The sequence below is a fragment of the Triticum aestivum genome, chromosome 5B (genome assembly GCF_018294505.1).
Source record: "Triticum aestivum cultivar Chinese Spring chromosome 5B, IWGSC CS RefSeq v2.1, whole genome shotgun sequence".
Classification (NCBI taxonomy): domain Eukaryota; kingdom Viridiplantae; phylum Streptophyta; class Magnoliopsida; order Poales; family Poaceae; genus Triticum; species Triticum aestivum.
The window spans coordinates 395499765-395571853 of NC_057807.1; the positions used below are offsets into that span (position 1 = coordinate 395499765).

At 45.3% G+C, this 72089-nt stretch overlaps 3 long non-coding RNA genes across 13 annotated transcripts; all 3 read left to right on the plus strand.

Moving 5' to 3' along the window:
* Positions 1-12581: 12581 nt before the first annotated feature.
* LOC123112054 (uncharacterized) lies at positions 12582-20061 on the plus strand. 7 transcript variants are annotated; one of them, XR_006455054.1, is made up of 7 exons: positions 12582-13236; positions 13340-13446; positions 13939-14303; positions 15012-15083; positions 16180-16580; positions 18011-18832; positions 19774-20061. It is a non-coding gene; the product is annotated as an uncharacterized lncRNA (long non-coding RNA). The 7 variants fall into 7 exon arrangements; XR_006455055.1 differs by having other exon boundaries at positions 13939-14109; positions 14197-15083; XR_006455053.1 differs by having other exon boundaries at positions 13939-14109; positions 14261-15083.
* A 1375-nt stretch (positions 20062-21436) lies between these two features.
* Positions 21437-25500, plus strand: LOC123112055 (uncharacterized). 2 transcript variants are annotated; one of them, XR_006455057.1, is made up of 3 exons: positions 21630-22744; positions 22860-24349; positions 25114-25500. It is a non-coding gene; the product is annotated as an uncharacterized lncRNA (long non-coding RNA). The 2 variants fall into 2 exon arrangements; XR_006455056.1 differs by having other exon boundaries at positions 21437-22744; positions 22860-25500.
* A 15016-nt stretch (positions 25501-40516) lies between these two features.
* LOC123112056 (uncharacterized) lies at positions 40517-45599 on the plus strand. Of its 4 annotated transcripts, none has more exons than XR_006455061.1 (6): positions 40517-41325; positions 41435-41503; positions 42312-42596; positions 42693-42885; positions 44590-44673; positions 45251-45599. It is a non-coding gene; the product is annotated as an uncharacterized lncRNA (long non-coding RNA). The 4 variants fall into 4 exon arrangements; XR_006455062.1 differs by having other exon boundaries at positions 45261-45599; XR_006455060.1 differs by having other exon boundaries at positions 40518-41325; positions 45264-45599.
* Positions 45600-72089: the final 26490 nt, after the last annotated feature.

Sequence of the window (72089 nt, forward strand, 5' to 3'; positions counted from 1 at the left end):
AATTCGGCCTTCCGAAGACTAGGGGCTTCGCCGAAATTTAAAATTATAGAATTCTATGGCTAAGTGAGAGTGTTCAAGCATTATAAGTCCGGTTGCCTTGTTCGCTGTGTTGAGCGCCTCCCTAGATGGACCCAAAAATGGGAACAAGAGTGCTCAAGTTTATCCCGAACACCCCAGCACTCGTGGCATGGGGGCTGAAGCCGACGACTTGCCATCTCTCAGATTTGATAAACAGCCGCACAGAAGGTAATATTTTAAATTAACAAGCGTTGCTTAGCGCATATGAACTAAGTTTTCAGCGCACAGGATAACAAAATGCGAGTCTACTCAAATATTACATCTTTGGAGCACTCACCCGCAATAGTGCGGGCACCCTTCAGCACAGTCTTATAATACATCTCGGGAGTATGATACTCCTTGCCCTGCGGTGGCGCGTCCGTCACAAGCTTCTGAGCATCCATCTTGCCCCAGTGCACCTTTGCGCGGGCAAGGGCCCGACGGGCACCTTCAATACAGGCGGAGTGCTTGATGACTTCAACCCATGGACACGCATCCACCAGCCGCCGCACCAGGCCGAAGTAGCTCCCAGGCATGGCCTCCTTCGGCCACAGCCGAACAATGAGGCCCTTCATGGCCTGTTCGGCCGCCTTGTGGAGCTTGACTAGCTGCTTCAGTTGGTCGCTAAGGGGCACCGGATGTCCGGCCTCAGCATACTGAGACCAGAAGACCTTCTCCGTCGAGCTCCCCTCCTCGGCCCGGTAGAACGTGGCAGCATCGGACACGCTGCGAGGAAGATCTGCGAACGCTCCTGGAGAGCTCCGAATTCGGGTAAGCAACAGGTAATTAACACTCACATGCTTACTTTGCATGAAAAATGCCTTACCCGCTGCTATTTTCTTCAACGCCTCGATTTCTTGGAGGGCCTTGTAGGCTTCGGCCTTAGCGGCTTTGGCACTCTCAAGAGTCGTTGCAAGCTCAGACTCTCGAGTCTTCGAGTCACGCTCCAGGCTTTCATGTTTTTTCACGAGATCTTGGAGCTCTTGCTGTACCTCCGCCACCCGCGCCTCTTGCTTCTCTCGCTCAGTGCGCTCCGCGGCCGCATTGCGTTCGGCCGCGGCCACCGCCTCCTTCAGGGTCGCCACCTCGTTAGTGGCCCCTGCAATACCACGTTATCCTTGTCATTCTTCTTGCAACCAAAATCCTTTTCTGTAAGGTACAATTTTAATAAGGTGTTACTCACCTTCCTTGTCCCCGAGCTGCTTCTTGGCACGGCCGAGCTCGTTCTCGGACCGCTTGAGGCTCTGCTTCACAGCATTGACCTCCGCAGTCAATGCGGCAGAGGTCAGCAGCGCAGCCTACAATCCCATATTGACATATTTTTTATGACTCATGCGTATATCTTTTAAGATCCTCAGTCCGGCTTTTCTTTCCGAACACCGAACCGAGCATCAGGGGCTACTGTCTATGCGGTACTATTTTACATATATCAAGGTTCTTACCTCAAAGCCTGTTAGAAGGCTGCTGCAGGCTTCGGTCAGCCCGCTCTTGGCGAGCTGAACCTTTTGAATCACCGCACTCATAATAGTGCGATGTTCCTCTTCGATGGAGGCGCCATTGAGCGCCTCCAGCAAGCTATCTGGCGCCTCCGGTTGGACGGAGACTGCCGGCGTCACGGTCTTGCCCTTCTTACGAAGGGGTCGCCTGCCGGACTCCGGAGCCACTATGGGTTCCGAGGCCGAGTCCGGTGCAAAGTCCGGGAGGTTGTCCTGCGACACCTCCGGGGCCTCCTCCTCCTGGTGGGTCCCATCCCGGGATCCCACCTTGGCATCGTCCGCATCACGGGGAGTGGAGGCGGTCGGAAGAGAATCCATATCCGACGCCCCCAAGGACCCGCTTGACGAAGCGGGAAGATCATCCTTGGGCGGACTACAGGGTTGTATGCGGCATTAGAAAGACATTACGTGGCGAAAGGAAAAAACTATGAAGTTATTCGGGAGTCCAGATACTTACGATCTCGCCAGGGGCTTGGCCCTTGGAGGCCAGTCCTCGTCGTCGTCACTGGCGTTGGCAGAGCAGTTCAGGGAAAGAGTTTTTCCCTTCTTGGACCCTTCGGCCTCCCTTGTTGGGGAGGCCTTCCTTTTCCTCCCTCCCCCCGCTGGGGGAGAGGCTTTCTTCTTCTCCTCCTCACCTTTGTGAGAGGAGTCTGCCTCGGAGTCATCATCCGATAGCACCTAAAAACGGGAACTCTTCCGAGTGCCCGTGGCCTTCTTCTTGGCCTTCTTCTCCGGCACCACGTGGGGTGCCGGAGCCAGCAGCCTCGTTAGGCGGGCGTCCGCTAGGTCCTCTGGCAATGGGGCCGGACAGATAGTCCGTTCGGCCTTCGTCAGCCAGTCCTGTCAAAGGAAAGGGAGTTTAGATCTCGCATAGAGTCAAACTATGGAAAACAAACGTCCCGTAAAGGACAAAATCGCTTACCTCGTCAGCCGGACGCTGCGAGCTGAATCCGCGATCTTCGGTAGCGGATGCGGGAGCCTCGGCGCCCTTGAACAACACCTTCCAGACATCTTCGTACGTAGTGTCGAAGAGCCCGCTCAAAGTCTGGTGCTGCGCCGGATAGAACTCCCACATGTTGAAGCCCCGTCGTTGGCACATGAGGATCCGGCGGATGAGCATGACCTGGACTACGTTGACAAGCTTGAGCTTCTTGTCCACTAGCTTTTGGACGCAGGCTTGGAGTCCGGTCAGCTCCTCCGAATCACCCCATGTCCGGCCGCTCTCTTTCCAGGAGGTGAGCCGTGTGGGGATGCCAGATCTGAATTCGGGGGCCGCTGCCCATTCGGGGTCACGCGGCTCGGTGATGTAGAACCACCCCGATTGCCACCCCTTGATGGTTTCCATGAAAGCGCCCTCAAGCCAAGTAACGTTGGACATCCTGCCCACCATGGCGCCTCCGCACTCCGCTTGGCTGCCCTTCACAACCTTCGGCTTGACACTGAAGGTCTTGAGCCACAAGCCGAAGTGGGGCTGGATGCAGAGGAAGGCCTCACACACGACGATAAACGCCGAGATGTTGAGAATGAAATTCGGGGCCAGATCATGGAAATCCAGGCCGTAGTAGAACATGAGCCCCCGGACAAAGGGATGGAGTGGGAAGCCCAGTCCGCGGAGGAAATGGGTAAGAAATACTACCCTCTCATGGGGCCTGGGGGTGGGGATGAGCTCTCCCTCGTCGGGGAGCCGATGCGCGATGTTGCTGGATAAATATCCGGCGCTGCGCAGCTTCTGGATGTGCCCCTCCGTGACGGAGGAGGCCATCCACTTGCCTCCCGCTCCGGACATAGTTGGAGAAGGTTGAGGTGAGATGTGCGGACTTGGGCGCTGGAGCTCGAGTTCGCGGAGATGGATAAGCCAAGGAGGAAGAAGGCGCAGGTAAAAGGGTTGGATCTTTATCCCCTTATATGGGCGGACACAAACATGCGTCCCCACCGGCCTGATAAAACTCGCTTATCCCCCAAGCGCCGCAATCAATGGCGCGGTTGGGTTACCCACGTCCGTATTGATGGGAATCCCGGAATAAGGGGAACACGATCTCTGCTTCGACAAGACGTGCCAAGGAAACCGCTTCGCTAAACACGCTGAGGTGGTACAATAAAAACAATTCGAGTAAAGGCTTGGTAGTGGTGTGACGTCACGCCACGAAATACGTCAGCAGATTGAACTTGTGTAAATATTATTCTCTCTACGGTGGTATGTGGAATTTATTTTGCAGAGCCGGACACTATCCTGGTGTTCACAATCTTCTATAAATTATTCGGAGGAGGAACCCGCCTTGCAATGCCGAAGACAATATGCGCGCCGGACTCGTCGTCATTGAAGCCTGGTTCAGGGGCTACTGAGGGAGTCCTGGACTAGGGGGTGTCCGGATAGCCGAACTATTATCATCGGCCGGACTCCAAGACTATGAAGATACAAGATTGAAGACTTCGTCCCGTGTCCGGATGGGACTTTCCTTGGCGTGGAAGGCAAGCTTGGCGATACGGATATGTAGATCTCCTACCATTGTAACCGACTCTGTGTAACCCTAGCCCTCTCCAGTGTCTATATAAACCGGATGGCTTTAGTCCGTAGGACGAACAACAATCATACCATAGGCTAGCTTCTAGGGTTTAGCCTCCTTGATCTCGTGGTAGATCTACTCTTGTAACACACATCATCAATATCAATCAAGCAGGACGTAAGGTTTTACCTCCATCAAGAGGGCCCGAACCTGGGTAAAACATCGTGTCCCTTGTCTCCTGTTACCATCCGCCTAGACGCACAGTTCGGGACCCCCTACCCGAGATCCGCCGGTTTTAACACCGACACTCACCCTTGAGCAAGAGCATGAGTTCTTAAAAGCAATCAATGATGATCTTTGCAAGAAAAGTTCTTCTTACATTGCCAAGCGTTTACTCTTATCTACTTACATGCCTCAAGTCAAGTCTAGTAACAAAAACAAGAGAGATTCTTCCTCTAATAGTAACAATCATCATGCTAAATCCAATATTGTTGCTTCTAGTAGTTCTCTTGATTCCACTAATGATTCTCTTAGCCAAGTTACACTTGAGCAAGAAAATAGTTTATTGAAGGGAATCATAGAGAAAGGTGTTTACAAGAGCCTTGCCGAGAGTAAGCAATTTGAGGAAATTGTACACAAGCAAGGAAGGCACCGGAAGAACCAAGGTGTTGGTTTTGAACAAAAGTTCAATGCCAATGGAGTTGAGTGGGAAGAAGATCAATACCCCAAGACGAAGTTTGTTCCTCAACAAGAGAAGTATGATCCTACTTCATTCAAAGGGACACAAGCTCAAGATGATCTTCCACCACAAGACCACAAGCAAAAAGACAAAGATGAGCTTCAAGAGGAGATTGATGCATTTGAAGAAGCTCCCAAGGCCTTGGTCAAGTGGATTCCCAAGACTACTTCAAGTTCTACTTCATCAAGTATGACTACAACTCCAAGGATTCCCATCAACATGGTGTGGATCCCAAAGAAGAAGAACTAGAGAGTTCTTGAGGGTGACTCCGCCAACATTATTCACTCATATTATTTTGGCAAGGACAAGTGCAATCAACTTTCACATCTTGCACTAGTTCAAGGAGTCACAAACCCTCTTGTTGGTAAGACAAGGGACAAGGTAACCTAATGCTTTCATAGACATAATCTTGTATGTGCATCACTCTATGTCTATGGATATCCTTGTTTGTTCCTTGTGGGACTAACCCGTGTAGGTATTGAAAGTGCAACTCACTCCAAAGGATTGCTCCAAATGATCTACATCAACATTGAGCATCCACATCTTCAACACCTACATGAAGTCATCATCGATAAAACCCAAGGTTAGTTCATCCCTCTAAGGGGGGATCTCACATCTAGGGGGAGCTTTACTCTAAGAATTGAGCTAAAGCAACTCTAAAGGTGTGAACAAATCAATGCATTATGTAAAAGTGGTAATCCCACTTGAGCTTAAACGATGAGAATGACCTATGATCAAATGTTCTCATTTGACTCCTAAGTCAATATACTCATATATAGGTGACCTAGTCATCGCCAATTGCTTGATAGATGCTAGAATTGGTTGTGCATGCTTTGCCACATATTTCATTTGTCATTTTATTGTATGAGCATGTCAGTTGCATATTTTTCTCATTCAAGGACATCCACTTGTAGTTTTGTTTGTTTGGCTTCCTTTTCTTTTGGCCAAGTGGATGGACAAGAATGCCTAAGAACCTTCTCTAGCTATCTATGCTTTTCTTGTCTCAAACTCTATTCATGCTACATCACAAAATTTGATCAAGTCAGATTTGAACCACTCTGTGTGAGGAGCACTCGGAGTCCCCGATTCGTCATAGACTTAAACTTCCAAAACTTCTTTGTGCGTTTCGATCTGACCGATTCTTCCATTTCGGTCATACCGAGATCACTAAGTTGATCTAGGTTTTCAATCTCGGTGCAACCAATTTGAACATTTCGGTCTCACCGAGTTGCAGTAACTGCTTGCAGTAATGCATCTCGGTGCCACTGAGTTGTTCCACTCGGTCACACCGACAGGGTCGGGCTATATATACCCAAGGGCAATTTTTTTGTAATTTTCTCTGAACAGTTTTCGCCCGCGCTCAGCCCACTCTGCCTCCAGGGTCTCCAGATCGTTCTCCTCATCACCAGCCGCCTCCCGCCGCTGGTCTCCGCCGCCGTCAACGGGAATCTCCACCGCCATTGCCGCCGTAGCGAGTCCATCGCCGAGCTAGGGTATGGACTTGATCACTGTGCTATCCCCATCTGATTCCTAGCACATTGTGTTCGCCATGAATCTTGCCACGATTGCAACTATCTCATCTAGTCAAAACTATCCGTAGATTAGGTTTGGATTGAAAATTTAGGGTTAGGTTTCCGCCGAAACCATCTCAGACCCACCGAGTTCTAAAACTCGGTACCACCGATTCGGCTAAGGCCATTGCACATGTGATTCTTGGTCTGACCGAGAATTGCAAACCGGTGTGACCGAGTTCAGAACTTTGTGAAACCCTAGCAGTCTCGGTGTCACCGAACTGTGACTCGGTCTGACTGAGTTCACTAGTTTAGGTTCCTAAAGCTGCTTCGGTATCACCGAGTTCACAAATGGGTTGATCCGAAATGCTTTCTGTGGAGAACTAAAACTAAGTTTTTAATTCAATCTTTTGCAAAAACGTCTGTATTTTGTGATGCTTACCCTCTCTATCTCATCCACATCTATTCACAGGGTCAGCAGTCTGTGTTTGCAACATGTATGATCAGAGTGACAGCCAGAACAAGTCAGAGGAACAGGTTCACATGAGTGAGGGCACTAGTCCCTCCAGTTCCTCAGATGATGGCAGCAGGAGCACCCCAAGCAACTTACCCAAAGCTGCCACCAGGAACAGGAAGAAGAAAACCTCAGACTCTGAGGATGAAGACTATGTGGCAGAAGAGGATGAAGCCACCTCCAAGAAAGTGCTCAAGAAGGAGTATAGCACAGCTGCAACCACCAAGCCAGGTCTGAACAGGAAAGTCCCTGCCAAGAGGACTCCTATGCTAGAAGTCAGAGCATCAACTCAGCAAACTGAGAGATCAGAACCCAAGGAGCCAGAAGTGGCTGAAAAGAAGAGGAAGCAAAGGGTCAAGAAGACCATGGCCAGGGTTGTTGGGAAGCATTTCATGATGGAAGAGGAAGAAGAAGAGGATGCTGCTCCAGCTCCCAAAGCTCAGAAGCTCATGGGTGATGCCATCAGGTCAGGGGTTGCTTCATCAAAGCCCAAAGAAGCACCTAAGGTTGCTTCCAAGCCCAAGACTGCACCAAAGAGGAATACCAGGAACATCCCAGCTGCTGAAAAGAACAAGGCCCCAGTGCCTGAAGTTGTTGCAGAAGAAGAAGAAGAAGAAGATGAAGAGCATGTTCTGAGAAAGTTGAAGCCTAAAATTCCAGATCATAACAATGCTCATCCTGTTGCTAAGAACATGAAGCTAAGAAAGGATGCATGACTCAGACAGTGGAGGTTGACTGATCCTTATGCAGTCAGGAGGAGAACTTCTGTGGACTACAGGTTCCATACAAAGGAACAAAAAGAGTTCTATGAGACTATGCTGCTGGACAAGAAACCAATAGTCTGTGATATGAGATGGGTAGATTGGAAATACATCAAAGAGAATGAGGAACACTAACCCAGGAGTGTTTGACAGTTTCAGTGCTTGTGGAGTGACAGACTTTGTTGGGCAGAAGCTCACAAAGTGGAATGATGAGCTCATAATGCAATTCTACTCCACAACACACTTCTATCCAGATGGCAGAATAGTTTGGATGTCTGAAGGTACAAGGTACCAATCTACTATTGAAGAATGGGCAAATCTGATCAATGCACCAAAGGAGAAAGAGGATGACTTGGATGTCTATGCCAAGAAGAAGATGGATCACAACACTACGGCACACATGTACAAGGAGATCCCAGATAAAGCTATTGAAACTCACAAGTTTGGATCTGTACATTTCCTTCTGTCAGGACTGCCAACCATCAACTGGATCCTCAAGCACTCACTCTTGCCCAAGTCAGGTGATCATAACATGATTAGAGGCCATGCTATTAATCTGCTACACTTATTTGATGTGTCTCAAAAGTTCAAGGTCATGAGCCTCATTGTTGAAACTATCAAGAGGACAGCTGGAGACCAGAAGAGAAGTTGTGGGTATGCCCCGCAGATCCAGGAGCTGATTAACTCCAAGATGGGCACTGACACTTACTTGTTGGACAAGGAACACATGCCTATCTTTCCATACTTTGAGGACAACCAAGTGGTTATGAATGAAAATGAACCATCTTCAGTGCAAGCACAAGCAAAGAAGGAGAAGGCAAGGACTGAGAAGGCTGCCAAGATGCCAACAATTGATGAGGCATCTGAGTTCTTCCTAAAGAGCAAACAAGACCAGCTAGGTTACTTGATAGCATCCACTCTAAGGATTGAGAAAGGGTTGGCCACCCTGACTCAAAACCAGGAGAGCCTGGAGAGGATCATGGAGCAGAAGTTCTATGACTTAGATGTTAAAGTAACTGAGATCCAGTCTGTTGTCGAGCAACTCCAAGATGACATGCAGGAGAGGAATGGCAAGACAACCACTGAGGCATTTGCTAGAGTGCCTAGAGCTCAGAGATCAGCTGTTGTGCTTGTGACAGACACAAGAGTAACATCATCTGCACCTGCTACAGCTTCAGTGCCACCAGCTCCAGCCTCTACTCCACCAGCTCCAACTTCATCAACTGATGCCTTCGTCCTTGGAGTCATATCTACACCACCACATCAATATCAAGCTTGAGAGACGACATAGTACTATGCATTTTCTAGGAACTTTTTGGTAACTTGTTGCCAAAGGGGGAGAAAAATGTATAGATCATAGGCTTCGAGAGAGAGAGTTTGCTTTTGTTCTCTCTTGTCTTTGTGGTTGAACTTTATTTGCTTTCGCTTGCTTGAGATACTTTATTGCCTGTGTGATACAATGATGATCATGTGTTTGATCATTTGCTACATTAATGCTTGTTGAATGACATTATCCTTTTTATCTCTATATGACCATTCACTCCGCTTGGTGATGAGTGCATGTATTTTGAATATTATCATTTGTAGTGCTCCACCAAGATGTATGTGACATGGGAGAGTAACTCATGAACCTAACTCTATGTGCATTTGCAGTCCAAAGCAAATCTTAAACTATGCACAAATTTAGGGGGAGCTCTCACATTTCACATACTTCTCAAAGCGACGATGTTTTTCAATCTTATTATCTTTTGTCGAAGCTTTGATCTATATGTTGTCATCAATTACCAAAAAGGGGGAGATTTAAAGTGCAACTATCCCTAGGTGGTTTTGGTAATTCCTAACAACATATAGCTCATTGAGCTAATACTATTCCAAGACAATTATTTCAGGAAAGCTCAATGGATGGCATGGCATGGATGAGAAAAGTGGACCCCTCAAAATGCTAAGCATAAAAGGATTGGCTCAAGCTTCAAGCTCAAGACTCTACATTTTATATTTTAGTGATCCAAGATCACATTGATTCTATAGGCCAATACTATCAAGGAGGGATGAGGCGTTGCTTAACGAGTTTCTTGCTTCATGGTGCTTAGTGATATGCTCCAAAACCCTCAAATACTTACCCACATCCACATATGACCTAAACCTGAAGTCAAACTCGGCCCCACCGATTCTTTCTACCCGGCGCCACCGAGTTCAGATGTCATAGCCACTGCCACAAACCCTAGGCAAATCGGTCTCACCGATAGGGATCTCGGTCTCACCGAGTTGGGATTGTAATCTCTTTGTTCCCCTTCATAATGTTTCGGTCTCACCAAGATGAGCGATCGGTCCCACCGAGATTGCAATGTAAACTCTCTGTTTCCTTTTCGTAACATTTCGATCTCACCGAAATGAGTGAACCGGTCCCACCGAGTTTACCTGACCAACTCTCTGGTTAGCTTATTACCAAACCGATTTTGTGTAATCGGTCTCACCGAGATTACGTTATGTCCTAACCCTAACCATATCGGTCCTACCGAGTTGCATGTCGGTCCCACGGAAAACCCTAACGGTCACTAGGTTTACTAAATCGGTCCGATCGAGTTTTCTGATTCGGTCCCACCGAGATTGGTAAATTATGTGTAACGGTTAGATTTTGTGTGGAGGCTATATATACCCCTCCACCTCCTCTTCATTCGCGGAGAGAGCTATCAAAACAAACCTACACTTCCAACTTACCAATTCTAAGAGAGAACCACCTACTCATGTGTTGAGATCAAGATATTCCATTCCCACCATATGAATCTTGATCTCTAGCCTTCCCCAAGTTGCTTTCCACTCAAATCTTCTTTCCACCAAATCCAAATCCTGTGAGAGAGTTGAGTGTTGGGGAGACTATCATTTGAAGCACAAAAGCAATGAGTTCATCATCAACGCGCCATTTGTTACTTCTTGGAGAGTGGTGTCTCCTAGATTGGCTAGGTGTCACTTGGGAGCCTTCGACAAGATTGTGGAGTTGAACCAAGGAGTTTGTAAGGGCAAGGAGATCGCCTACTTCGTGAAGATCTACCGCTAGTGAGGCAAGTCCTTCATGGGCGACGGCCATGGTGGGATAGACAAGGTTGCTTCTTTGTGGACCCTTCTTGGGTGGAGCCCTCCGTGGACTCGCGCAGCCCTTACCCTTCGTGGGTTGAAGTCTCCATCAATGTGGATGTTCAATAGCACCACCTATCGGAACCACGGCTCAAAAATCACCGTGTCTCCAAATTGCATTTGAAATCTCCAAACCCTTCCCTTTACATTCTTACAAGTTGCATGCTTTATTTTACGCTGCTCATATACTCTTTGCATGCTTGCTTGAATTGTGTTAAGATTGCTTGACTTGTGCTAAGTTTGCTAAAATCTGCCAAAGAATAAAATTGGGAAAAGGTTAAGTTTTTATTTGGTCAAGTAGTCTAATCACCTCCCCCTTTAGACATACTTCAAAATCCTACACACACATATCCCACGTGGCCTTCCACCATTGAAACGCCCCACAAGGACCTCAAGACGATCAATAAAGTGTAGGAACTTGTGGATGTCGTCCCAGTCAACTTTAGTGCCATCAGTAACAGTCGAGTTATTACAGAATAACAAATGAGCAGTCTGCTTAACTCTGAAAAACCCTACACGTGCCACCAATTATAAGAAAATATTAGTTAGAAGTAGCATCTTCATGAGAGTTTCATTGCTACTTCTAAAGTTAAATTGTGATTAGTTAGACATAATAGGTGGATTAAGAAGTAATCGAGGCAACAAGCAAGAACCATATACAAAACTAATATGGATGAACAATTGGAACGACGTCGGGGTGGAAGATCACAGTGAAGATGAGACCAGGTTCTGCTATTTACATAAACATTCGTGCGCCAACTTTCAGTCCGTAACACTTGAGAAAGTTTATCCAAGTTCGGCCATAAAAAAGCAGCGATCTTCTTGGTTCATGAACCCAACTCGTAACTTATATCCATGGCTTGTCTTCACTGTGACCATTAAACTGGTATATTCAGTTATGGCAAGGCCGAGCATCTTGAGTATATGTGTTCTGGCAGAGCAAATAATGCACTGCATGAAAGATAATATGAGAACACAATGTATTCCCTATCCAAACCTAGAAATAACTTCCTCCTTCACGTCAGTGTTGACCATCGTACTAGTAATACCTTTTATACAAATATAGCAATCCAAATTTTCAAATTAGTCGACAGCATGTTCAAAAAAAACCCACCCTCCCGGATAGAAAAGATGATTCTAGAAACATACTGTGCGTGTTTTAAAATCCTGTGTTAGGATGAGAAGGAACAAGTGTGGCGTCTCGCCGAGGGCGCAGAAACCTGTAGGGTCCTCGCACTTTGGGCACTGCAAATGAAACACGCTAGATCAGTAGAAAGAAAAATGCATCAACGACGGAGGCTGCCAACCTAGGATTACCTGCGACCAAGGGACTTGGATTTATCGGGGATGGATGAAGAATTCGTACCTGGTTCTCCATGAGAAAACCCTATGCAATTGCCGAGAGGGGGTTTTCTCTGAACAAGCAGACGAAGCTAGAAAGGGGGGGGTTGTGATTTGATGGCTCATTGGGCATTACTGCGGCGCTACGACCGTGGTGTGTCTACCATGCCGTTGTGCACTCTAATTTGTGCATATGACATGTGGACCCCATTGCCGGATGCCCCACATATCAGCGAAAGGAAGTAGAAAGACATGAGTAACTAGCTACACATTTAAAACAAAAAAGAAGCTAGCCAACTCACCTCCAGAGGGCTCCCTCGCGCGCAGCCCTTTGTGGCTGTCTGATATGGCCTTCGGCGCGTCTAGATCGTTGGATATTCCCCTTACGGTCAAATCTTTTTCACCTCACGGTTGTTTTTTGTGTCCAATGACGGGTGGGATCGCCTCGAGCTCGCATTGGCTGGGTCACTCTCGCGCATGTGCAGGACGTTTTTGCCCAATCCTCACGCGCCACATTGACCTCCTTTCCCAATCCCCTCGTGCCGCACCAGCAGAACCCTAGCCCCTTTCCCCGATCCCCACAGCAGCCGCACACTCTCCTCGCTCGCAGCCTCCTCCTCTCCTCTCCCCCACGCCGCCGGCCTTGTCTCTCCCCCACGCCGCCGGCCTTGTCTCTTCGCTCGTCTCCTCCTCTCTTCCATGCCTCCATGGTTCCAGACTGGGAACTGGTCATCGTCGTGCGAGAGCAGGGCAACGGGGTCTTCGCGGAGGAGTGGAGGGGGAGGATGCGGACGACAGGGCGAAGGAGGTGGCTGGCGAGGAGGACAAGTAGCAGGGGGGAGGAGAAGGGTGACGCCTCGCACACCGTCTCCTCCCCGCGGCGGTTGGCCGGTCGACTCGTCGCGCCACCGCGTCCTCACCTCCTTTGCGCCATGAGAGGCGCCGCCTCTGCTTCCACCCCCGCTTCCTGCTTCCTTCCTCCTTTGCACCACAGCTGCTGCTCTACTCCCTCCCTTGCCAGCCACCGGCTCACGAACCTCCCTCGTTTGGGCCAGGGCAGAAGGCCATGGCGAATCTTGCGTCTCTGGAAGAAGCAGCAGGGTTGGTGGAGCGTCGAATACGGGCGGGGTCAACGGTTGAGGGAGGGTCGCCCACCGAAACAGCAGGAGAAAGACCTTGAGGTGGTTCAGATATGCCTCTACATCCTTTTTCTCTTTCCCTAGGTTTTGATCTCCTATACATATTTTGGCCACCTAAGTTCTATCCGCTCTTTGTCAATTTTAGTGAAGCTGCATCATCCAACATAGCGAGATGAAGTACTCAGAAAAAATTGCAGCAAGTGCGATTGATAGTCAAGGAATTGATTTGATTCTGAATCTTCCGTTCTTCAGGTACTTATTTCACACTCTCTCTGATTGGTCAATGTGCTATGCAAAGTTGTTATATATAAATTTGCTTTCATACATGTCTGCATCATAATTAATGTTATTCCCTTCTGAATTAGCAAGATTTAGACGAGAATTCACAACAATGTCAATGCTAGGTTTGATTCACCACCAGTGCTCTTTAGGTTACAGAGGGTTTTTTAATTGAGCATTCAACTCCGCCTTTGTCAGTATAAAAAATTCATGGAGGTTTGGTGTCTTCTTTATTATCTGGGTGCATTATGTACTATGCATGGTACTAACTGTGAGTATTGTTGCCAGTCAATATGCATTCGTCTACTTTGGATCTTTCTTTTCTTACTTTATACTTGCTTTGCTATTTGTCATGTATGCACATGTTTTGGATTAATCTACTTAGAAGCATGAGTTTATGAAAATCGATATCTACTAGGATTGCTCTGCTCCTGTTGACATGCAATGCCAATTGTGACATGACAGATTTGTCTGAAGTGGAACGGACGGTCGTCACCTTTGACTAAGCTGCTGAGCCCAAGAAATGTGGCAGACTGGTGGCCTAGCTGTTCAACTTCTCAACACGGTTCAATTTTGTCTTTGGTCATCCTTGCATACACTCGGCAGAGAAGTATCTATACTGAATTTCTGCTCTAGGTAATTTATACTCATATAATTTATCTCTAATACGCAGTCCAAATCATTAGTGCTAGATCGACAATTTTTAAGCCCTATTTGTGGAAGTGCATTGCATGTGTAACTAAACTGGGCCTGCACTACTTGCTGCATCTGTGTTGTATGCGTTTAGCCATGATGTACTCGAGGAAGCTCGAGTTCCTCGACTTTTACAGGTACCATCCGCCTCCCTCCCGATATTCAGATCTCCGTATTTGGTGAATGCGGTGTTTTGGTTTTGTTTCTTGTATGATTTTGTGTGTATGTGCTGGGAGTATTGATTCTAGGTGTTATATGATATGTATATTTCCGTGCGAACATGTGTAGAGTGAGTCGTTGTTATATGCCTTGAACATTAGAAAACCAGATGATCAGGAACAACATATAGGAAAGCTACTGGAAAGCTACTGTTGTTACCGTGTTGTGAGATTATGTAAAGCCTGAACAAGGAGAATTTTGGGGGTTCCACTCCTTGAATTTGGTCCAGAATAAATGGTTGTTTCCTATTGCTTGTTCAAAAACTTGTCTGAAATTATCAGAGTGATATGAGTTCAGGTATGGTTTGGACTGTCTGTGTGCTTTCTCAAACACAAAGCTAACGAAAAAATGGGGATTATGTTTTTAGTTCGAGCGTGGATACTCGGCAGTAGCGATTTAGGTCTTTTTGTAGAACAGAATGATTAACTCGGTCTATTTCTGGAAAACTGCACTGTAGAAGATATATGTATGAACGATTGTAACACTGAAAATGCAAAATTTACAGTATGTGGTAGTGATGGTTGGTGGGGTGTGACTTTTTTGCTGGCATTGTCCAGTGCAGTTTTAGGATTTCTACTGAGTGGTGCCGCGTTCTGAGATTTGTTTTTGTGTGTTGCTGTCTGCAGGAAAATTCCTAGGGATTTGATTGACGGAGGCATCAGTATCTGGCATTGTCCAAGAAGCCATCGGTGGGGCTGGTGAGTGTAATCTTGCAAGCAATTGCATCTGCTATTTTCTTGTTTCAGATCATATGTTGATACTTCATTTTACTCAATCTTTCGTATTAACCATAAGGGTAAAGGATATCATGTTCTGAACATTGCTAGGGCCCATGCTTCAGATGAGATTAATTCCTTGATTGCTGTTTCTCAATTATTCATTCTAGAATTTGGCCCTTACTTGAGTGTCCCAGGTTGCTTCTTTTTTCTGTTGGTCGAGATTTGTTCCTTTAGTTTCTAGATGCTACATTAGTTTTATTTCCTACATACTATCATGGCCCTTGGTTGATTGTTTGTCTTGATATCCCAGATTTGGCTGGACGTTGTATTTTGCTCTGCCTCATGCTGCTTATATTTTGTGCTTGCGTGTAAATAGGTTGGCGGCTTAATTGACCCAATTTAATTATTGGAATGCTTTTTTGTAGTCCACAACACTACCTATTCTTTTGGCTGCAATGTTCTCAATTTCTTTCGAAAACTGTTCATCTAATACCATTACAATTTAGGTTCCATACTGCTCTGAGAGTAGTTGCAGTACAATTGAGCCCCACACGTCTCATACCAATATAGTTTGGGTTCCATACTTGTCTGAGAGTACTTACATGTCTCCTTTTCTATTTATTTTATTAGTGTGATTAGTGTATAAACATTTCCTTGGTTGTGAAATCAGTGAACTACGTTTAACTGCTGCAGAGCCAGGCTCAAATGTTTTTTTGAGCATAAAATGTTCTTTAGTTGTGTTGGATTTCCTTCCATACTATCTTTCGTGTTGAGTCACTATCACTGTCTCCTACCACTGTGTCATCATATCTCCTTTCAGTATATATTGTGTATGTCTGTCCGAAAAGAATGGTTGTCTTGACCATGAAATTGGCAAATGATAAATGAGCCCATATTTTTTTTTGATATGCTAGTCTGACCAAAATGGTATGATGATAACAACTAATCAATCATACAAGGAGTTGGTGGGCCATTGCTTAGTCACAACTTGGTCTTGTGACAGCAGCAATGGCCTTGTGAGGTTTGTCACAACTTGGTCTTCCGTTTTTAATGTTTGCATTCCTTTTGTTGCAAGGTGACTGTGGGATGCTCGCTTGACCCCCTGTCCACAACAAAAACCGGAGGAACCTTCACTTTGTATAGATGGTGATGGATATGGACATATAAGAACACCTCCCTTCCGAAAATCAACTAGGGCAGATAAGAAAACCCACCTGAGAATCTATTGTATACCATATTTTTTAGCCTCTTAACATGTCCATGTACATGTTGTAGTCTATATTTCGATATAGAATATATTGTTACATGCAACTGTTTGAGTTGGGGCCATTGCTGCTGCCGGCTAAAATTATAATATTTGTAACTAATATTTTTGGTTGACATATTACTAGCGAATTGGATATCATATCCCTAAACTAGGAATTCTTTCATTATTGGAGGTTTTCATCTGCATATACAAGGTAGCAGAAGAAGCAGGTGAGTGGCCTCTGTTTTGTTTCTTTATGACAGTATCCTCTACATAATGGTTGAAACGGTGTATAGCCTGAAGCACGTGATGTTTCTTTCAGTGTATATTTGTGATTTATGGCGTTTGATGCGCATAGGGCAGAACCTCACATCACATACAGTATTAGAGAGGAATGTTTTAACAGTTAGTGTTTCAAAGATTTATACTGTTTCAGCTAGCTAATGAATGTTTGTGGAGCTACAGATTTGGTATCAAAAGTACATCATTTGGGAAATTGGGTTTTTAGTTAATGTGTGTCAGGCATCAATAGTTTTGAAATATTACCATGTTGCCGAATATATCATACAATTATAGGTGCATTTAGTTCCCTAGAACATTTGTTCTTGACTACCCAGTACCCAGTTGAGATATCACCATTAGCGAAACCACATTGGAGGTAATTCTATTAAGTCGGAAAAGCTATATGTTCCAGAATTATTGTTTAATGAAGTACTCATTTTGCTTTATTCGTATAATATGTCTTCCTGTTTTGTCATCGACTTAATATTATCCATTGAAAGTTCTCCTTTTGTAATGCGAGTGACCGATAGGACAAATACCATTATGCATCAAGTATAGTCGAAGTAGAACGTTGTCCTAGTATTAGTAGATTACATGCTAACGTGCAGATAACATGGTTCTGAAGTCGAAAATCATTGCCACAATGTTACAGATTAGAGTTTCCAAAATAATATTATACTCCCTCCGTCCGGAAATACTTGTCGGGAATGGATTAACCATGGAAAATGGATGAAATGGATGTATCTACAACTAAATTGCGTCTAGATACATCCATTCCTCCGACAAGTATTTTCGGACGGAGGGAGTAGTAATCACATCCATTTCATTGGATGTGACGTGATGTATCCTATATGCGGAGCCATGAAAGAAATGTAACTATGGAAGTTGTAGATAACAGTATACAGTTGTTCGAGTGCTCTCTGGCTAAACCTGATGCCTTTTGTACATCAAGGCTCTGAATTTTTGAAGGATCACAACTTACTTTCAAAGTAACAATAATATTTGGAAAATATCAGAGGTGACAGAGAACAATTTAATAGGATAGTGGCAAATAAGGCCCATTTCCTTAAGGTATCAGCACATAACACTTTTCACTAATTTGGCCAGTTAGCAATGCTCTGGTTTGTGCCAGTCAGGAATTGAGAGCGTCAGTAGTCTCTGCATAAATAACCATCAGACTCGAGGTCAACACTGAGAGAGGGACTGCATACAGTTTTGTTCAAGCATACCCCTTCAAGTTATAATTGCAATACACTATGCTGGATACAAATGACCTTTCGATTTGAACTATTCATATTGTGTAATTTGATGACCTGGGCAGGATCCAGGTTTCGGTTGTTAGCAACTATAATGATCAGACTCTTTTCTCTTTTTGTAGGTATGCTGGTCTTGATGTGGTTTTGGACTGAATGTTTCTCACTTGGAGGAATGCTTTTTGCTAAAATCAATATATTTTTCAGTCCCCAACGATTTTATTCCTCAGCGCCCAATGGACTTCTATCAATATTTTCTTCCAAACAATGTATTGAATTGACTATGATTCATTGGAGTTATTTGACAGAGAGAAATATTCTCTGTATACTGGATACAGTTACTCATGATAGGTCCTTTTACTCCCTAGCGACAAATACACTCATTTTTAGTTTTATGTACCGCCATTGACATATATCTTTTCTTCCAAACTGTGAGACATTATGTAAATGTACATCGGGGAATGTATTATGTACATGTATATTATTTCAAATGGGTCTCTGCGAACATGGTAGCAAGTATTTTGTGCTATCAGATTAGAATGTGTGTATACATCTCATTGTTGACAACAATGCACCATAATTAAGTTTCCCTTCTTTCAGCTTATTTGTTGCTACCTGAGATAGTACCAAGTATGATCTTTGGTTTGCCATGTACGACACCGCGGAGTCATTTTATTAAGCTGGCATTAGTAATTTTGCATTTTACATAGTTCATGTGCAAGTTAAACGTATGTCCAATAATTACTAATATTAAGTTTATAATGTTGGCACAGTCTGTTATTGCCGTTATCTTCTTGGGAGTACTTGAGAAGGCGTGGCTGGGAATGTGGGGACATGCCATGGCAGAGGCGCATGGTCGGCAGGAGGAGTCAGGGAGGCCTGAAGGTGGACATGTGGATGTTATCGCGGCATTGACACATTTCGCTCCACCGATGCTACATACCAGGGTGAGTGAATGCTATCATGGCCTTAGATGCCTTGTCTAATTCTTGCTTGAATTTTTGGTTTTGTATGCTTGGATGTATGTTCAGTTCCTACATTGTTTTTCTCATGTGGAGTTGAAACCACATCTGGTTGGTCCAATAGCAAATAATGGTATGTTTCACTCTGAAATCATATTGCATATAGAGAGATGTTCATTGTTAGTCATTGGGTTGTGGTATGAACTGACGACTTTTATAGTCAGTTTACCGTGTCATCTATTTAGAATCAAGCAAATTTGGGCCTAAAAAACAATCAGGTCGACACAGTAATTTTGGCAAAACGAGAGACTGTGATTTTCCTCTCTTTAATTTTGAATTATCTTTGACAGGAAAATGTTTCCTTTTTTTGGTCTAACCTGTCGTAATTTTGTCTCGTCGGTCCATCTATATGAGAACCTTCGAAGTGGAAGTCACAAGGTGGAGCCTTTGACAGGAAAATGTTTCCTGTGTTTTGGTCTAACCTGTCGTAATTTTGTCTCGTCGGTCCATCTATATGAGAACCTTCGAAGTGGAAGTCACAAGGTGGAGCCTTTGACAGGAAAATGTTTCCTGTTTTTTGGTCTAACCTGTCGTAATTTTTTCTCGTTGGTCCATCTATACGAGAACCTTCTATGTGGAAGTCACATGGTGGAGTCTCAGTATGTTTTTATTCAAGGTAAGCTGAAAAGTTTTTACATGATATTTGAACTGAAACTTAACTATGTCATGACTGATACTTCATTTAAGACTCCTGGCTGATACTATGACCAGATCTTCTCCGTCTTGATTCTTAATGCCTTCTTCGTTTTAGTCTCCATCTACATGTGCAATCAATATTTTGCTAGAGATGTCTATATAATTGTATTGCACATTGTTTTTCTGCTATCTAAATAACACTTTAGTTGGCTTTGGCGGTGGTGGTGCAGGATTTGTTGGAAGCCACAGAGCGCACCCGAGAAAGAGAGGAGGAGAATGCTCTGAAGAGAGGAAATGATAAGTTTTATTGTTTTGTTTTAAGAGAAAGGGATTTGATATGTAGTCCTCTGGCTTATTTGTATTCTACTATGTGTATGGCCAAAGAAATCATGATTTCATACACATATATTTTTAAACAAAACCCTATGTATGTTTTGCTCAAACAGTGTCATTGGAAAGCGCTCATATTTTCAATGCGTACATGATTTTAAATGGTTCTTTGTGAAGATGGTAGCAAATATTTTGTGCTATCAAATTAAAATGTGTGTATATACATCTCATTGTAGACAACAATCGACCATGTTTCTTATTAAAGGTTATTGCACCATGGATAATTTTTTCCTTGTGCATAGGGATTTAGAGTGCCTCTGCATCATTTGGTGCAACAGATCCCCGTTTTCCCTAACTAAGAGATTAAATTTGTTGCCATATGTGCTTGCCCGTAACAAAATCAACTAAACTATGGATTTTTTTTTGTTGCTAACTTGAAATCATCAGCATGATAACCATATTTTCGGTATAGCATTCTACTACAAATATTGAATAGGTATTCGCAAAATGTAACTATTTTCATCGACAACATGGCTTTAGCGGATCTTTGCGCCAGTTGGCGTAAAATCGCACCGGTCGGGGCTGACGAAACTTCTCTGTCACCCAGCTGAGGAACCAAGAAAGAAAGGAAGTCTTCGCTGGCTCCGCCCCAACCGCTTCCATATTCAGCTTCTCACGGGCCACAGGCATCGCTCAGTGTGGGTTGGGCTAAATAACATATGGGCTCTAATACCTCTTGATCCCTGTATCTCCATATATGCACAAGAAAGACATGTTTTTTTCTTAGGTTTCTTATCTTTTCCCCCCTTTTTTTGCAGGAAAAATATGCATGGCCATGTTTCTCATCATGAACCATGTTTTCAAACTTGCTAAAAAAATACAACCATGCCAACTTTACTCTCTCATCATGGTGGCCATATTTTTAAACTAAACATATTCATATTATGCAAAGTTTCCCTTTTCCCAGACTATTATTTAACAATGTAATAAACATGTTTAGAAAATAGCATGATTTAGTTGAAGGTTCTTGCAGCATGAAACTATTTTCATCGACAACATGTCTTGAGCAGGTCTCTGCGTCATTTGGCGCAACGGGTCAACTAGTTTAACATATAATGTTCCGGGGCGACCCGCCGTCCCGAGCGCCCCCCGATTTCACTGCGTTTTTTGCCGTTCGATCAGCCTTGGTCAGGTCAATGCGTGTGCACGATCGTTTGATTTTTACATGCTGTTTTGACCCAGACTTTTTTCGTTGACGCACGATGACTAGTGGGCTCGGCGATGCCTTCCCGTGTCTCGTCACGCGGAGTCCGCGTCGTGCGGCATGGGCGAGCCATAGAGGAATTGGCCGGCGCTGATGCACCCGTTTTCTTTTCCCGCACCTGTGATGTACAGATGACGGGTGGGCCGGTGCTGGCCTTGGTCCCGCTAGCCGGTGCCACTAGCTGCATGTCCCACGGTGTAATGTGTAGGGTAGTGTTTTCTCACGTCAACAGTTCTTGGCGGGACGCTCTGCCGGGCTGCTCGCGACGTGCGTTGGGGGAGCAGTTGCGGAGGGGTTGGCCGGTGCGTGTGCACCCGGCTTCTGCACCCACCTTTGCCCTACCGCGATGACGGGTGGGCCGTCGCTGGTCCTGGTCCCGCTCGTCGGCTGCCCTGGATGCATTCGTCGGGGTCGTCCCGTCGTTGGTTGCGGTCGCGTGCAGGGCGGGCCCAGCGCTGCGTGCGGCTCAGTTTCGACATAAAAAGAGGGCAAGGGAAAAAGCAAAGCGCCTCCTCTCGCACTCCACGGTCCATCGCGCCCACCTCCCGCATCTCGTCCAAACCTCCTCGGCGGGCTTGGAGGCGAGCTTCCCCAGCAGCCGCGGAGGTGTGCAGGCAAAGGGCGACGGCGCCGGCGTGCAGGCAAAGGGCGACGGTGGCGGCGCTCGATTCGTTCTGTAGGAGAGAGAGAAGATGAGAGGGAGCGAGAAGGAAGAAGATGAGAGGAAAAGAGAGAAGGGGGGAGGAGAGGGAGGCGTCGTGTCAGACGGGAGTGGGTCACCGGCCGGCGTGGGCCTGCGCTGGCGAGGTCGGGCTCGACCTTGTGGTTGGTGGCGGCTCGATCTGCTCCTGGATCGGGACCTACTAGGAGGCTGGCGCACGTCTTCTAACCTGTAGCGGACTGTACAGCCAGCGGGAGCGCCGGTCCAGATCATGGGCATAGCTCGGTCGAGCTACAGCGAGTGCATCTGATTCCAACACATCAAGGTGAGCTTCACACTTCGTTCCCTCTTTTATTCTTCTCACGCAACGAGGGGTCAGTGGAAAGGCAATGTGTTTGATATGTGGAGTTGGTGTTGAGGCTGGCGGTAGTACACAGGGAAGGCGCCCATCGCTTGATCTTGGAGTTAATTCATATCTTTTTTTCTTGAAAGTGTGAAGACATTTCTTAGATTGTTTCTTGTTTTTTTGGTGTGTGTTCTGTTCTACTGATAAGTGGCAAGAAAGAAAAAACCTGCTTGAATTATAGAAAGTGTTGTAAGAAAATTATGAGAATGGAATATGGACTGCATATATACGTATGATGCAGCTGTTTTGCATCCGGAGATTGGATTACAAGTTCTTCATGTTTGTGTACACTGATTTCTCAAAAGTATTATGTGCTGCACATATTTTTATTTCTTTTGACTAATTTAGAGCAAGGTAGGTGTGAAGGCTGCCGATTCAAGGCTCAACTCGAGCAAAACTTGAGTTCTTGATTGTTTTGTCGATGTAGCATCTGAGACTGACTTCTCTACCCAGTTCTGCTCTGTAACTTCAGAATATATGTTGTCATGTGCTTGCTTCAGCTTTCGGTGTCCGGATGACTACATGAACAAGACTCGCCAGGTCCGGATGACTATATGAGCAAAACTTGATTTCTTGATTGTTTTGTCGATGTAGCATCTGAGACTAACTTCTCTACCAGAAAACAAGCCTTTTAACCTTCTTATTATGCCTGCAGGTTGACGATTGTGAGGTTATCGATATTCTCCTGCAAACGAGTAAATAGCATAAAACTACTACAATTCGGGTTAGGGTTCCAAAAACCTACCGGATTTTATTTTTTCACTGATAACTACCAACTCAGGGGCCGACTGTTTCAAAAAACCCAAATCACCTAGTGCTTTACGATCGATTGCGATTATGACATGTCGGGTCCACACCTAAATGAACAGTCTGTTTGACCGTTAGTTTGACCGTTAACTTACAAGTGGGACCCACATGTCAGTGTCTCTTCCTCATAATAAGCAATCGGGCCCCTGCAATTTTTCTGAAAAAGCAATCGGGTCCATGTAGTTTTTCTCGAAAAGCAATCGGGTCCCTGCTTCTTGCCGCCGTCGTGCCATGCCGTCCAAACGGCCTCTGCTACTGCTCCATGCCGCCACCGCGCACCTGCAGGCCTATGCTACTGCTCCATGTCGCCGCCGCCCACCTGCAGGCCTCTGTTGCTACTCTTGGGCCATAGCGACGGCCTCTGCTGCTGCTCCTTGCAGCCGTCGAGCCACGACGGCCTCTGCTGCTGCTCCTTCCAGCCGCCGAGCCCTGCGTCGCGTGTCCGCGGCCGGCGGCGCCACGGTCGAGTTGGTGCGGCGCGTGGTGACTTCGACGACGCCCGGACGATGTGACGCATGCGCCGGCCGTCGGAGCTGGTGGCTTTCGGCGGCGGCGAGCTGGTGGCTTCTATCAGCGGAGGAGAGAGGGAGGCCGGGGAGGGGCGTCGCCGGCTTGGGAGAGGAGAAGGCCGCCGGCTAGGGAGGGGCGTCGCCGGCTTGGGAGAGGAGAAGGCCGCCGGCTAGGGAGGGGCTAGGTGGGTGCCGTGCTCGGGAGAGACAGAGTTCACGGGAGGGGAGGGGAGGAAAAGGAGAGAAGAAAGAAAAGAGGAGGAAGAGATAACTTACATGTGTGCCCCACACGTAAGTTAACGGTCAAACATAACAGTCAAACAAACGGTTTGCTTAAGGGTGGGTCCGACCTGTCATAAACATTATCAATTTTATAACACATGATGATTTGGGTTTTTTGAAACAGCCGATCCCTGAGTTAGTAGTTATCAGCGAAAAAATAAAATCCGGTAGTTTTTTGGAATCCTAACCTGAATTGTAGTAGTTTTATGCTATTTACTCACTGCAAACTGAATTACTTCCTTTGTGCTTGCGTACCATGAAGATGGGCAGTGAGCTATCAAAAAAGTATGTAACTAACCATCTCAATCGTCATCTAAATATTATCACAATCTTTCTTTTTTGTTTAGCCTAACAAATGTCAAATTGTTTCTTTTCAAAAAGCAAATTTTGCTGTCTGAAGTTTGTTTGGAACACTATATTACGAATTTACTATCAGTTCACAGGTTCTTGATTATCTCTAGCCTACTCTGCTACGCAGTGATCTGGCCATTTTTTTACTCAGGTTGTCGTTTGCTCATTGCTGTCCTAGCTGTGCTTCTTCCTTCTGGTAATGCACTGCTCCTTAGCTTGTTTCTTTGTATTTCTTATGAGTCCTACGTTTTGCGTATGTTGCTGCCTCTGCAATTGATAGTATGTGCTTTCTTTTGCTTGGTATAATTTGGTGGGTGTGTTTCCTGGCGCTAGGCCTACTTTTGTCTATGGTTGAGCTATCTGCATATACCATGGGCTGTGCGCTTGTGTACTGACGATGATTTTGGCATGGTTTATTGTCTATTCTTTCTGCTAGATTAGCTTACAATAAGATTGGTGCAGTGGAGGTAAAACTACATTGTCTGGTTGTGTATCTTAGTTTGGCTAAAAGCACAGCATGTCAAATTGATCGGTGGCCATCTTCCCCAGTTTCTGCATATTTATTATTGGAAAGAGAACCAGGATACTCATTGATTAATAAAAGCTTTATAGCTTTGTTCTCCTTTCATTCATTTCTTCAGTATTATTCTCTTGGATTGAAGGTATTATTGTGATGCCGTCCTGTTGTTCTGTATGTAGTGGATGGCCTTTCAGACATGTTTTAATGCGTTGATAGATTGATGCGCTTTATGTCTGCATTGTTGTGCCTGTGTTCTTACACTTTTGTCTATGTTTATTTTGCCGGTTAGACGAACTGCTCTGTTCCTAGACCTGCAGCTCATTTCTGCTCCTCAAGATTTGCTCTCCTTTTCTTCTGCATGTTCATTATTTGTGGCTACAGATATATTTATCTTCCTGCGCGTAACTGATGTCTAGCATTGCTGAAAATACCTTCATCAGAGCTGGTCTCCATGCCTTCATCAGAGCTGGTCTCCATGCCTTCATCAGAGCTAATGTTCACACGATCATTCATGCAAGCTCCCCTCATGCTCAGCCGTGGTGGAAACCTAAAACAACATAGATTTTCAGTCAGCACAGACTAATAAGCCACATTACTGTAACGGCGTGTAAATATGCCAGAGGTTTTGAATGGGGCTTTATACCACCAAATTAGGATGTGTGTATATATCTCATTGTACACAACAAGACACCATTTTTTCGACTTAAGGAGATTATGTTTATTATGATATGTACTTGGCCATAGCTAGGCTTACTAAAACATATACTCTGTGTTATCAAAGTAAAATATGTATACACATCTCTGTGCTATTAAAGGAGATTCAACTATGGATAATTTTTCATCGCACACATGGATTTAGGGTGCCTATGCGCCATTTGGCGCAACAGGTCCACTAGTAAATATATTTTTGATAGAGAGATACTCCCTCTGTAAAGAAATATAAAAATCTTTTATATCACAACTTTATACATAAGAAAAATCAAGGGGAATATATATAACATATATAATTATAAAAAATAGAGTTGTTTTTAACACAGTATAGACGAGTTGGTGATGATGGTGTGCCTGCCGTCCTGCAATATAGGCTGTCCGATTTATATCTGACGGATAGGAAGGAAACTATAGCAATTTTGCAAAAAGGTACCCCCACACCTCTCCACATTTGCAAATAAGCCCTTCCCTCGTTCATCCTTTTCTCTCACAAGATAAAATACTCATACAAATGCATTGATGTTACGTGCAACGCACGAGCATTATGGGGGTTGAGTTGAGAACATAATACTCAGACAGGCTCACGGTTCTGGACTTTGGGCCGCAGGCCCACCCTGCATGTTTGGGGGCCCATGTGTTCTACCACAGCGCTTTTTATATTGCAAGCGATCGGTACGGCGCTGGTTTTAGATGCTGTCGCAAGGCGAATACACAAAATTGAATAAAGCACGGCAGCTGTTGGAATGAAATCGAACAACAAATCCTAACCAGCAATGAGAGTTGCAATTCTATCAACGATATACCATGTGATAAATAATACTGTCGTACTACTTATACACACAGGACACTTGTTTCACCATGCCAGATTATTACATCAAAATCTCTCGGAGGATAGATCAGTTCGGCAGTTGCGTGCTGCTACTGAAGAATTTCAAAGTTGATTTGGACCAGCTTTCCTTGCCGAGAAAGTTTGATTTTGACATCATCACCTACCGCAAGATATGATTTAGATTTGAACCTTGACCATCCTTTAGCATCAATCAACATGCGACCATTCTTTGTACTTACTGTATATTGAGCAGATTCATTCACACCAAGGCTGCGCATGGTAAGAGAAACTTGGCCGCGGTCGCCCGGATTGTTGAACGACTCCCTCGTTGCTCTAGGAATTCTCTGTTTGCAAACAAGAAGACATACCCAAACAGTTAGATCAATACAGTGAATCATGTGAAACAACATGGAAAGAAATAAGAATGAAGTACTTGGGCGGCCAATGCTTACCAAGAAGGTGGACATGTCGGTTTTTGGAAGGACTTTGGTATATGAAGTGCGAACTGTAGCCCAGTCTGTTGCCGGTGCAACTGCTCGTTTGGTTGCCGCTGCACGGGCCGGAGCAGATGCAAGTGCAAGTGTTGTGAAGGTGCCGAAGCCGCTGCTACTGCCGGAGATTGTGCTCCTTGTAGAGCTGGTGCCGGTGTCGGAGTAGGTGCTAGTGTCGGTGCCCGATCCTCCGGTAGATCAACCTGATCCACTGACGCGGTCGGTGCTCAATCCTCAGCTGGATCAGACTGAGTTGTTGCCTCTATCAGTGCTAGAGCAACTGCTGTTGCTCGATCCATTGCTGAAGGTGTTACCGATGTGCGAGACAGCAGCGATTGTGTCTGGTCTGCTATGATCAGATTTCTAACTTGACTAGGATCCGTGACCGTGATCCAGTTTTTTCTTCATTTCCTTTAAACGCGAGAATGACTAATTGTGGCGTTTTTGTTAAACCAAACTGCAGTTCATCATAGGGATTCAATTTGTACTCAGACAACAGACTGATCCAATTTTTTCCAGTAATATAAGTGATGGACAGTGCCTTCATTACTGACACGACATAAGAAGTGAAACCTACAAAAATAGCCGTCGTAGAGCAAACCAAATGGTTTATTCCGAATGTCACATGGCAAAACCTACATCGTAAAATTGTAGGAAAAGAAAGAAAACATGGCATTAAATCAATAAGATTTAGAGAGTAAATCTATAAGATTTACTTGATGTGACACGGGTGAATCCTTACGAGGAAATCACTATATTGAAGTACTAAACACAAGATTGATCTTCCAACTACGGGTGGCATGCAGGGGCCCCGCCTACTCCCACAAGCAGGACAGTCCAAAGGTCGTGACAAATCGTATGGACCGAACATCCATTGGACTGGAAATCCTGGTGCGTGCGATAAACCCTGCAATGCATATAGATATTGGAGTGTAACCATAATTGATAAATCGTCCTCACAAAAAAGATGATCTGGATACTTCAAAATATACAGACTGAATTGAGTGGACAGACATTAACATAGACCGTTCTCAGGACTGACCACACACCAAAAGCGGCAGTACTAATAAACAATACATGGTTCACAAACACAAATCAAGTACTGAACAATAGTACTTACTACAGACAAGCAAAGTTGCACTAACGAAACTCTACAGACTATTTCTTGCCACCGACCTACGAGATCGAACCCGCATAACTGACTAGGCCATGGACTTCGTGAGAGATGTCTACATGCACCATCACCATCTCATCAACCTTGGAGAACCTAATAGAGTGGTCTTTCCACTGATAAACATGATGATGAAGACATGTCGCATTAGATTTGTTGGGAAGCTTTACAAGAACCACACCCTTCGTAATTGAAGGCACAACCAGGAAATTGTTGTGGTCAAGTACAGCCTCGAGAACACGCCTGACAACAATGCTACAGGAAAACACTAGTACAGGACACGTGGAGACAAGGACACAACAGCTGGATAGTTTAGCAGTAGAACTCATCCTCAGGTCTTCCAGTTCACATGGCATGACTTTGAGAACTTCATCTCCACTGCGGACCTAGTTCTAATTCAAACAAAAACCATATTTTATTACTACCTCCGATCAGAAATATAAGATGATTTTCGATTTTATACTCCATATATGACTACATATACACATAGAAATGAGTGAACAAAGACACTAGAACATGTCTTCAAAGGCATGAGAGCAGAGGGATCACTTGCAATATCCATAACACAAGTTACTGAGGCAAATATACCCTCTTCAAAGGTAGCATTGATGTTCATAAAGTACTCCCTCCGTCCCAAAATTCTTGTCTTAGATTTGTCTATATACGGATGTGTCAAGTCATATTTTAGTATACATCCGTATCTAGACAAATCTAAGACAAGAAATTTGGGACAGAGGGAGTAGTTGAAAGTAATCTATAAGAAATCAGTGTCAATCTCTCGCATGTTCTGGTCAAAAGAGGAATTTAGAACCGTCATTTGGCACACAAAAATCACATGCAAGATCACCTAGAAAGTTGTACTACTAGTATTAGTACTGTGTGTTAGATGAAAAAACACGATCAAGATCGACAAAAAGATCATCAAGAAGAGATATTACCTGGACTTGCTTAATGAGGGACCCCGGAGAGGGGGGCTTGGACATGGCGATGGCTTTGAGCTTGTCTGCGGTAGTGTCGGCGGGGTGCTTGCGCTTCTTTGTACCATGAGCCTCAACTGTTTTGGCCAGAGACATAGACATCACGTCGGCCGGTGCTCCAACGTCCATCCAAGAGAGGAAGCTGAGAGAAGAGTGAAATAAGGAACGAGATGAGGGAGAAGCGAAGCGAGTGGGGGTTTTCTTCAAGAGAGGAAGCTGAGAGAGAAGAGTGAAATGATGGTTGCTTCGTCCGTCCAACTTACTGCTGGAAAGGAGGGGGTTTTGTGTTTTGACGGCTCATTGGGCATTACTGCGGCGCTTCGATCGGGGTAGTCTACCGCCACTCTACTACGGAGTAATTTAGTGCGTGGCTGGTGGACCCAGATGCTAGCTGTCCCACACGTCGGCGAAAGTGAGTAATTTAGTGCATGTCTGGAGGAGGATCCGCACGGTAGAGCGTGTCCAATGTTTTTCTGAAGAAAAAAAAGATTACAGCAAGCATTTCCACTCTTACGATGGAGGATTGCGGAACACGACAGCCACTTGAACATACACAGTGCTCCTACTACTAGGCATGTGCAGTGGTTCATACGTCAGTAATACATAATCTTGTTGCTAGTGTAGTAAGATTTGACGATAACAAATGATGTTGTGCGCATGTTAACAATATGAACAGTAATGTAGTAACATAGTACCGCTTTTTCGACTGTTCGGTCGAGAATGAACGATGAGATCAATGTTAACAGAAGTAGGTCTACAGCGCACGGAGAGTACGGTGCTACAGGACTCCACGAACATGAACCATATGAAGCACAAATAGTGTTAGGCGGGGTGTATGAAGGGTGCATGGGATGGGAGCAAAAGTTCCCTTCTTGACCCACTTTTGGGTGTTTGGCAGAGTGCATGAAGGTTGCATGAGTCCACACTAGTAGGTTAACACAAATACACGAAGAGGAAACAACTATATTGAGATGAGAATGCAACCAAACACACCCACACGCTTTGTGCTACAGTGACTGATCTGCACCGTCTGAGTTTGATCCAACGGTCATGTTGCGCCGAGACATGGACATGCCCATGCAGAGGGCACCTAAACACCACCGAAGTCCCTCTGCTTCTCGAGGCGCACGACATTGGTGATGCAGGGTGCAACCACCCGCAGAGCCCGCTCTCGGTCGATGGGAGCTAGCTCGTTAAAGACGACGTCCAATGGCACGAATGGATTATGGTGACGGAGCCGTGAAAGGATTCGCTCGGCAACGGCGACGGCAGCCTGCAACCCCTCCTTGTCTAGCTCCGCCCCCACCATCGCGCGGAGAGGGCTCAGCTCCTCGGAGATATAGGTGAAGAAGGAGACTAGGTCAAGAAGCCGCAGCTCGTTGAAGTCGACCGGGTGGTCGAACGGGTTTAGCCCGACGGCCGGCATGGTCGCGCTGGCATGACGGTAGGCATCACGCAACCGCAACACGTGCGTGGCAACTTGGTTCACCAAGTGGCTGAGGCGATCCTGGACCTCGTCATGATCGGCCCGCTCGCACTCCAGTCGGCTCCCCTGGTGGCCTATCGTATCTCCTACTTTTTGTAGCAACGCCGCTGATGCCTCGAGCATCTTTGTGGTGGACGCCTGCCGCTTTTGAAGCTCTGTGAACTCCCGCACATAACGGAGGAGCATGGCACTCCTCTCCTCCTTGAGCTCACGGAGCTCCACGTCCTTGGCCCTGAGCTCCGCATCCTTGGCCTGGAGCTCCTGTGTCAGGCGCCTCACCTCGGACTCCGTGATCTACTGCGCCGCCATGGCACCAGGTAGAAGAAATGGGGAGAGGAAGCAAAGGGGGCGAAATGGCTGAAAGGCAATGCAATCTACGGGAAGGCGGAGGGAGCCAGCCGAGGAGCGGGGAATCTTTTGGTTTTCACCATGGTAAAACACTAGTCGACGACTTCTCACATCAGGGAGCAGTGGCTTTTATAGGTGGATTCATCATGACTAATTGCTGCCGCGCCTGCTCCCGGCAATCAAAAAAATTAAAAATCCTGCCACGCCTGCTCCCGTCAATCAAAAAATTAAAAATCTTGCCGCACCCAAACACCAGAGCAATGCTGCGGTGGATATTTAAATTTACCTACCGGCAAGTAGATAAAAAAGGGGTGAAAAAGCAAATGTGGCGGCGTCCTAGCTAATCGGTCGAACTAGCCCAACTAGCTAGCCACCATGCTTCACTGATGTACTCGGCGGGAAAGGTGGTCTTTCGTGATTTGACGACTCATTTACTTGCTTCGGTGCTACAACCGAGGAGGACCCAGAAAACGCGCGGTAGGGCGTCCCATGTCAGGAAGAATATATGCGTGCACCACCCGGGAGGACCCCGAAACCGCGCGGTAGGGTGTGCCACGTCTCGGCACAGAGGAAAAATGTGCGTGTAAAAATATACTGTATCAGACGTAGTACCTATGGTTCGACCTCGAGACCTAGCCAATCGGTCGAAAACACCCCACTAGCCACACAACTTCATCATGCTAACGTGGCACGGAGGATAGGTGTGGTTAGCTCCGTCTCGACCAGCCACAACGTCTCTTGTTCTAGGCGATTCTTCTATTTTCCAAGTTTTTTTAGTCGTAATAACACCACGGCAAGCTAGCGCTGCTCTTCGTGTGTGCCCATGCAAAGGTTAGACGATGGAGAGAAGAGAGAGATCCCAGACCTGGGACCCACCAGTAAGTGAGTCAATGGTCATGCACGTGTTGAAGAGGCACTCCCTCTACTCTACTCAACGTAATACTATATAAAATCAAGTTATGGGACAAAGCCAACAACCGTTGTTGTTTCAGGCTATCGACTTACGCTTTGTAGTCCAGGTTGCCAGTTCGAATCTCGTCTTTCAGATTTGTTAGTTTTAGGTCCAAATTTGATTAATGACAAGTGGGACCCCTGTGTGTTGTTCCAATATTTCAGTGTAGGATGGTTTTTTTGAACAAACACTTTGCGCGGTTAGACAAGTAGCAACACGAGTTACACGTATTTTGCATGTTTACGAACAAAAATGACAGCGGCATAGAATATCACATCCACCCGATAGATTAGATGCTATGGTGATACGAGTTTTTAAATCATTGGAAGTGAGATCCAATGGCTTGGGAGTAGTCTTTGTAATTATGTGCAATTTCCAAACTCTCCAAAGGTTTTTCTGCAAATAAAACATTCAGGCCTCGTGTGTGCCGCTGCATCTTGAATCCAATGGCTCCCTGTTGCTCATATTAGGTGCTCCCCGTAGCTTAATTACCCACTACGGTGATACGAGCATCTAGGTCGTATGATCAGTGATCAGATGGCACATGCGTAGTACTTGTACTTTCTGCGCATTTCCCAAATTCTCTCAGCCGTATATTGCAAAAAATTCAAACCTCCTACTGTGGGCCATTAGATCTCCATGAACTCGTATCACCATAGAATCTATGGTGCGGGTGCACCTCATATTCTCTCGTGCTAGAAAACATAAGGTGTTATCGCAGCTTGGATGCTGCGGTGATACGAGCTTCGAGGTCGTTTGATCTGAGATCCAATGGCATCTGAGCAATCTTTGTGCTTGTAAGCAGTGGCCAAACTCTTTGGGGGCTTTTCTGCAAAAAACCATTTGAACCACCGAGGAGGTGTTGGGTCACAAATCCAACGGCTCCGAAGAGCTTGTATCACCAAAGCATCTAAGGTGTGGTAGCACATAATATTCTTACATACAGGAGAATATGATGTCCTCCTTCATCTTAGATGCTACAGTGGTACGAGCTTCGAGGTCGTTGGATATGGGATCCAAGGGCATCTAAGTAGTTTTTGTACAAATTGTGTGCAATTCTCAAACTCATCAAGGTTTCCTGTAAAAATATTAAGACATCATGTGAGCTGCTATATCTCAGATCTACAAGCTCCAAGCAACTCATATCGGCATATAGCATCCAAGGTATGGGGGCACATGATATTCTCCCGAGGAGGACGGGTGGTGGGTGCACAACCAATCGGTGGTTGGGAGGGTGGGGACAAATATAATCTAAACAACCCTAAACAGAGCTTCAGAATTTTATCTAAGGTCGAGGGGTTGACCCCCGATAATCATAGCTCCGCCTAAACACAACATTTGCATGTACTGCAGTACTAGACTTAATATTCATGTTTTAGTTTCATGTTCATTTTAAATATTGAACTGAGGACCATGCATGTATTACATTTTACTCCCTTCGTTCCTAAATGTTAGTCTTTTTAGAGATTTCAAATGGACTGGCACATACGGATATATATAGACATATTTTAGAGTGTAGATTCACTCATTTTGCTCCCTATGTAGTCACTTGTTGAAATCTCTAAAAGACTAATATTTAGGAATAGAAGGAGTATTTTTGAATTTGTGTCATACATGCATGGTTTGGAAAAATAGATGCACTATATTTATTGGATTGTTGTTGTGTTCGTGTGTGTGTGTCTCTCTCTCTGTGTGTGTGTGTGGTCATATGCTTGATACATACAAAGTTTTCTCACCTCCATATTGTTCATCTTTTAAATTTGAATTTGCATTGAAAAACTTACAAGGGATACCATGAAATGTGAAATCCACATTGAGATCACTATATCACAAACTCACTCTAATTCAACAACTCGTCATAAATCAATTACCACGTTGAGATTAGTATTTGCAAGGAAAATACGGGCATTGTAATACACATAGATTCATTCGACAATTTAAAAGGTTCCTTTCGTATTCTCGAATGGTAGGACCCAACGGTGCACCAGCCATACCTTGGCTTGTGTTGATCCTAAAAAGATAAAAAAATAAAAAAACCGGGCTCGTGTCCTTCTGGTGGCGTGCGTGGTACGCACATTAGGCAACCCCAACCAGTCGAGCCTCAGAGTTTCGAGTCGAAATATTTGGCGGCCAGAATTCCAGCCCTAGGAAATTCCCCTCATGTCCCCGGTCCATAATGACTACCGATGAACAACAGAGGGATGCTTTAGTAACTAGACAACGTTACCTACCGTGACGAGCACAGTTCAGTTCCCTCAGTCGCTGCTCGCCAAGGTCACCCATCAACTGCATTGCCTAGTACTACTACTACTACTAACCAGGATGAGCATAGAATTGAGCCCGTTTGTTTGTGCCTAGTACTCGAGTTAATATATCAGGAAATGCATTGGTACGGAGGGATTATCCTTTTACTCTGCATATATAACTTGTCTGAAGTCTAACTAAGCAAAATCTTTGACCAAATCCTTTCTTAAGAAATACAACAGGACAGATCTATGGCTTGAAATTTTATTGCATGATGCAGGTTATGATATTGGTTTGAATCCTGGATCTTAAATTTCAGAAAATCCAAAAGTGACCATAAATTCTTGAAACTGAGCATGGTCACGTGATATGGCACAAATATTAATTTATAATTTTTTTCTTCAATTTGAGACAATTTACTTATGAGAAGTTGCACAAATGAAGAGCCAAGGTATTTTGGAACAAAGACCTGTCACGTTAAGGCGAACGCTTTCACTATTGAAACCGTGGGCATTTATGTGCCGCCACGAGTCCCGCTTCTCATCGGCAGGTGCCGTCCGAGCAAGCGTGTGTGTCAGACGGGAGGCGTGTGAGCAAACCGCTGTGCAGGCTCACCGGGAGGCGAGCCCTTTGACCAGGCTCCACCGCCCACCTTCGTCCCAACTGCTCCCACTTTTAATGTCGCCGGCGCCGCAGTCTAAAATCAACCCCGCACTACCTGGTATCGCTACAATCTTCTCTCTTCCTCTCCGATTATTCTATCGTCTACCTCCAAATAGCCTGACCTAAACGTACGCCATGCCGCATCACGATGGTCTGCCCTTAGTCTTCCAGTTTCCTGAGGAAGACACCTAGCCGGAGTCACAAGAACATAAGGCGCTTTGGGACAATCTTGAACTGGCCTTGCGGGAAGACGCTGCGCTTGTCCTTGCTCCTGTTCCGGCTCCCGTCGCCCCGACTGCGCCAGTGCCCATCCCCGTGGCATTGATGGGCTGGGAGCCGCACATTGTCGCGGAGCTTGATGCCACGGGGTTCCACGAGGTCCCCGCCGACTTTCACGCGCCCGTGCGCCTGCCAGCGCATGCGCCTGCGCGTGCACTGACGCGCACACCCGTGCCCTGACGCGCATGCCCGTGCTAGTGCCCGTGCACCTGCCAGCATATGCCTGCGCGTGCACTGACATGTGCGCCTGTGCTGGTGCCCGTGCACACAAATGTCTCCACCGCGCCGTTGACAACGCCTGTCCCCGCGCGGGTGCCAGTGCCCCCCTCAGCGGCATGGATGGCGGCCTTCGACCGCTTCCTTGCACCAACGCCAGTCTCCTCCTCCCGCTAGTTGACTCGCTCTGAAGTACAGAACATTTTGGCCTTCCTTGAAGCTAGGCCAACGTCCAGGAGTATGCCAACAACGGTGCAAGACGCCGTCGTCGCCGTCGGTCAGTGGCCCGACGACACATAGAGCACGACAGAGGAGCTGCTTCCCACCACAAGACTCCCCCGCCACCGCAGCATAATCTAAATTTGCCATGAAAAACGTTCGGATTGCCATGCTTAAAATCAGAACGCTTATCATTTCTGTTTATTTTATATCGATCGTCGTATAATTTAAAGTCAGAGTCAGACTGAACGAAATCTATGGTTTGATCGATTGAATGTTCTGCTAGAGCCGTATCAAATTAAATATAAAACGTCATCAAGCCACATGTATTCCTTGTCATCCAACGACCTAGACTGCTTCAATGTGAAGCGCTCAACACGATTAGCGTGCAGTTAATTTCATGCCAAAATAGTGCCAATCACATAATAACACTCAAATAATATCCTACTTAATATCCGCATGCACTTAATATACTTCCAAATTAACGTGCATTGCACGTACACACTGACTAGTGTTGCTAGTACGTGAAACGGGTGCCGTAACTTGTGAACGCGTCCAGATATGGTCAATGGCAACATCGCCCGCGAGTTCTTCGTGTTTGCCCGTGCGTCTAAACACAAAAGGGGAGGAGAGAGAGAGAGCACACATGGAACCCACCAGTAAGTGAAGGCGAATAGTACTAAAAATGATATTACATGTTATCCATTAAATAGGCTGTGGTAATATAAAAACATTATGTGAACAAAGGAGGGTATAACAAACATTACTGTTCTACGTATGTTGCCTATTCACATGCGGCTTGAAGGCCCTGGTCGCATGTTCGATCCTCGTCCTTTATTTTTTAATTTGTATATGGGTCGAAATTTGTTCCATTCCAAGTGGACTATCGGTGTGTATTTTTGTAGCTTATTTATAATAATTAAAGAGAATAATAGAGTTTTTTGCAATAATACCATGGTGCGACATTGAAGGCGAGAAAGGACGTGCGAGAGAGCAATGATCGAGCCAGAGGGAAATCAACTAGGGGAGTTGCGGGGGTTGCAACGGTGGTTGGAGTAGTTGTGGGCCGAATGCTACAAAAATATAATCTAAACCGACTGGAATAAATGCCTACACAAATTAATCCAAGGTTGGAGTGCCCCTTGCAATGTAAATAGCTCCAGCTTTGCGAGGGATGGAGAGGTAGCTTCAATGCGTGGAAGATACGGCGTGAGAAAGCGAGGTCAATCGAGAGACATATAGATAGAGAGACAAAGTGAGTGTGGTCCGACATTCATTGAACAGATATATATATATGCTCTGGAGAGATATTGTCTGATTGTGCTTTTGGCAAGGGTGAATGTCGGCGTCCTGGACTTGGGGGTATCCAGTCCTTCCTGCCTGCGGCCCACCATGTGGCTGCATCGACGGCCTGGTACGGCCCAGCTTCAACATCAACACCACAGACCCTCGCGAGGGGCCAAGCCTCGCGAGGGGGATGACGCCAAGACCCCTGAAGGAGTTAGCCTCCTCAGGAGGGCTCCTGAGGGGCGGAGAGTTCTATGCAGCTACCTCATGAGGCTTAGCTGACGTGAGCCATGACGACCAAGGCCAGGCGGGCGCCAGGCGGGTGCAGGGCGGGTGCATGGCGCAGGTTTCCTCTTATGTGCAAGGGAGGCAAGCGACAGGCGCGGAGTCCCAAGGAATCAGCCAAAGGTTTCCATTCTGGTGCAACAATACCAAGATCATCAGGACGGTAGGACGGAGGTCATCACCGAGCCCACCGAAGTGTCACGACCAGAGGCTTTTCATAGGGGAAGACTACTTTTGTCAGGATAGACTGTACTACTTGTCCCCTTTCAAATCCCGCCGTTGTGGAATCCCTTCCCGCTCATATTTGGGAAGAGGACCAAGGCCACTATATATAGGACTTAGCCACCACCATAGAAGAGGACCGAAACGAGATCAAGTAGAACACCACACCAGCTCTTGAACACCACACCTCCTGAGGCTTGTTCATCCTTGTACTAGTTCATCCATAGCCCCTCGAGGCAATCCACCACACCACACTGGATTAGGATGTTACACCACAACTATGGCCCGAACCAGTATAAATCTCTGTGTCTTTGTGTCTCTGTGAGCTCTACGAGCTAGGCTAGGGAGGATCACGAGTAGGCAGGCTGGGCAGGTTGAGATCTCCGCATGCACCCCAGTGTTCGAACCTCTCACGGGTTGCCGGATCCCGAAATCCGACATTTGGCGCGCCAAGTAGGGGTGCGTCGGATCTCCTCTTCCATCAACCAGTCCTCCTCCGCTCCATCGACGCCATGGCCGATGCCCCGAGAGCCCACGTTGAGCACTGGATCGTCCAGACCTCCTCAGCAGCACCCACCGACGAAGAAGACCTCCACTCTACCCTGCTCGCGGCCCGCGTTCCACCGGGGACGACCGTTCGCGGGGGGCGCGCGGTGAAGCCTTCTCCTCTGGCGCCGCACCGCAGCCACGCAGTAACGCGATCTTCAAAGTACGCTGCATTAACTGCTCCGCACTCGCGTAGGGAACAAGCGAACATGCGGGCGGCTGTCATCGTGGCACATGAGCTTCTACGGTGCAGGCTTCTTGAGAGCGGTCGCGACGCCTTGCTGGAACGGGTTGCTGAGCTACTGGATGCAGCGTGCAGGGGGCGCCGCTGTTCTGCACCCTCCCCATGTCGCAGGCGATGGTGGGGGCGCGCGCTCATCCCCGACACAGCCGCGCGCCCTCTCCCAGGGGCCACGGAGAGCCTCTCGACGCCGACAAGCCTTGTGGAGCATCCTGCGCCGCCCCAAACGTGCCCCCTCGGCATGGGGCTGCTTCAGACGACACCACCAGGGCCACGTTGGAGTTCTGGCCCCGGGCCAGCAGGACCAGAGGATGGCAGAAGGGAGCGGGAGCATTAGGCGGCCGGGCGGCGCCCCTGGTGCGAACATCCCGAAAGCCTACGTTCCCGTCACAATGGATCCAAGGCACGTGCTAGGAGATGGCCCAAGCCGATCCCCCATGCCAGGCTGGGCGCTGGACATACATGAGGCCGAGCTCTCCTTCGAACCACCACCAAGCCCTGCCGACGCCCCCAACAGCGGCAACCTCTGGGTACAGTTAATGCCGCAGGGGCACACTTACACTGACCATGGATCGTAGGTAAACCAAGACACGGCGACCACCAGGACCCTCAGGATGGTGGACCCTCCTCAGGAGCGCGAATAAAGTTGGGAGCAGCGTGGGGGAAGCCCAGCGGCAGGGCCCTCCTCACGCTGCGCGTAGCAGGATCCAGCCTGGAGGTAGGTTCCTTGCCGAGAAGGCGCCGGCGAGCCCTTCCCCTTAGCAGGGGGCCTACGGTCGCTGCTGCCAGCGTCCCCCTTTGCCCCTTGGTCTTGTCCTAGTTTCCGTTCCCCCCAATGGTTGTCAGGGGTGGAACACGGTGGGGTCCTTGTCGGGCGACATGAAGCAAGGCTCCGGTCTGTGAAGGTCTCCGCTCGTGACACTCTCACGTTATAATGAGTGGGGCTTTATGATGACCCGCAAGTATACGGGATAGTTGTAGCCTCTTTCAATAATTAAGAGTGTCGAACCCAACGAGGAGCTAAAGGTAGAACAAATACTCTCTCAAGTCCTATCGGCCACTGATACGACTCTACGCACGCTTGACGTTCGCTTTACCTAGAACAAGTATGAAACTAGAAGTACTTTGTAGGTGTGATAGGATAGGTTTGCAAGATAATAAACAACATGTAAATAAAAAGTAGGGGCTGTTTAGATAAAGAAGTAATAAAGTAAATATAGCAAGTGTGGAAAAGTGGTGGTAGGAGTTGTGAAATTGTCCCTAAGCAATTGACTATGTTACTAGACCGATAGCAAGTTTTATGTGGGAGAGGCATAAGCTAACATACTTTCTCTTCTTGGATCATATGCACTTATGATTGGAACTCTAGCAAGCGTCTGCAACTACTAAAGATTCATTAAGGTAAAACCCAACCATAGCATTAAAGCATCAAGTCCCCTTTATCCCGTACGCAACAATCCCCTTACTCGGGTTTATGCTTCTGTCACTCAAGCAACCCACCATAAAAGAATCATGAACGTATTGCAACACCCTACAATGGCAATCCCTCACGCTTGCGCGACACGGAGGGCACAATAGGACAGCAACATAACCACAAGCAAATTAAATCAATCATACGATTCATCAACCACCAATAGGACAATGAAACTCTACTCAGACATCATAGGATGGCAACACATCATTGGATAATAATATGAAGCATAAAGCACCATGTTCAAGTAGAGGGTACAGCGGGTTGCGGGAGAGTGGACCACTGTAGATAGAGGGGGGAAGGTGATGGAGATGTTGGTGAAGATGACGGTGGTGTTGGTGAAGATCGCAGTGATGATGATGGCCCCCGGCGGCGTTCCGGCGCCATCGAAAGAAAGGGGGAGAGAGACCCCCTTCTTCTTCTTCTTCCTTGACCTTCTCCCTAGATGGGAGGAGGGTTTCCCCTCTGGTCCTTGGCTCCCATGGCGTGGGAGGGGCGAGAACCCCTCCGAGATTGGATCTATCTCTCTGTTTCTGCGTTCCCTGTTTCTGCCCCTTCACCGTTTCCTTTATATCTGGAGATCCGTAACTCCGATTGGGGTGAATCTTTTGCCCAGATTTTTCTCATAAAATTAGCTTTCTTTTGGCAAAAGTAGAGTGTCAACCACCTTACGGGTGGCCCACGAGAGCCCAGGGGCGCCCAGGGGGGGGGCCCGTCTCGTGGCCACCCCGGACACCGTTTTGCGTTGATTCTTCCTCCGGAAAATCTGAAATATTCCAAAATAATTCTCCGTCCGTTTTTATGCCGTTTGGATTCTGTTTGATATGGGTTTTCTGCGAAACATAAAACATGCAACAGACAGGAACTGGCACTGGGCACTGGATCAATATGTTAGTCCCAAAAATTTAAAACAATACAGACACTAGCCAACTCTCTTGGAGAATGCTCCCTCGATCGGTTCCTTCGCTGGCCGTTCGATGATGGTTGACCGAGTGTTTTTTTGCCTGCCGTCCGTTGGATCTCGCTGAAAATTGACTAGAGGGAGATAGAGGATGGACTGACGCGTACGAACCCGCCCCGTGAACTATGACGGGTGGGCCTTGTAGGCTGATGGTCCCACACAACGGTAGCTGGGCTTGTTTTCTTCCGCGTGCCTATTGACCGGGTCATCTAGCGGGAGATAAAAATCGTCCCGCGCTGCGCAGCGCAACGTGCGTCCCATGCCCTTCCCAGGCTGCGTCAGTCAAACACTAGCTCTCTTTCTCCCAATTCCCACAGCCGTCGCGCCTGGCACACCTCCCTCCTCCACTCACCCCCGCACCCCACCTTTCCCCGCCGAGCCAGCCGCGCATGGGCGCTCTTGGATCGGGAGCTGCGACGAAGCTGGGGTTCGGGCACGTTGCACCGGAGGCTGCACTCCACCTCTTCCTCGTGGTGCGGCGGACAGCGGCTCTTGCGGTCATGCGGCCAACGGTGGCCTCAGCGGGCTCTCCATCCCCGCTCCTCATTCGGCTCCTCTTCTCCATGCCTCCGCCGCCTCCTCCTTTTCCCCGTCCCTCACGGCCACCTCGCCCCCTCCGCCTTCAGCACCTCCTCCTTCCCTTCCTCTCCTCCTTCCCTGCCTCCGGATCTAGCCAGTTAACTCTGGAGGGGAGCCAACCTATAGGTAAAGGGCGACGGCGGCGCTGCTCGAGCAGATGAGAGGGAGAGAGAAGGACATGGTGGCACATGACAGGGGGCGTGCGGCGCGGCGGTGAGCGTCTTCGGGATTGGCGGCGACCTGCGGGCAAAGGGTGACGACTGGGGTGCTTGATTCGATCCAGCGCCATGAGCCTGTACTTGCTGGAGAGAGAGCAGATGAGGGAAAGAGAGAAGGAGAGGAGGGAGAAAGGCAGAGGAAAGAGGAGAGGGAGTTGCAACGGCAGATGGGAGATGAACACGATCTGGGGCCAGCCATTCGCATCTCTCCTCCTCTCCTGCTATTTCGCTCGAGTGTTTCTCCTTCCCAAATCTGGTAAATCGTTTTTTCTTTTGCTTCTGTGAACATTGAGTGTTTCTTTCTTGCATCTTCATCATTGCCTGCCGTGGTTGTGTACTGACGGATTCATTTCTATATTTCACAGGTTGTATGATCTGGCCCATTATTGCGTCTCCATTCTGTTCGTTGCTTCGTCTCCGTTTTTCTCGTCAAGGTTTGTTGCTCTCGCCTGCGTCTAACTTCCTGTCATGCTTTCTGTATGTGCTAGCATGTTCATGAGCCTACTAATCATTCAAATATATTCTGGATACGACCGGTTGTCATGTGCTGTTCGGTCTCATGTGCCGTATATTTTGTGCTTGCCTGTGGGCCGAATGTGAGCAAGCATTTCTTGTTGGTATGTAGGATTACTTGTGAAAATGCAGCATGGCCATTCAATGTTTCCCGAATTAATTTCTTGGTAGGTTTCCAGGGAGATAGAAGTTAATTCAGTAAGGCTATAATTCTCTTATGATCATGGGTCAATGCCGAGGAAGACGGGGAAGTCAGAGATGGTCACTTCCTTGGGCACCGTCTGTTCTTCCTTCTTCCTGATCCGAAGCTCTAGGAAGAATACAATGCTAAATTGCTCTGAAATACATTGTTGAAGCTAGGTCAGCCAAGTGTTCTTCTGGGTCTGCCTTTGTGTAATGTATAACTGAAGTAGGATCATTTTCTTGCATACACTAAGCATATAGGAAGAATACAATGCCAAAATATCTGTTAAAATTTTGTGTGCGGACCTTAAGAGTTGATTGCCTTTTCTGTACTTTCATGTTGCTTCATGCATTAATTATTTATTAACATGTTTACGCTTCTCTGTTAATGTATAGTTGTTGGATTCCGACACAGCTCGAAATACTCAGGTGGTCAATTAGAAGCCCCTTTATTTATATATTTTGGGATTGCTAATGGATAAATCTCGATTTGAAATTTTAGTTGCGAGTTCGTTCTTTTGCTCATGATGTGATTTCTTTTGCTAGGACAAATTAGGCCTCGGCCAATGGTGGAGAAGACAGACTACATGGACGAGCCGCTGGAGCACGTGTTCATGGGATGTTCACGCGCAAGATGCAGAAGTTCACCGTAAGGAAGAAGAGCTGGCTGGTGAGGATGAGGAGAAGGCAAGATGCGAGGTGCTTGCACGCGCAGCAGCAGGAGGCCGTCCATGAGGTGCTCCTCTGGATTCTCCCTTCCGGCGTTGGGCCTAGGTGTTCAACGCTGCCCTCACCATCCCCTTCTTCCATTGGCTCATCGGCCTGTCAGAGGTCAGAAATCTAATACTCCACACTGCCTCCCATCAATTTTCAGATATATACAAGGTTTATCATCACCCCATGGATCATGTGTTTTTGAATAACCAGGTTATTGAGGTGGAGGTCAATGGTGTGAGGCGGAGAAGTGGAGTGCTTATAAAGAAACACAGGTATGTATTAATATGATGGATGCTTCCATTGCCAACTGATGAAATGCATGTCTCGTGTTTGCGCAGCTGCTGCCTGGATTCGCCGCTGCCGCCTCCAGTCGCTTCCTCCTGGGCATCCCGTCTCTAGCAAGGTAGTTCCGTTCCGGTCCCAGCTGTTCTCCTAACCTCCGTGCTTGATTGCTACGAGTTCTTGTTGTGTGTGTGCTTGCTGGCTTAGTGATGTGTGTGTCCAGTCACCCATTGTATTTTTTGCTGGCTTGCTGTTGCGTGCATGATTGTTGCGGCTAGCTTGGTGGTAGCATCATACATACTATTCTGGTTGGTTAGCTTCACGCTCTAAAGCTAGGATTTTAATTCTCCGAGTGTAAGTAATGTATTGTTATACCAGATGAAATATATGCAGACACTGCTAACATGATCTTGCTTATAGGCGCAATTATATTTTTTAAATCCATCTGTTCGATTCTTAGGACCATTCTTTACTAGAAGTCCAGAACTATGTAATTTGGTAATTGTGTCAAAGCTCGCCTGGTTGTGCCGTATTGCATTGTGAATGCTATGTTGTTGGGAATCAGCGAGCTTGGTTATATTTCTGTGGCCATCATGTTAACTGGTGGCCGTAGCACTCGCTTGCTAGCTACGAGTTCTTCTTGTGTGTTTGCTTAGTGGCTTAGTTATGTGTGTGTGTCCGGGCACCTGTTGTGTTTTTTGCTGGTTTGTTGGTGCGTGCATGATTGTTGTGACTGGGCGCTGGCTGTTCGGTGCTGGGCTGCTGATGGCATGCTACCTGCTTGGAAAAAGGAACGAAAGGAAGCATTTGTTCATAGAAGAAATATAGTGTAAAATTTTCCATGGAAAGCCTGCATATTTAGCAAGGAAAAGGAGTCTAGAGAGCCTTAGGTTCTTGTTATGTGTTGATTTTGCAAAATTTTTGCAGCTATATATTTGCTCAATCCAAAAGAAAAATTGTACTCAACCTTCAGTATAATGTATTTCTAATTGTTCATAACTACTTAATATTTTGTTGTGATTTTGCAAGATATTGAAATTATTGTATTTCGAAATTGTTATACTGATTCCTCGATGCTCTGTTCATGGATTTTTCCTTATTTTATCCTTCTTTGCTTTTTTCCTTTCCTACAAGAAGATGTCGAGTCATGTAATATGTTCAAAGAAGAGAGAATCTGCATTTTATGAATCCTTTCTTCTTTCTTCATTATTACTTCAAGTTAGTGAATTCATTTAAGTTGTATTGAGAAGCTTCATGTGATGGTTTCTTCATCTACACATCTTATTCAGTCACGAGGCCAGTAAGATCTTTTGCCTTTTAGAAAAAGGGAGATGCCATTTAAACCTTACTCTCCAACTTGATCTTTAACTTGCTACTACTGTTTCTAAGCATTTTCCCAAGCATTTTTTATTTGCTTCAGAGAATGAGCTCACCTGGTTCTTTTAGTTCCACTCTTAAATGGTTTGGTTCTTGAAGGCCTGCACTTTCCTGGTGGAGTAGGAGCAAAATAATCCAGAGGCTTTAAAGCTGCTGCACTTTAGTAGTTAGGATCAATTCTTTGTTTTAGTTTAAAATGCTCCTCAATTCCTCCTATTTGATTTTATCCAATGGACATGAAATATAATTCAGAAAGCGTCAGTTTTGTATTCTGTGTGTGCTTTCAGTTAATCCTTAAAAATTTCATGATACATCGGGTCTATAAAGGGCTATCTCACAAGCACTTGATAGCAAGAGAATTACTCCATGACATTGCCTCAATGGCATGTAATGGCTATTCTCCAAAGTAAGATTGTTGTGTACTCTGCTTACCACCTTCTCATTCTAGGTCCTCTAGCTATAGTCATGGAAAAGATGGTTTTCGGAGCTATATCTTGGAAAATATTTCTTGTCATTCCATTAAATTTCTGAGGTAACAATTTTCCATCGCTTCTAGACCATAGTGCGTTCCATAAATAGCTTGCGTATAGTATTATAAATGTACTCTTTTCCTTTATTTAGATAAGGTATTTTAATGTGTCCTATTCTCCATATGCAGTTAGTGTATAAAAGCTGCTAATTTTTGCCTTCTGTACTTCGTTAGAAAATGCTGCTGAAGGTAAGAGTAGGACAATGCTAGATATAACTGATGCTAATATACTGCTGAAGGTAGGAATATGATGGCATGCCCATAATTTCAGGATGATTAAGAGGCTGGTTAAGGCCAGAAATAAATTGACCGGGTAACTAAATTAAGAAGTACTATCAACCTATTCTCCTTTAGGCTATCATCTTTCTTCTGTTGGAAATTATCATCTCCTTTAGGCTATCCTCTTTCTTCTGTTGGAAATTATTGTCTCCTATTCATTCTGTGAACTTCCGCACAAATGACACTTAGTTTTCAAGTTGTTCTTTCCATTTTATTTAAGGAGCTCCTTCAGTTAGTATGCTTGAATATTACAAATCTTTAAATTTGCACTTTGTTCGTATATGTCCGACATGCCTTAAAGTTCTTGCTAGAAGGTTAGAAATGGAGGAGCTGGACATGGATGGCGAGAAGGCGGCCAAACCCGAGTTTGCCTACCCCTACTGCTATGAGGACCATGAGGTCGCCTCCTTGTGCGCGCATGTAGAAGAGGAGCACCCATTGGAGTGGAGATATAGTTTGCACAATGTTCTAGTCCAGCAAAGTATTTTTGATGTGCAAAAGAGTAGGGTTTTTGGCATGTCTTGTGGTAGAAAATTAATATTGATCTATCATCATATCTGCACACATAATCTATTCTATGATTGTTTACCTCTTTAGTCTACTGTTGTTAGATGCCGAACTTATGCTATTTTATGCCAAGTAGTTAAATTTGTGCGCATCTTCTCATGGATCATACTTAGATTTTGCAACTATGGCCCATAGGGCCATGCTAATTAGTGCTAGCCATGATCAGGAGTAAATTTATACAGATTTTGATTTGCATGTTATTTTGTCCAGCATGGAAGGCACCAATGGTGCTAATGTTATGCTTATTTTCTTTGATAAAAAATTATATGTACAAAATCTGCTTGAAGTTTTAACTGTAACTGTATGTCTGCATTGGATAATTTCTTGGACTCATGTACAGTAGCTTGCATGATCTTTTCTTGGCATGCCAGGAAAATTTCTTTTCAAAACAAGCCCATAGGAAGTATAATCAGGCATCTTTAGCTGTAAAAGTTTCTTTCAGCAGGCTTTTCCATGTTGATATATCTGGATGGTCCGAGTTTCAAAATATTTTCTTAGAGATGTTAGGTAAATCTGGCTATAATGGCCCTCCTGATTGTAGGAATGATCCTGCAAAATTCCTATGTATGTTTGCCTATGTCTCAGTTTCACATGAATTTATACATACCTTCTAGCTCAATTTTTGTGCCTTTTTTTTTGGAATGCCTATGTATTTATGACCTATATGGTTTTCTCTTATAATCTGAAGAGTCCTTAAAATTATTGATATATTATAAATGACTAATTGATAATAGAAGAGTTCTAGGGTTTATTACGTTCTACAATTAGCATTCATTAGGAACCAAGCGGCAATCCTCCAAACATTTCAGCAACTTCCTATGTTCTTTTTGCACGTAGGCACAATAAAAAGTTTATAGAAACACTACTTTAAAAAAAAATTAAAGGCCTCTTGACTGGTCTACACCAAAGTATATGTTTTTTCACCCATAAGGATCTAAATTCTTAGTGTCGGTATTAGCTCAAACACGAGATTACTAACAAAATACACTTATTTTCAAGGTGGCATAATTTTGAATGGGGCTTTGTGCTACCAAATTAAAAGGTGTAGATACAGCTCAGGTAGACGACAAGCCACCATTTTTTCTTCTATTAAAGGAAATTAAATTTGCTCAATATATGCGTGCCCACAACTAATAAGCCAACTAAATCATGGATTTTGTTTCGGATGCAACTCTGTGCTACCAAATTAAAATGTGCATATACGTCTCATTGTAGATAGAAGCCACCGTTTTTTTCTTGAAGGAGATTAAAATTGTTGCCATATGTGCTTTCCCACAACTAAACCAACAAACTACAAATTTTCTTTTCAATGTCCACATGGATTCAACGGGTCTATGCGCCATTTGAGACTTTATACAACCAAATAAGAATGTGTATATATCATCTCATTGTACACAGCAACACACCATTTATTGGGCTAAATAATATTTCATTTATTATCACATGTGCTTGATCAGACATATTTTTTTAAATGAGACTCTATACTATCAAGTTAAAATGTGTACATTCATCTCATTGTACATAACAATTCACCGTGTTTCCTATTAAAGGGGATTAAACCATGCAATTGTTTTTCATCGCGGACATGGCTTTAGCGCGCCTCTGCTAATTTAGTGACCACTCTATGATTTTTGTGAAGTTTGCAACTAAGAGAGATTAAATTTGTTGTCATGTGTGCTTGCCCGTAACAAAATCAACTGAACCATGTATTTATTTTCATCGCTAACATGGAATCAGCAGGTCTCTGCGTCATTTGGCGTAACAAAATCAACTAAACCATGTTTTTTTCCTTAGGTTTCTTATCCTTTCCCTCTTTTTTTTGCAGGAAAATATGCATGGCCAGGTTTCTCATCATGATAATCATGTTTTCAAACTTGCTAAAAAATACAACCATGCCAACTTTACTCTCTCATCACAGTGCCCATATTTTCAAACTGACCATATTCATATTATGCAAAGTTCCCTTTTCCCAGACTATTATTTAACAACGTAATAAACATGTTTGAAAAATAGCATGATTTAGTTGAAGGTTCTTGCAGCATGAAACTATTTTCATCGACAACATGTCTTCAGCAGGTCTCTGCGCCATTTGGCACAACGGGTCAACTAGTAATATAAAAACTTGCCAAAAGTATATGAAAGTTGAAGAATATTGGCACGGAACAATCAAAAATTATAGATACGACGGAGACGTATCAGGATCCCCAAGCTTAATTCCTGCTCGTCCTCGAGTAGGTAAATGATAAAAAAGATAATTTTTGATGTGGAATTCTACCTAGCATAATCTTGATGATATGTCTAATCATGGCATGAATATTAAGACACGAGTGATTGAAAGCAATAGTCTATCATTTGACATAAAAACAATAATACTTCAAGCATACCAACCAAGCAATTATGTCTTATCGAAATAACATAGCCAAAGAAAGCTCATCCCTACAAAATCATATAGTCTGGCTATGCTCCATCTTCGTCACACAAAATACTCCCATCATGCACAACCCCAATGACGAGCCGAGCAATTGGTTCATACTTTTTAACGCGCTTCAACTTTTTCAACTCTTAAGCAATACATGAGCGCAAGCCATGGACATAGCACTATGGTGGTATAGAATATGATGGTGGAGGTTTATGTGGAGTAGACAAAAAGGGAGAAAGTCTCACATCGACGCGGCTAATCAACGAGCTATGGAGATGCCCATCAATTGATGTCAATGCGAGGAGTAGGGATTGCCATCCAACGGATGCACTAAGAGCTATAAGTCTATGAAAGCTCAAACTGGAAACTAAGTGGGTGTGCATCCAACTTGCTTGCTCATGAAGACCTCGGGCGTTTGAGGAAGCCCATCATCGGAATATACAATCCAAGTTCTATAATGAAAATTCCCACTAGCATATGAAAGTGATAACTCAAGAGACTCTATATGAAGAACATGGTGCTACTCTGAAGCACAAGTGTGGTAAAAGGATAGTAACATTGCCCCTTCTCTCTTTTTCTCTCATTTTTTCCTTTTTCTTTTTCATTTTTTATTTTTCATTTTTTTCTTTCTTTTTGGTGGGCTTCTTTGGCCTCTTTTTTTATTTGGGCTTCTTTGGCCTCTTTTATTTTTCATAAAGTCCGGAGTCTCATCCCGACTTGTGGGGGAATCATAGTCTCCTTCATCCTTTCCTCACTGGGGCAATGCTCTAATAATGATGATCATCACACTTTTATTTACTTACAACTCAATATTACAACTCTCGAACAAAGATATGACTCTATATGAATGCTTTCGGCGGTGTACCAGGATGTGCAATGATCTAGCGTAGCAATGACATAAAAAAAGGACAAGCCATGAAAACATCATGCTAGCTATCTTACGATCATGCAAAGCAATATGAATATAAATGCTCAAGTCATGTATATGATGATGATGGAAGTTGCATGGCAATATATCTCGGAATGGCTATGGAAATGCCATGATAGGTAGGTATGGTGGCTGTTTTGAGGAAGATATAATGAGGCTTATGTGTGATAGAGCGTATCATATCATGGGGTTTGGATGCACCGGCGAAGTTTGCACCAACTCTCGAGGTGAGAAAGGGCAATGCACGGTACCGTAGAGGCTAGCAAATTGCGGAAAGGTGAGAGTGCGTATAATCCATGGACTCACATTAGTCATAAAGAACTCTAGAGGGATAGATTGGTAGGAAAAGACCATCGCTCATCCCCGACTGCCACTCATAAGGAAAGCAATCAAAGAGCACCTCATGCTCCAGCTTCGTTACATAACGGTTCACCATACGTGCATGCTATGGGACTTGCAAACATCAACACAAGTAATTCTCAGTTTCACAATTACTCAACTAGCACAACTATAATATCACCACCTTTATATCGCAAAACTATTGCAAGGAATCAAACATATCATATTCATGGATCTACAAGTTTATGTAGGATTTTATGACTAACCATGTGAATGACCAATTCCTATCATCTCTCTAAAAGGATATAAGTAAAGCAAGAGAGTTTAATTCTTTCTACAAAAGATATGCCTGCGCTCTAACAAATATAAGTGAAGCAAAAGAGCATTCTACAAATGGCGCTTTTCTATGTGAAGAGAAACAGGCAATCCAAACTTCAAATGATATAAGTGAAGCACATGAAGCATTCTATAAAGCCATACTCAAAAGATTTAAGTGAAGTGCAATGAGCATTCTATAAATCAACCAAAGACTATCTCATACCAGCATGGTGCATAAAAGAAAAATGAAAACTAAATGCAAAAGACACTCCAAGACTTGCACATAATGCATGAACGAAACGAATTCGAAAACATACCAATACTTGTTGAAGAAAGAGGGGATGCCTTCCCGGGCATCCTGAAAGTGCGTTATATCGACTAGAGGGGGGGTGAATAGGCGATTTTTATGAATTCTTCACTTGAGGAATTTGCCGGTGAGGAAATTCCTTAGCGAAGAACTACTAGCAGCGGAATAAGTACTCAGAAGTAAGCATAACAGGATACAGACATAGTCATCATGATGAAATGAAGACAAACATAGAGTACATGAAGCGTAAACATAGGATAACACAAGATGAAGACAAACAGACTGAAGAAATTGAACTGAGGAAATTGAGAAAGTCTTCAGTCAAAGTCTTCAAACACAGATATGAACAATCACTCAACACAGTAATGAGGAAATGAAAGAGTTGAGGAAATAGAACCAGTAAGGTTGGTGAAGACAATGATTTGGTAGACCAGTTCCAACTGATGTCTCAGTGGTACGTGTGGTTGGAGCGGCTGAGTATTTAAACTCGAGGACACACAGTCTCGGACACCCAGTTGCTGAGCACGCAGCTCAGGACACCAAGTCCTCACCGTATTCTCCTTGAACTAAGGTCACGCAGACCTCGTCCAATCACTCGTGGTAAGTCTTCAGGCGACTTCCAAACCCTCACAGACTCGGTCACTCGGCGATCCACAATTCCTCTTGGATGCTCTAGACCATGACGCCTAACCGTTTGGAAGAAGCACAACCTTCAAAGGTAACAAGCATCGGATCCACGCAGGATCAATCTCTTCATTGATGCTCAATCACTTTGGGGTTTGTAGGTGTTTGGGTTTGAGTTTTTCCTCACTCGATGATTTCCGCTCAAAGTCCTCGGAGGATGGGTTGCTCTCAAATGACAAGTGTCAGTTTCTCTCGGAGCAGCCAACTAGCTAGTGGTTGTAGGGAGCGGCTATTTATAGCCTAGGGAGCAGCCCAACATGATAAGACATAAATGCCCTTGTCTGATATGACCGTTAGGTGGATAAAATATTTTGGGACAGCTGGCGCGCAGCACAGCAATAGTCGGAAATTTGACTATCAAATTCCTCAGGGCTATCATGTTCCTCACTGTGTAGGCAATCCGCACTGGAGAATTTCTAACTCCTCAATCAGAACAAATTCCTCAGCGACCAGAAGAACTTCGTCTTTGTCACTGAAGAAATTGACTGAACTGTATGAGATTTCCAAAGGCTTCACTCGAAGGGTTTGGTAGGTTTAGGATTTTGAGTTGAGCATCACATGGAAATTTTTCCTTAGTATTTCCTCGACCCCCTTTAACAGTACGGTGTTTCCTATGACTCAAGAAAGAGAAAAGCAAAACTATGAAAACAGAAGTCTTCAAGCTTCATATTCCTCGCATGAATATCAAGTCTTCACGGATACACCAATTTCTTCACTTTCAAAGTCTTCATGAAAGTCTTCAGGAATACCAAAATCTTCAGTCAAAGATATTCATTTTTAGGGGTCGACTTTCTCTGTAAATATCAAACTCCTCATAGACTTATAGACCTGTGTACACTCACAAAGACATTAGTCCCTTAACCTATAAGTCTTCAATACACCAAAATCAGTAAGGGGCACTAGATGCACTTACAATCTCCCCCTTTTTGGTGATTGATGACAATATAGGTTAAGTTTTCAAAGGGGATAAACATATGAAGTGTAAGTACTGATATTGAGGAATTTGATTGCAAGATATAGAAGAACTCCCCCTGAAGATGTGCATAGTGAGGAATTTTCTTTTGAAGCAATGCACATTTGAAGAGTTGAATCATGGAGATCTCCCCCTATATCTTGTAATTCATACACGCATTTAACATATAATATGAAGAATTTGAAATGCATGATGAAATATGGTGCCTGATGAAATTCAGCATGCGTGCAATAATATTAATGAGGAACAAGCATGCAGAATAATGTAAGAGTGTCAAAGCACAGTGCATCAAAAAATATCAGGGCACCATCGGGTTTAAGATTACAACTCGATCCAATAAAGTTTCAGAAGAATGAGAGTTGTAACTTAGCAAAAACGCCCAAATAATAGACCCGCTTGAAGACTAACTCAAATTTCTCCCCCTTTGTCATCGAATGACCAAAAGGTTCGAAACTGAGGACTAACGCCCCTGAAGAATATCAAGTTGATGGAGGAGCGCCAGTGTTGGGGTCGATAGTCGTAGTAGGGCCTGCCGTAGTGTCGTCCAAGTCTTCATTTTCATCAGTCTCGCGTGATGAAGAATAGGAGCTGGCCACCAAGGAAGGAACCTTGACCTTCTTGAATTTCTTTGGTGGAGGTGCAGACCAGTCAAATTCTTCCTTGAGATCCATTTTCTTCAGATCAACAGCGCTGTAGACATGTGATAGAACAGCCCAGGTACGGTTGAAGGTTTCATGGAGTTACTATTGGTTTTTCTTCACTACATTGTGCGTTGATGTCATGTTGTGAAGAATTGAACCAAACTGACGCTTGACCCATTTGTGATTGCGATCAACCTTCTGATGAAGACTGAGGAGTAACTCATGATCAATCATCACCCTGGGAGCTATGGCTTGAGGATTTTGCTTGGCGGCAGAGTCATGTGTGGCAGAGTCATCATTGGTGGAGAAGGATGCAGCCTTGCGAAATTGACCATCCAATGGACGAATGCCTTCATCTATCATAGCAGTTGCCTTGCCTTTGTCACCAGCTGAGGAATATGTCCGTTTGAGGACTTCAATCGGAGGCAAGTAGCTGCCATGGTTCAAAGTGTCAGCTTTGTAATTTAGTGAAGCCCTTGTCCTGATGAATCTCATAATCCATGGTTCATAAGGCTTCAGTTCAAATGGTGACATAGCAATATTCGCCAGAGTCCTCATGAAGAAATCATGGAAGTTGACGGGAACGCCATGAATGATATTGAAAAGCATGTTCTTCATGATGCCAACGACCTCTTCATCATTTGAGTTGTGGCTTTTGATTGGACTCATTGTCTTCGTCAGAATGCAATAGACAGTCTGGGGCACATATAGTAATTCCTTGACGAGGAATTTGGTTCGAGGAGCCTGCCCTGGCTTCAAAGGCTTCATTAGCACTTGCATGAAATGATTTGAAAGTTCAGGTTCACTGTAGACGCAATGAGCACTGTCAAGGGGAGGACTGAGTGGTAGGGCACGAAGCAATTCAGTTGCTGGTGCCTTGTAGTGAGTATTTTCAGACATCCAGTCCAGCACCCATGAATTCACATCTTCAGAGTTTCCTGTGATGTGTAGCATTGCATAGAATTGAAGAATGAGTTCTTCATTCCAGTCACAGATGTCAGTGCAGAAATTTAGCAACCCAACATCATGAAGAACACTAAGGACTGGCTCGAAGCACGACAGAGACTCCATGTCCACATGAGGTATATGTTCATGATCGAAGACTTTGTCTTTGTTGAACAGTACTAAGGAATAGAAATTGGCTTGACTAGCAGTCAAGAAACTCCTCTTCCTTATGCGAGCAGAGTCATACGGGTTGTAGTCAGTGAAGAACACATGCTTGCTGAAGAAATCTTCAGCCTTGAACTTTTGCTTCTTTGAGAATGGATCCCTGGGCTTGGGCACTGGAGTGTCAGTGAGTTGCATCACAACCTCTGGAATCGCAATCTCAGGTTCTTCAGGCTAAGGAATTTCTGGTTCCTCTTCAGTTGCAGTCTGCGTGTTCAGAGGATCAGCAACAACAGTTTCATCAGCACTACTGGCTGGAATTTCTTCATGCACAGACAAGGTGGGATGATTTTCTTCAGAGCCCATTTGAACTGTTTGTGCAGGGGACTGAGGTATTTGTTGTAGTGGCGTGAAGAGTGGAGTATTGGGGTGCTGACTTTCCCAAAAGTCATCATTCATCACGGGCGTTGTGCAGCCAATGTCCACGTCTTCATCTTTAATTTCTTCAACGCCAGCCTCTTCAGCCGTGAACTGAGGCATTGGCGAGGAAGCAACATTCGCTGAAGGGATCGTATCCACTTCAATTTCTTCATCAACCTGCTCTGACGAAGCAGCAGATTGAGGTTCTTCATTAGATCCGCTAGGGATCACATATTCCTCATCAAAAGGAACAAGGTCCTTTGATGGCATGGTGGAAATCGGAACAACATCAATTGGATTTTCAATAGAGCTTGTCAAAGGCTTCATCTTCTTTGGAGCTGAAGATTCTGAAGCACTAGATGCTTTCCTTTTCTTCACTACAACTTGCTCTGCAGCCTTGGTCTTCTTCACATCGAATGCACATGGAAGAATTGGAGTTGGGGTAGGCGCAGATGGAACTGAGGAATCTGGTTGAATTTCCTCAGGCGCAACTGATGCAGTTGCCCTGACTTTTTCAGTTTCTTCAGGCGCACCACTAGTGGATGCCCTGACAATTTCTTCAGCGGCTGGGATGGAGTCATCAGCCCTAGAACTAGCATTTTCTTCAGCAGCCTGAATGTCATCAGTGGTGCTGGCATGTTCTTCAGTTGGCTGAGCACACACTTCAGCTTGAGGAATTTCTTGTTGCGATGGGGCTGCAACATTTGTGAATTTCTCAGTCAGTTTCACAAACCTGACTTTGGCTCCTTGCCAATCAGCATAGTAAGCATTGAAGTCATTGCTGAGGGTTTTGATTTCAGCTTGGATCTTGAGGAGTTCATCAGTTGTCATATTGACAATGTTATTCTTCAGGAACTTCTCCTTTCTGAACTGAGTCTTCTTGATCTGCCTGGCCTTTTCAAATTTCCATTTCTCTTCAGTGATGAAATGGGTCAGCATGTGACTTTGACCAGGAGTTAGATTGAAATCAGGCATAGGAGTATTTGGATCCTTGTGCCAGATATCAATGTAAGCAAGGATCGCCCTTGGATCCAATAGCAGTGGCACATTTGTGCCTTTGGCTCTAGCGGCCCTTTCTTGTCGGTTTCTGATGATTTCTGTAAGTTCATCATCATCAAATTCATCGTCAGATGGCACTTGGAAGGCAACCTATTTCTTCTTCGGACTTGGCCGAGGACCTCGACCAGCCGTTGCCTTAGTCTTCAGCAGAGTGGGGCCTGATGAAGATTTTGGTGCAGCTGAGGAACTTGCTGAGGCACCAGAGGCAATTGAGATGCCTATTGTCCTTTGGCACATGGCCAGATGTACAGGTGTTGAGGACTTTGCTGGAGCAGCTGAGGACTTTGGAGGAGGAGCAGTTGTTGGAACTGGCCGTGAGGGCTTTGAAGAATCTAGCCGTAAGGGCTTTGAAGATTCTGGCCGTGAGGGCATTGCTGAGGAACTTGGCCGTGAGGGCATAGTTGGTGAAGCACTTGGCTTGTTAACGGGCTTCTTTGCCATTGATTTTCTTGGCTTGACAGAGGCCTCAGTGGCAGTAGCAGCAGCAGAGTCTTCATTGAATTTCCTCACTGCTTCTTTAGCTTGTCTCGCCAACTTAGCTTGGCGCTTGGGCCATTCTTCAGGAAAGTCCTCACCACGCTTGATGCTGGTGGGGTCAGCTTCTTGGCCAGGTGCCAATGGAGCTCTTGGGGATGGAGGATTAAGTGCGAATTTCTTCATATACTTTGGAGTCACATATCTGTACTCCCTCCATTCTCTTGCCCATCTCCGTTCAATCTTCTGTATGCGCACCTTGCGCTGAGTTTTAGTTTCTTTTCCATACTTAGCCTCATCAGGTGTGCAATAATCAGCATAGATGGCCTCAGGTATTTCAAAAGCAGTCATGACCTCAGGTTTCTTTCCTCCTTTCTGCGGCTTCTTACCATCAGCCATATTCTTCAGATGAGGAATTTGAACAATCGAATTTTTTGAAGAAGTGTGCAACTTTTCTTCGAGGAACGCTGCAAACGAGTTAAGTTGATGAGAACCTAGTGATTCAGCAGCGGGCATGAGTACCTGTGAATAGAGTATAGTTGCGAGGAATTTGGAGAGGTCATATGCGTTCTCAGAAGGTTTTTCAAAAAGAACAAGTTTGAGGAATTTGACCAGATGAGCCTTGAAGAATTTCACTAAGCGTTCTTTGTCTTAGGTTCCAGAGTTGTATAGATCGAAGATCCACACAATTGAGGAATCTTGAAGAAAAATGATGCTTAGAGAAACGAATCAAGAACAGATGACTAGTGAGGTGTTTTGTGTGTGTGGATTTGAAGAAATAAACACATTTGAAGATTTTGTTGTGAAATTTCGAATCAAAAGAGGTAGTAGAAGTAACTTTTAATTACCCTTGATGAAGAACACGACGAACTATGAAGAAGAATAGTGAAGTTCGTCGGTGTAGATCTTCCACGCCCTAACTTGGCGGAGGAAGATAGCTACGGCGGCGGCGGAGGAAGATAGCTACGACGACGGCGGAGTGAAGATTTCTGCGGTCGGCGCGAGTACGACGGCGATGAGGTCGAGGCAGTGAAGCTCTTCCTCACCGGCGATGATGGAGTAGCGGTAGCGCTAGGGTTTGAGGAGCTGGAGCGAGAGAGAGAGCAGTCGAGCGGAGTAAAGGAAGTGAGGAAGGGGAGAGGGGGTATTTATAGTCACAGTGAAAAACTGTTCGCCCAAAGATTTAGGACGAACGTGCCCCTCACCCTTCTCCTTCGCTTGACATGTGTCACCCACATACTGAGAAGTGGAGATCGTGTTAGATCGTGGGTGAATAGATAAGTCTATCATGGGATCTGGAACGGATTGAGCGGTAAAAGCGAAAATTTGGATAAGATTAATTTTAAAGTTCCGTTCGCAAATTCTTCAGCTATCAAGGACACAGTGAAGATTTTGAACGAGTTTCAAATAGAACGCACATGAAGAATTTGTGAATAGATTGGGTTGAGTATAGCATAGAGGGGAAAGGGTCCGATCACATTCACTTAGCAGAAAATGCAACTTGAAGAAATAGCCATAAGTGAATGCTGTAGAGGACATAAACTAATATATATATATATATATATATATATATATATATATATATATATAGACAATGAAGAAAAATGACAGAAACATTGAAGATTTTGCAAAGTTGAAGAATTTGAAAAACTGAAGAATTTCAAAAACTGAGGAATTTCAAAAATGAAGATTTTCAACTTTGGTGGTGGCGTGACCCACCGTATAAGAATGATGATTTCAGACACCGTGTACAATTGTCGTAGGGTTCTGAGAATCAAATTCTTCATTGATTTCTTCACACTTAGAGTGTTATTCTTCATTGATTGAAGAAAAACGTTTCTTCATGTGTTGCACATCTAAGTCATCAATTTTGCATAAGTGTCAGGATGTGTGTCCTTTTCAGGGAACATTCGAAGATTCTAAGATATTTAGCTCATACCGCAACTTGCTAAATCTCTTCTCATCCAAGGGCTTTGTGAAGATATCGGCTAGCTGTTCTTCAGTCTTCACGTGCTCGATTGAGATGTCGCCCTTCAACACATGGTCACGAAGAAAATGATGACAAATCTGAATGTGCTTTGTCTTCGAGTGCTGGACTGGGTTGTGAGCAATCTTGATGGAACTCTCATTGTCACAGAGGAGAGGCACATTCTTCACGTTGATGCCGTAGTCCTTGAGGGTTTGCTTCATCCATAGTAGTCGAGCACAGCAAGAACTAGCAACAATGTACTTAGCCTCTGCAGTAGATAGTGATACGCAGTTCTGTTTCTTCGAGGACCAACAGACCAAAGATCGTCCGAGGAAATGACAAGTACCAGATGTTGACTTGCGGTCCACACGATCACCAACATAGTCAGAGTCAGAATATCCAATGAGATCAAAGGTTGAGCCCTTGGGGTACCATAATCCTAGTGTTGGTGTGTGAGCTAGATATCGAGGAATATGCTTCATAGCCTTATGGTGTGATTCCTTCGGTGCAGCTTGAAATCGGGCACACATGCAAACACTAAGCATTATATCTGGCCTAGATGCACATAAGTACAATAACGAACCAATCATAGAGCGGTATACCTTGTGATCGAAGTCAATACCATTCTCATCAGTGCATAGATGGCCATTTGTGGGCATAGGAATTTTGACGCCTTTGCAATCTTGCATGCCGAATTTCCTCAGAACTTCCTTGAGGTATTTCTTCTGAGATATGAATATGCCATTGTGCTGTTGACGAATTTGAAGACCTAAAAAGAATTTCAACTCTCCCATCATAGACATTTGATATTCTTCACTCATCATATAGGAAAATTCATCACTATAACGTTGGTCAGTACAGCCAAAGATAATATCATCAACGTATATTTGGCACACAAACAGTTCACCATCATAAGATTTAGTAAAGAGAGTAGGGTCGAGTGAACCGGGTGTGAAGCCATTCTTCATGAAGAATTCCTTCAAAGTGTCATACCACCCCGAGGGGCTTGCTTGAGGCCATACAGGGCCTTGTTGAGTCTGAAGACTTTGTTAGGATTCTTTGGATCTTCAAAACCTGAGGGTTGAGCAACATATACTTCTTCCTCAAGCTTACCGTTGAGGAATGCACTTTTCACATCCATGTGTTGTAAGATAATATGATGATGGTTAGCATAAGCAAGCAATATGCGAATAACCTCAAGTCTAGCAACAGGTGCAAAAGTTTCATCGAAATCAATTCCTTCAACCTGTGTGTAGCCTTGAGCTACAAGTCGTGCCTTATTCCTCACCACAAGGCCATTTTCATCTTGCTTGTTGAGGTAGATCCACTTTGTGCCAATGATATTATGCTTGCGAGGATCTGGACGTTTGACCAGTTCCCAGACATTGTTGAGCTCGAACTGATGTAATTCTTCTTGCATGGCCTGAATCCACTCAGGCTCCAGAAATGCTTCATCTACCTTAGTGGGCTCTGTAATAGAGACAAAAGCATAGTGCCCACAAAAGTTAGATAAATGTGAAGCTTTTGAGCGTGTGAGAGGACCTGGCGCTCGAATGTCATCGATGATCTTTTCCACTTGCACTTCTTTTGCAATGCGAGGATGAGCTGGTTGTCGTTGAGGAATTTGATCAACATTATCTTTAGCACCATTTTCTTCAGCATTTTCATCAGGTGCACCAGCTCGATTTTCTTCACGTTCTGGAATGAATTCTTCAACAGATTCTTCGGTAGGAATAACATCCTCAGTAGCCTTGAACTTGATAGAATCCTCAGGTGCTGGTTCATCTATCACAGAAGGTAGGTGCTCTCTTTGCGAGCCATTAGTTTCATCGAACCGCACATCTACAGTTTCAACAACCTTGTGAAGAACGTTGTTGAAGACTCTGTAGGTGTGTGAGTCCTTTCCGTAACCTAGCATAAAACCTTCATGTGCTTTCGGTGCAAATTTAGCATTGTGATGAGGATCTCTAATCCGACATTTAGCACCGAAGACTTTGAAATAACTCACATTGGGTTTCTTGTCAGTGAGGAGTTCATAGGCAGTCTTCTTGAAGAATTTGTGAAGATATACCCGATTGATGATGTGGCACGCAGTATCAATTGCATCAATCCAAAAACGACGAGGCGTTTTGTATTCATCAAGAAGTAAAACAGATATTTCAGTACGAGGACGTGTGAAATGAAGGTTCATTTCATCATGATTCGCCTGCGTCCTTTCAGGCAATTTTGTCAGGCCTCCAGCAAATTCTTCAGACGTTTAAAGCACGTCTGGAGACTTGACCCTGCATAAGGGATTAGTTCTTTTTCTTCACCACCCACATCTGAAGGGGTGGCAAAGAGTTCATCACTCTGCGATCACCATATGAGAAAGGTGGCATAGAGGCCAATCCATTTCGTTTCACATAAGAGGGGATAGGGTAAGCATATGAATAAGCAGAAAAAATCTTCGAGGACTTATGAACATAATGATTTGAAGAATAATGTGCATATTCATAGCCCTTAGCTCTACCCTGCAAAACAGAATTGTTAGCACAATGATGATCATATGAGGACTTTGATCCATTTGAGGAATTTGATCCACGTGAGGAATTTGGTCCGTATGAGGACTTGGATCCATATGAAGAATTAGGTCCATATGAAGAGTTTGATCCGGGGTTCCTATTCTTCACAGGTGGTGTCATGAGGACATTGACCTGAAGACTTTCAACATAGCTTTTGGGAACCCAGATTTTCTTCATAGGGGAACCGTTCCTGCAGTTAGTCCCAACATATCTAGCAAATACTTCACCATTCTGATTTTTGAACAGTTTATAGTTGGAGTCAAATGACTCATCAGAAGAATGAGGAGATTCACATGTAAAGCCAGATAAGTTGGATGGATCAACTGGAGGTCCCTTTGCAGCAACGCATGAGGTTTTGGGGTACTGCTCAGGCTTCCAATATGTTCCATCAGCATTGAGTTTCCTCTCAAAGGCAATACCCTCTTTCCTAGGGTTTTTGTTGAGGATCTGCTTTTTGAGCACATCACAAATAATCTGATGCCCTTTGAGGCTTTTGTACATGCCTGTCGTGTACAATTCCTTCAGCCCTGCATCATTAGTAGTACTAGCAATGTCCTCAGATGAGGAATTAGTGATAGCAGAGGTAGGTGAAGGATTTGTAACAGTTGAAGCATTTGAACATTCAGGTGATGAATTAGCAGATTCATGTTCAATGCACTTTAAGCATGGAGGAACAAATTCTTCTTGAGTAGCGCTGATTTGTTGAGCAAGTAATGAATCGCAATCCTTCTGAAGATCTTCATAACTCACTCTTAGCTTCTCAAGATCTTGCTTTCTTTAAAGAAATTCATAAGAAAGCTTCTTGTGATCAGATAAGAGAGTGTTATGATGACTTTGAAGATTGTCAAACTTAGACTGAAGTCTCTCAAGATTTCCAGTTAAGTCTTTAGTGCGGTCCATTTCATCACCCAACATATCATCACTTTTGTCTAGCATGTTTTGAAGTTTTTCAATAGCCTTTTGTTGTTTACAGCAATCTTAGCAAGTTTAGAGTAGCTGGGCTTTAGATTTTCATCAGATTCATCCTCACTAGATTCAGAGGAGGGGTATTTTGTTACCTTGGCACCCTTTGCCATGAAGCAATAGGTGGGAGCGTAGTCATCATTGTCTTCGTCAGCCTTGTTGGTGCGGTCAATTTCTTCAGAGTTGAAGATAGACTTGCTAACGAAAGCAGTAGCGAGAGCCAGACTTGCCACACCAGACTCGGACTCCTCAGATGCCTCCTCTTCCTCATGTTCCTCAAATTCAGCTTCAGAGTCCATTTCCTTGCCAATGAATGCCCGAGCCTTCTTGGACCTGCTCTTCTTGTGAGATGAAGACTTCGAGGATTTTGATGATGAAGATTTTGAAGATTTCTTCTTCTTCTTAGCGTCATCAGAACTGTAATCCTTGTATTTCTTCTTCTTTAATTCCTTTTCCCACTAAGGACAATCCTGAATATAGTGACCAGGTTTCTTGCATTTGTGGCAAAGTCTTCTATTATAGTCACTTGATGAGGAATCACTGCTCCTTGAGGATTTTCCAAAACGACCACGTCTTGAGAACTTCTGGAACTTCTTGACGAGCAGTGCAAGCTCTTGGCTCAATTCTTCAGGATCACCAAGGCTAGTACCAGAGTCTTCACATTCAGATTCAGACACAACCTTGGCCTTCAGGGCACGTGGTTTGCCATATCTTGAACCATAGAGATCTCTCTTTTCAGCAAGCTGGAACTCATGAGTATTTAGCCTCTCGAGGATATCAGCGGGATCTAGTGACTTGTAATCAGCTCGCTCTTGAATCATTAGTGCCAGAGTATCAAATGAGGAATCTAGCGATCTGAGCAATTTCTTCACCACCTCATGGCCGGTGATGTCAGTGGCGCCAAGCGCTTGAAGCTCATTTGAGGCGATCGAAGGTTTGCTGAACATTTTCATTGTCGAGTCTTTTGAAGCGGTTGAAGAGATTGCGAAGAACATCAACACGAGAGTCACGTTGAGTTGAGACTCCTTCGTTTACTTTGGAGAGCCTATCCCAGATAAGCTTAGCAGTTTCCAAAGCACTCACTCTTATCCTTTGCTTAGATGGCCACATATGATATTCTTCGCTTGAGAATCGAGTTGCTTGAATCTCTTCACATCAGCAGCATTCAGAGAAGGTGTGACTGAGGGAACACCATTTTCCACAACGTACCAGAGATCATTGTCAATTGCTTCAAGATGCATTCGCATCTTATTCTTCTAGTAGGGGTAGTCCGTGCCATCGAAGGTAGGACACCCAGCGGAGACCTTGATCATACCTGCAGTCGACATAACTAGAACTCCAGGTGGTTAAACCAAAATCACACAGAACAAGGGAGTACCTTGCTCTGATACCAATTGAAAGTGCGTTATATCGACTAGAGGGGGGGGTGAATAGGTGATTTTTATGAATTCTTCACTTGAGAAATTTGCCGGTGAGGAAATTCCTTAGTGAAGAACTACTAGCAGCGGAATAAGTACTCAGAAGTAAGCATAACAGGATACAGACATAGTCATCATGATGAAATGAAGACAAACACAGAGTATAGGAAGCGTAAACACAGGATAACACAAGATGAAGACAAATAGACTGAAGAAATTGAACTGAGGAAATTGAGAAAGTCTTCAGTCAAAGTCTTCAAACACAGATATGAACAACCACTCAACACAGTAATGAGGAAATGAAAGAGTTGAGGAAATAGAACTAGTAAGGTTGGTGAAGACAATGATTTGGTAGACCAGTTCCAACTGCTGTCTCAGTTGTACGTCTGGTTGGAGCGGCTGAGTATTTAAACTCGAGGACACATAGTCCCGGACACCCAGTCGCTGAGCACACAGCTCAGGACACCAAGTCCTCACAGTATTCTCCTTGAACTAAGATCACGCATACCTCGTCCAATCACTCGTGGTAAGTCTTCAGGCGACTTCCAAACCTTCACAGACTCGGTCACTCGGTGATCCACAATTCCTCTTGGATACTCTAGACCATGACGCCTAACCGTCTGGAAGAAGCACAGTCTTCAAAGGTAACAAGCGTTGGATCCACGCAGGATCAATCTCTTCAGTGATGCTCAATCACTTTGGGGTTTGTAGGTGTTTGGGTTTGAGTTTTTCCTCACTCGATGATTTTCGCTCAAAGTCCTCGGAGGATGGGTTGCTCTCAAATGGCAAGTGTCAGTTTCTCTCAGAGCAGCCAACCAACTAGTGGTTGTAGGGGGCGGATATTTATATCCTAGGGAGCAGCCCGACATGATAAGGCATAAATGCCCTTGTCTGATATGACCGTTAGGTGGATAAGATATTTTGGGACAGCTGGCGCGCAGCACAACAACGGTCGGAAATTTGACTATCAAATTCCTCAGGGCTATCATGTTCCTCACTGTGTAGGCAATCCGCACTGGAGAATTCCTAACTCCTTAGTCAGAACAAATTCCTCAGCAACCAGAAGAACTTCGTCTCTGTCACTGAAGAAATTGACTGAACTGTATGAGATTTCCAAAGGCTTCACCCGAAGGGTTTGGTAGGTTTAGGATTTTGAGTTGAGCATCACATGGAAATTTTTCCTTAGTATTTCCTCGACGCCCTTTAACAGTATGGTGTTTCCTATGACTCAAGAAAGAGAAAAACAAAACTATGAAAACGAAAGTCTTCAAGCTTCATATTCCTCGCATGAATATCAAGTCTTCACGGATACACCAATTTCTTCACTTTCAAAGTCTTCATGAAAGTCTTCAGGAATACCAAAATCTTCAGTCAAAGATATTCATTTTTAGGGGTCGACTTTCTCTGTAAATATCAAACTCCTCATAGACTTATAGACATGTGTACACTCACAAACACATTAGTCCCTTAACCTATAAGTCTTCAATACACCAAAATCACTAAGGGGCACTAGGTGCACTTACACATCCCCAAGCTTAGACGCTTGAGTCTCCTTGAATATTTACTTGGGGTGCCTTGGGAATATCCAAGCTTGAGCTCTTGCCTCTCTTCCTTTTCGTCATATCGAGACCTCCTCGATTAGACACTTCATCCACACAAAACTTCAACAGAAAACTCGGTAAGATCCGTTAGTATAATAAAGCAAATCACCACTCTAAGTACTGTAGCAAACCAATTCATATTTTGTTTTTTCATTGTGTCTACTGTAACATAAATTTTTCATGGCTTAATCCACTGATATAAATTGATAGATTCATCAAAACAAGCAAACTATGCATCAAAAACAGCATCTGTCAAAAACAGAACAGTCTGTAGTAATATGAACATCCACCATACTTCTGTTACCCCAACAATTCTACGAAAATTAGTTAAAATAAACAAGTTGCACTTAAAGACAGTGCAAAAGGAATCAGAACCAATTGACATTCCAGATAAAAATGTAAAATCGCGCACTACAGCCAAAGTTTCTGTCCTGCACCGTACAAACCAACAAGCATTATAAACATCCTAAAGGCAAACCTTGGCACATTATTTTTATAATACAATGGAATTGTACAAGGGGATAATTATTTTTGATGAAAAGTTTCTGTAATCAATATTCACAAAGTTTCCGTGAGCATGAACAAAGTTCAAGGCTAGCTCCCACTTCAACAATGCTTGTCTTTCTCACTTTCACTTTCCTTTTTGAAAAGTTTTTAGGTTCCCCTCTTTATTTTTTTGTTTTTAGACTATATGAAAGCAATCGACAGAAATAAATGACTCTCTAAAACTTCCGGGTTGTCTCCCTGGCAGCGCTTCCTTTAAAGCCATTAAGCTAGGCATATAGTGCTCAAGTAATGGATCCACCCGGATCCCAAGGTATATCAAAGCCAATTTTAATTAACAATGATCTGTAATTTAGTAATGAGCACAAAGTAACATATATCATGCAACAACGAAGTCTAACTCTCTTCCTATGCATCAGAATGTCATAAAAGAACAATTCGTGCACACCTAGTAAAGGCCAATGCATAGTATAAACAGTTTCTTGCAATTCTAACGTGTTGGAAACATAAAGAGGCGGAGATGTAGTTCCTATCACATAATAATTGCAAGTAGGAGCAGCAAGCACATGCATATTGTATTCATCAAAATAATCATGTGCAATGGTAAAAGGCAACCCAACAATATAATTCTTAATAAGCACAAACTTCTCCGATAAAGTGTAGTAGGGAGAATTCAAAAAGATAATAGGACTATCATGCGTGGGTGCAATAGCAAAAAAATTCATGTTTAACATAAGAAACTATAGCAAGTTCATCTCCATAAGCATAATTCATATTGGCATCTTGGCCACAAGCACAGCAAGCATCATCAAAAAGGGATATTTCAAACAAATTCAAGGGATCATAGCAATCATCCTTCGGTAAGCACGAAGGGGAATTAAACAATGTATGAGTTGAAGAGTTACTCTCATTAGAAGGTGGGCACGGGTAGCTAATCTGCTCTTCCTCCTTTTGTTATTCGCTCTCCTCATCATCTTTTTCATCCAATGAGCTCACATCTTCATCCATTTCTTCATCCATAGCTTCCTGCAAAATATTAGTCTCTTCTTGGACAGGGGAGACTTTCTTCATAAAAGCATTAATATAATAATTGTATTCATAATTTTCATAGCAATATCTAAGTATAGCAAGATTTTCAAGCCTATAACCATCACCATCAAAAGCTTCATACTTTTCAAACAAAGCTTCAATTTCATAAGCAACCTTAAAAGCAACAAATTCTTCTATTTGTTCCACATCATAGTAATCATATATACCATTAGCATAAGAAGCTAAGGTTTCATTATCATTAAATTTGCATGAAAAGGGAAGGTGTGGAGCCTTCATCCTAGAGCAACAAGTAATATCATATCTCAAGCAGAGATTCCAGGCATACCAACGCAACATAATAAATTGATCCCATAATAGTTCCCCTTTTTGTGTCGAGCGACAATCCCTAAAGTATTCACGTTGATCCAACGTGTCTCCCATTATAAAGTTGAATGGGGTTTTCTCTGGATTATCAAAGTAGTACATAATATCTTTCACATAATGAGAATCAGGGGTTTTAGGAGTTACCCCATCTACATGAGTAGCAAGTACATCTAATTTTTTTGGTATTTTGCGTTCCATATCCATAACTAAAGATAGAGAACAACTAAGAACAACAAATAAAAATTACTAGTGATAAAGCAAACAAGCACACACGAGAATATTTACCCCACGCTATGACTCCCCGACAACGGTGCCAGAAAAAGGTCTTGATGACCCGCAAGTATAGGGGATAGCTGTAGCCTCTTCCGATAAGTAAGAGTGTCGAACCCAACGAGGAGCTAAAGGTAGAACAAATACTCTCTCAAGTCCTATCGGCCACTGATACGACTGTACGCACGCTTGATGTTCGCTTTACCTAGAACAAGTATGAAACTAGAAGTACTTTGTAGGTGTGATAGGATAGGTTTGCAAGATAATAAACAACACGTAAATAAAAAGTAGGGGCTGTTTAGATAAAGAAGCAATAAAGTAAATATAGCGAGTGTGGAAAAGTGGTGGTAGGAGTTGTGAAATTGTCCCTAAGCAATTGACTATGTTACTAGACCGACAACAAGTTTTATGTGGGAGAGGCATAAGCTAACATACTTTCTCTTCTTGGATCATATGCACTTATGATTGGAACTCTAGCAAGCGTCCGCAACTACTAAAGATTCATTAAGGTAAAACCCAACCATAGCATTAAAGCATCAAGTCCCCTTTATCCCGTACGCAACAATCCCCTTACTCAGGTTTATGCTTCTGTCACTCAAGCAACCCACCATAAAAGAATCATGAACGTATTGCAACACCCTACAACGGCAATCCCTCACGCTTGCGCGACACGGAGGGCACAATAGGACAGAAACATAACCACAAGCAAATTAAATCAATCATAGCAATTCATGAACCACCAATAGGACAACGAAAATCTACTCAGACATCATAGGATGGCAACACATCATTGGATAATAATATGAAGCATAAAGCACCATATTCAAGTAGAGGGTACAGCGGGTTGCGGGAGAGTGGACCACTGTAGATAGAGGGGGGAAGGTGATGGAGATGTTGGTGAAGATGACGGTGGTGTTGGTGAAGATCGCGGTGATGATGATGGTCCCCGGCGGCGTTCCGGCACCACCAGAAGCAAGGGGGAGAGAGCCCCCCTTCTTCTTCTTCTTCCTTGACCTTCTCCCTAGATGGGAGAAGGGTTTCCCCTCGAGTCCTTGGCTCCCATGGAGTGGGAGGGCCGAGATCCCCTCTGAGATTGGATCTATCTCTCTGTTTCTGCGTTCCCTGTTTCTGCCCTTTCACCGTTTCCTTTATATCTGGAGATCCGTAACTCCGATGGGGTGAATCTTTCGCCCATATTTTTCTCATAAAATTAGCTTTCTTGTGGCAAAAGTAGAGCGTCAACCGCCTTACGGGTGGCCCACGAGAGCCCAGGGCATGCCCAGGGGGCGCGCCCCCTGTCTTGTGGCCACCCTAGACACCGTTTCGCGTTGATTCTTCCTCCGGAAAATCCAAAATATTCCAAAATAATTCTCCGTCCGTTTTTATCCCGTTTGGATTCCATTTGATATGGGTTTTCTGCGAAACATAAAACATGCAACAGACATGAACTGGCACTGGGCACTGGGTCAATATGTTAGTTCCAAAAATAATATAAAAAGTTGCCAAAAGTATATGAAAGTTGAAGAATATTGGCATGGAACAATCAAAAATTATAGACACGACGGAGACGTATCACTGTACATGCCCCGGAGTCTCCTGAGTGCCGCCCTGAGGCCTCATGGGGGCTCCCACCCACATCCTAGTGGAAGCACCATGCTCCGCGCTTGCCGTCGACACTCTCCCCAATGACTATGCCCAGCTAGTGGAAGCACTTAGCTCCACGCTGGTGAGAAGACTGAAGACCAAAGACTAAAGATCAGTTAGGCGCCGGACGCGGCCGCCTGCTTTTTTGCCTCTCTTTTTGTACTCGCTTGCCGACTTTTTGAAGTAGTTTGTTTTTTGTACATTTATAAAATGGGGGGGGGGAGTTTTCTTTTTCTCATGTCGCTCTCTTGCCTTCAGTTCTTGCATTCTTTTCTTGGAGCTCATGACCACTACCCTGCCCTCTAGCGCCTCGTGAGCGGGGGCTGGGTATGGTGTACGCGCTGGCGCTGATCGCTCCTTTCGGGGGCTCGAAGGTGCGTCGCTCCGCGCGCCCACCTTGCCACAATCTGGCAGTTGGATCCTCACGAGGCACTCCACAACAGGCTAGCAGGCCCCTCGAGGGGCATAGGATCTCGCGAGCTAGCAGCAGGATCGCCTCAGGAGAAGGGGGCGTTGCCGCGGCACCAAGCCTCACTCAGGACATGCGAAACCCAAGATAAGTCAAAAACAACTATCACGTTCATTGTCCCGCAGCCCTGCTGGGCCTTCTCCGTGTGCTACTTCAAAAGCATTTAGAAATCTCATATATCATAAGGGGCACCCCCTTTCCAAAATGCTCTCACAAGGATATGCTTGAGTTTTCGTTATACAAGTTAAAACAAAAGAAATACATGCTTTGCTGGATGCGCCTTCTTCGTCACTCCCATCCACACTGCTTGTACTGAAGCTGCCACCCTCCTCGTCATCTCCACCCACGCCAGCTCCTTTGGCTGCGAGCACGGCCGTGTCGTCCTCAGGAGTCAGCTCCTTCACCAGAGCATCCACATGACCGTCCACCCACTTAGCTAGCTTATCTTGGATGGCCGTAGGCACGGGGGCTAGTATGGCACTGAAGTCAGAGTGGGAGTCAAGATTCAAGAGGTTGCTAAAGATGCGCGAGAGCGCGCGCCCAAGGAGGCCCTGGCTCCTCTCCTCAATGAGCTGGCAGGCTTTTGTGGCCTGGTCCTCTAGGCGGGTCACGATATCAGTGAAGAAGCGGAAATGGCTGGCATAGTCGCTCTCGTGCGGGTGAGGAGCGCTCTCATCGCAAATGGCACCCAAGGCATTGTTGGCTCTGACGCGCAGACCCTCGAGCATGGGGCCATGTTCGCGCTCCAGCGTCAGGCCGCAACACTTTTCACTCAAAGCCTTCTCCAGGAGGGAGGCCGTTTCCTCGGCCTGCTTCCGGAGAGAGGATATCTCAGCGCGAGTAGAATCCAGGGCGGATTCGGAAGAAGCCAGGGCCTCCCAGGCAGCGCCCTCGCACTGCTTCACCTCCTGCAGCTCGGTCTTCAGGATGGAGGTTCGGCCCTCAAACTCATCCTTAAGCAGCTCCAGGTCCAGGCGGTGCCCTGCGGCTAGCTCAGCACGTGCCTTCGCCACCTTCTCCTCCACCTCCACATGGACCCGAGCTTCTCGAGCAGCGACAACATCCTTAGCCACGGAGGCCTGTCGCTCCCTCACCTCCAGCCTTTCCAGCGCCAAGCTATGATCCACGGCCTCTAGCGTCAAGTCCTCATGGCACCTCAGGAGCTCTGCCTCGGCAAGGGCTACATCACCTAGTGAGGAGGCCAGCAGGGCACGACGCTCCTCGATTTCGCGCAGTAGGGTAGCACTCAAAGACAGAAGATCTCGCTCCCGCTCCTCAACTGCCTCGTGACAGCGGTTGGCTGCCTCGGCCTCTTTCATGACGCGAGCGCAAGATTCTCGAGAAGCCGTGAGCGAGGCCTCTGCGCGCGCTCCAGCTTCGTCTCGCTGAAGCTTCCCAAGGTTAATGGCCACCTTCAGCTGCTGCCATTCACCCTCCAAGCGGCGGTTCTCTGCTTCAAGCCTGGTGTCGATGTTGGTGAGCTCCCCGCCAAGATGGACCATCGCGCGCATCACTTCACCAAAGAACCCGAAGCGCACCATGCTGCGCCCGCGAGCAAGCGCGAGCTCGTTGCCAAGATCTTCACCGGCTCCAGAGGCCACTCGGGGGGCGCTCGGGGCTCCGCCAGTCGCCGACTGGGGGTTGGCTGGTGGGGCCCCGCAGTGTAACACCCCGGATCCAATGTGCCAGGTGTCTGCTAGTTATTCGTCGTTGTTGCCTTGTCATTTGCTTACGTGTTGCATTTTATCATGTCATCATGTGCATTTCATTTTGCATACGTGTTTGTTTCTTGCATCCGAGCATTTTCCCCATTGTCCGTTTTGCAATCCGGCACTCCTATGTCCTCTGGGGTCCCCCCTTTTGTCTCCTGTTGTGAGCGGGTGTTAAACATTCTCGGAATGGCCCGTGGTTTGCCAAGCGGCCTTGGTATAGCACCGGTAGACCGCCTGTCAAGTTTCGTGCCATTTGGAGGTCGTTTGATACTCCAACGGTTTATCGCGTAGCCCGAAACCCCTCTCTCTTTGCAGCCCAGCCCCTCTTCACCACAGCCCATGAGCCCATCCAAACCCCCTCCATGCTCTCGATCGTTCGATCACGATCGCGTGGGTAAAAACCGTGCTCCATTTGGACTCTCCTAGCTCCCTCTAGTTATAAAAACGTCCTCCCCGTCCATTTTCGCGGATGAACCCCCCCAAACCCTAGCATTTTTCCCCTCCGCGCCGCCGGACACGTCCGGCCCGAGCCGGACACGTCCGGCCCGAGCCGGACAAAGTGGCCGCCGCCGCCCGGCCAACCGCGTAGCGCCACGTGGCCCGTGCAGCCGGCCCGCCGCGGCCCGCAGCGGCCCCCCGAGGCCCGAGCCGCCCACTGAACGATCCCGCGGGATCCGCCGCCGCCATCTCCGCCTCCCCGCACTAAGCGCCGCCGCCTCCTGCTCGCCCGCCGGCGCCGCCCTCGCGCCCTCGCCGTCCGGCGAGCCCCCGCCGCCTCCGCCTCGTCCCTACCGCCACGGGTGAGCCCCGCCACTGCGATCTCTCTCCCTCTCTCCTTCCCCTGCCTCTCTCTCTCTCTCCTGCAGGCCCCGCCGCCCCGGAGATCGCCGCCGCTGCGCCCGGCCTCCTCCCCGTCCTCCTCCGGCCCTCCTCACCCGCAGGCCGGCGCCCCGCCGTGGCTCGATCGCCGCCGTCTCTCCTTCCCCAATCCAGGCGGGATCTGGAGGAGGACGACGCGCCTCCAGTGCCGCCGCCCGGGTGGGCCTCCTCCCCCGGCCCCGTAGGCCCGGCAGCCTCCCCGGCCCGCTCCTCCTCTGACCTGGGCCAGGCCCGCTAGGTGAGCAGTGCGCAGCCCGCCTATTCCCGGCTGTGAGCGTAATTTAGTGTGCCACGCTCATCCTGTTTTTTTTCCGGAAAAACGGCCAGGTCCTGTAAATTTTGCATATTTTGTGCCTCTGGTCATCATGCCATAACTCCTCATCCGTAGCTCCATTTCATGCATATGTTATATCAAAATGTTTGTCGTGATATGCTCTATATTTCATTCCATTGTGCCATGTTTGTTTGAGTTCATCTGGATGCCTGAATCTTCGTTGCAAGCGTGCTATATGATGTTAATCTGCTGAAACTGTTATAACTTGGTGATTTGTGATTTTTGTTGCATTTGATGTGTGCATCCTATGAGCATGAGCTCTACATGTGTTTTGAACTACATCATTCCATCTTTACAGAGGTGCGATACATGTGTTTTTGTGAGTCTTGTAGTGAGTGAATCAAGCTTGTTAAGTAGGGTACTTGCTGTTGCTGTTTTGCTAGGCTGAATCTGTTATTTCGTGATGCTATGTAAACCTGCTGCTACAAGTCATTTTATGCATAGTCTGAAGATGCTCACTAAGGATGTTTCGTCACACATGTCATGCTCTATCCATCCATGCCCCTGGTTGCATTTATAGCCTGCTGTAGCTTGTTGTAATATTGCTCTAAACTTGCTAAATAATGTTGCTGTCAGCCTGTTAACATTAAGTTCAGTTTTGCCATGCGCTTTGCTAGTGATCCATGCACCATATGAACTTTCTTTTGACATGCTTAGCTTAATAAACATGTATTCTTACTTTTTGTCACATTGTCATGCCATGTATTGCTCTGTGGTGAGTGGTACAAGCTCACCAACAATCCTACTTATTGTTGTTCCTGCCATGTATGAATCTGTCATATAACTTGCCATGTTTACATGGGTGCCATCATATCTTCTGATCCTTTTTGGCTCATGGTCAGTAAAGGACTTTTGTTCTATGCATTTCGTAGTATCATGATGTGCCTTAAGTTTCTATGATAAGTTCATGTAACATGTGGTTTGATAGCTCTAAACATTGCAACCTGATGTTATTTCTGCAAAGCCTGAAACTGTTATTATTTGCAATCTTGCCATGTCTTTTTGAGCATGTTCTAGTGTTTTCTGGAGATAGCTCAGTGTTCATGTTTTGTTATGATTTACCTGTACATCATGCCCATGCCTTTTGTTCTTATGTTGAGGTGCTGTAGCATGTTGTTTTGATGCTTGCAATATGCCTAGTTGCTGTTTTGGACAGCATGCCCTTTA